Below are 72,089 nucleotides of genomic sequence, written 5' to 3' on the forward strand. Positions count from 1 at the left end.
CGTTACAGGTATATTCGATAAAAACTGGGATTACTGAGCAGGATTACAGTAGAAATCAGATGGAATAAACTAGAAATGCAGCTGTCACATGCGCCATGCACTGGCATTGCGACACTTCCCGACGCTTTCAGGCTGACAATCCATGCTTTGCCATGGATTCTGCAGACAGTTGCTTTCATCACTATGTTTTAAAGTCGGAGAAATCTCTTAACCTCTCTGTACAATGCAAACTATGTCTCCCAGCCGTGAAAGTGCTGTGAACGTCCAGGAACTGGACATCTCACCTGAAGAAACATAGAAACATAAAACCCGCTCACTTTCACTGATACACACATGGACTCTGTTTACTAGTTTTATTAGCTCGTAACATGCTTCCTACCTGTTCTCAATACGTTTAGAGGCTCTTGTGTTTTAGGGATTAATTGGGGCGACACGTGCCATCACTTTTTTCTTTTTACTCAATGAGTGATTCATGCTGCCAGATACAGCCTCTCATCAAACATTCACGTTTATTCCGGAAAAAAAACAACATTAAAACTAATGAGGAAACGGGGCGGGCGAGAGAGAGAGAGAGAGAGAGAGAGAGAGAGAGAGAGAGAGAGAGAGAGAGAGAGAGAGAGAGAGAGAGAGAGAGAGAGAGAGAGTTTTAGAAAAGATGGGCACATTTTCTTGAATAGAAATTGAAAGCTTTATTTGTATTGTGGTTTTGATTCTCTAAAAAAAAAAAAATCAATGTTAGACACCTGATTGGTTACTGAGTTTTGATAGTTCAAAACTTGTTAAGTGCAATTTGTGTCTGCTGTGTATAAGATGTGTCAATACACTGAGCAGATGACACTTTCTATTCTTTCTTGTCATTTTTTTATGTTTTATTATGGCCAGGCAAGAGTAGAGGCACGGCTTTTCAGAGGTTGATGGACTCTGTGCTGCGCGACCTCGCTTTCGTTTCTGTTTACCTGGACGACATCTTGGTGGCTAGTTCTTCAGTTGAGGAGCATTTTTCACACCAAAAGCAAGTTTTTCAGCGCTTTGAGAAGGGGTGGGCAATTATTTTTCCGAAAGGGCCAAATGAGAAGCAGAAAATATTGTGGAGGGCCGGGCCAAAAGTTTAAACTCTATTCTGCATATGAATTTTATTTCTACATTGAAAGCAGTAAATGGCATTGTTTACACATGCTGGTAAGTGTCTGTGTTATTATTAGGTAAAGAGAAAGTGAGGGTTATTTTAACAAAAAATGTTTTTATTCAGTGCAGTTATTCAAAACAATTGTAAACATGAAACATTTGTAACTCTTTTTTTATTTACATTAACCAAAAAGACTTTTTTCTATTAAGACATCACAATGTCTTTGTATGCCAAATATCATTAACAAGATATGTCACATTATGATTGTCAAACTGCCAAGCTGTGCAGACAAAAAGTAATAGTGAACACACATTTGTGTATTTTCTTGTTCAGTGAGAGAAATCTAGCCTTTGCTGCCCTTTAACGAGTGCATCAAAGTCAGGTTGAATGTCTGAGGTGGAGATGCGAAGCACAGCTGACAGATGATCATCAGTAAGAGAGGATCTGAACCTGGATTTGGTAAACTTCATTACTGAGAATGTTTGTTCACATATGTAGGTAGATCCAAACAGAATCAACATCTTCTGAGCATGTCTCCTCATGTTTGGAAAGTTCTCCTCCTTAAGAGATGAGTAGAACTCCAGCAGTGATCCTGACTTAAAGTGCTCTGCCAGTACTGTGTCAGACTGCAGGTCAATGAGCTCCAGCTGAACATCACTGGGTGCATCATCTACTCTGCAGGCAAAGGGAGAGGAAACCAGGTGCATTTCATCCTCAATGTTTTTACAATCATCAAATCGCCTTAAAAACTCACCATGCAAATCTCCTAACATGGATGAGTACCTGCAGAGATGATTAGCTGATGGTCTGACTTCTTTAAGGGTTTGCATGTGAGTGAGAGTGTTGTTCTGTAGTTGACTTGAAAGAAACAGCAACTTTCTCATAAAAGCCTTCACAAGGTTATGCATGTCATGAACGAAAAGGCCCTTGCCTTGCAGTTTAGTGCTCAGTTCATTCATCAGTGCCGTCACATCAACAGCAAATGTAAAATCTGCCATCCAGTTCATATCTGAAAGCTCGGGGATGTTTTTGCCTTTCATCTCACAAAACTCTTGAATCTCTGTTTTCAGGTCCCAAAATCTTTTGAGCACTTTGCCCAGACTGAGCCGTCTGACAGCTGTGTGGTCCATGATGTCACCATGTTCATTCTCATGCTCCTCTAAAAGTGCAACAAACTGCCTGTGATTTAATGCTCGTGCCCTGATAAAGTTAACCGTTTTTGTTACAACATCAATAACATGGTTAAGTTTTAGCACAGACCTGCACAGTACATGCTGATGTATAATACAATGTATCAACACTAAATGATGCTCTGTGCCGAGTTCAGTCACTTTATCTTGGATCTGTTTCAAAAGTCCGACATGTTTTCCTGTCATATTCGGACAACCATCAGTAGTGACGCCTACCAGTTTGTCCCATTTCAGTCCAAGCTTGACCATGCATGCATCGACCTCCTTGAACAGATCGTTTCCCGTTGTCGTTCCTTTTATTGACCTCAATGCTGCCAGCTCCTCCGTAATCTTGAAGTCCTGCCTTGTTCCCCGGAGAAACACCAGTAACTGGGCAGTGTCACGGACATCACAGCTCTCATCCAAAGCCAAAGAGAAAAAGTCAAAACTTTCAACTCCACTTTTGAGCTGACATTCGAGATTCTCCGCGATTCCTTCCACCCTTCTGGTGACGGTTCGCCTGGACAGCGGGACTTTTTCAAATGCTTCTTTATTCTCAGGGCATATTAGCGCGGCAGAGTCCACCAAGCACTCTTTCACAAACTCGCCATCCGAGAACGGCTTGCTGTTTTTAGCGATTTTGTGGGATATGACGAAGCTGGTCTTGGTCGCTGCATCCCGGGCTGTGTGTAGTTTGCTAAAACAGCCTTGTTGTTTTGGTAGCTTTGCTAGCAAGTCTTATGATATTCGCGCTCTCTCAGCCTCCGCCAAGTGTCTGTATTTCTCCGCGTGTTTTGTCTCATAATGCCGACTCACATTATACTCCTTAAACACGGCGACGTGCTCTCCACAAACTAAACAGACGGGTTTACCACCGACTTCAGTAAACAAATATTTAGTGCTCCAAATCTTCTTGAAATTTCGGCCTTCAGCATCCAACTTTCTTTTCTTGACGTGCCCGTACATCATTGAGGGACGACAATGACCGCTAATCACATGCACTGATTGACTTGTTTTACGGGTCACGTATACGACGTACGTAGGTTACGTACACTGTACATAAATAAACAGGCTTCAAAGTAAAAGCATTTCCGTTTTAGTTTATACAGCCGATGGTTTTAGTCCACGCATTAAAATTCGAAAGAAGCTTTTGTTTTCTTAATTCTAAGCAACCTTTCGCGGGCCGGTCAGAATCAGGTCACGGGCCGTATTTGGCCCGCGGGCCTTAAAATGCCCAGGTCTGGCCTTGAGGAACATGGCCTAATTGTCAACCCTGCTAAGTGCCAGTTTGGTCTGCCTGTGATTGACTTTTTGGGTCATCGTATTTCAACTCAGGGTGCCATTCCATTGCCTTCTAAGGTGCAAGCGGTGACAGATTTCCCTCGTCCAGCCTCGGTTAAGGCCCTGCAGGAGTTTTTGGGCATGATTAATTTCTACAACCTTTCATATTGAGATTACAACTATATACCAAATAAATGTTTTATCAGCTCTATCAATTACAATGGTCAAATTGTCTCAATGGCTACATACAGAAAATCGTGGGTTTAAATCCACCTGGAGGTGTTTGTGGAATTAACTTGTGTGTGCATGTGTTTCCTCAGGGTTCTCTGGTTTTCTTCCACAGTCCAATTAAATGCATGCTAATGGTAATACTAAACTGACTCTCTGTGTATGTCCCGTGGTAGACTGATGACGTGTTCTGTTTCTTTTGAAACGTATTTTCAGCGACGTCCAGACAAGACGTCAATATAATGTTCAAGAAAGACGTCTCAAAAAACTTTCATTCAGGCTCTTCTGAGGAAGTCTTCTGGATGTCTAGAGACATCGTCTTTAGTTGTGTTCTGGACCTACATGTTGACACAAAGAACAGTGGCTGTGTAAAACACATTGGTTACTGTGGAACTGTGCTGTGTATTCATCAACAACATCTCACATGTTGGAAGATAAACAAGAGCACGGAGCAACATTTTATCAAAAATAATTTATTTATGAAAAAGTATTAATTAGAATAAATTGGTTATTTATCAAATAATAATGACATTGGGCCACCACCAGCTAAACTGGAAATAGTTAATGCCAAAAAAAAGTGTTATTTAAATTGATTAATGTTTCTCTTTAGATATAACAATCTTGGATAACAGGGAAGGTGTGAGATTCGAGCGCAGGCTGTTTCAAACCAGTGAATTCAGGCCCAGGACCGCTTGACCCCGTCAGCTAGAAAGGGTATGTACTGGGTTTCAGAAGATGGCAGTGCCTCGAGGTCAGTGGGGACTGGGTGGATGTCTGTGACTCCCCCCCCCCCCTTTTGTGCGAGTCCCTTGCGAAGATCGTGTGATAATCGCGGGAGACCTCCTCATACAAATGCATCTCCTTGTTTCTGTTGTGGTAAAGCGCGAGCCTCAGCAGAGCGTTGCTCGGTCTTTGACTCGAAGCCTGAATAAGGTTCTTCTGGTACAGACATGGTCTGTTTACCTGAAATGTCTGTATTCTCTGGTTGAGTCATTGGAGCGTGCACAACCATGTCACCTTCGGTGCTCGGTTTTGTACCCTGAAGAACCTGTTCAAGGTTAACATGGTGAGTGCTGGTGATGGTTTTGGTTGTGGAAATGAGGAGAGTTGTGTCATGCGTGTCGTCGCTGGTGAGGGACGAAGGCAGATTGTCAATGAGATGACAATTAGTTCAAGATTGTGGAATGAACTGTCAGTTAACATCTCTAAAGGTGGAAAGGCGGTCACTTTAATCTGACCAGGTGTCAGAATTTGGACCCGTGGGTTGGCTGAACGATTGCTGTTAGAAGCTGGGTGGCCTAGTTCTTAGCCAATGGGAGTCGGGCTGACGACTTGGGACCAAAGGCGCCGTTTGGTGGCAGCGAGTCGGTTTAGGATGTCCTGACCAATAAGCAGTTCTTCTGTGTCCAGATCAGTGATGTGGATGGGATGCGTCGCTGACATGTCCTAGAAAGCTGTTGATCCAGACACATTGAGTGATGTGGTGAAGTGCTGAGTGAAGCCTCGGATGTTTATGCTACACTCTTCCACCTGAAGTGGCTTTCCTTAAGTGGCATGCGCAAGCGTGGTTCTAGCAACCCGTGCGAAGGTGTCTGAACACATGAGGGGATTTCTGACCCAGTACCAAGCAGTGAGAGAGTGTCAACAACCCCTACCACCACTGAAGTGTATCTGTGGTTGGCATAGCCAAGATTACCCAAGAATGTCAAATGGGCCTCTTTCACCTCCTGGATCTCCTCCTACTGCCAAAATGAACTTTGTGTGCGGAGGGGAGGGGCCAAGTCATGTGGTCAGGGGGAGCCAGGTCCCTTCTTACCAGGCGGGTTCAGGTGCTGCTTCACCTCTCTGGTGCAGGTTTTAATCCACTGTGGGACATCTGCATCCCAGTTGTTTTGAGTCTGACCTCAGCCTCGGTTTTTAGACTTACCTCTCCTCACCTGAGACCTCAGGACACCTGCATCACCATCATAGTTTTCACCTGAATGGTGGTGCAGCTCCCACACCATCTGCGCATGTTTGCGGAGGTCTTTCATGGTGGGGTTTTTGGTCCTGCAGAAAAGGGCGACATCGATCCGCACACTGTTGTGGAGGTTGTTAACGAAGAGGGACTTAAAAGTCTGGTCTTTGTCCAATCCTGGTGCATTGTGGCCTTGGAAGTAGGCAGCCCTTAGGCACCTATAAATACTATCTGGGAGTCTCCGCCCCCTTTTGAGTGATTGTAAATGCACCAAAGTTTGCAGAGGCAGGATTTGGTGCATTTGATCCTGCAGATGATCCTGCTTCCCTAAGTGCATGACAGAGGGCTGAGTAATGGTCTCTGATGGCAGATGGGAGGGACTCTATGTATACATGGACACTCCTGGATGTCATCTTCCAGAGAAGCGTAAGCTTCTCTCGGGACGAAGGATGAGGCAGGTTGAAGAGGCAGCGTTCAACCTCCACCAGGTTGTCCGCTACACGAATCTCCGGGTTGTTTGGTTCGAACTGCTCTATGTCCTCTGCAAGGGACTCAAGCTGGCTGGTCCAAAGACCAGGTACCCTTGGGATATCGGAATGGTCAGAGTCATCTGAGCTAGAACATCCTGGTTCTCTCCGGTGGAGAGAGTGAGGGAGCTGATAGTGTGAGGTGCTGGAAAATGACAATGTTCCTTCTCCTGAAAAGGAGTGAAAGAGCTGCGAGACCACGTGGTGGTGCGGCTGAGAGCACTCAGAGAGTGTGTCATAGCAACTCGCTGTTGAGGTTTCTTCTCTCCTGTGTAGACAGGCATAGAAGACCGGCGGCAACAGTCTTCAACTGGGTCATGTAGCTCCCGAGGTATCTTTGCTCTGAGCACGCAGTGTCTCTGACGACTCATGAGAGGAGTCACGCAAAAGCTGTGTTTCGAAAAGTGCGAAAATGTTGTTAATGCACAGGTGATGGTTACACCTGTGGCTTTCACTTCTGTAGTCTATACAAATTGTTACCTCGCAACTGCAACACAGTGTTTTTAGCACCTTGGGTGAGCAATAGTTGTGTTAGTGTACATTTTTCTGGGTAGATACTTGAATAGTGAAAGTACGAGTTTGTCCTAATGAAATTAAAACTTTATTCTAAAAACATACTCAGTAGAAGATTACAGATAGACTGAAGCATCTTTTCGGCCACAACTGATGAAAAGACCATAACAGTCAAATCCAGCATAATAAAAGAGGTTGAAACTGCTTTAACCTAATAAACACTTCATGTTTAAACTTGAATTGAAAAGTACCAGTTTGCTCTAAGGAAATAAAAACTTTATTCCAAAATTACACTATATCCCGTGTGGAGCATCATTTCGGCCCCTCCTGATGAAATGAAAATAGCAGTTACTCCACTAAATAAAACTGGTTGAAACTGCTTGAACCTGATAAACACATCATTTAAACTTGAATTGAGAAAGTACTAGTTTGTTCTAATGAAATAAAAACTTTATTCCAAAATCACTCTATATCTCGTGTGGAGCATCATTTCGGCCACTCCTAATGAAATGAAAATAGCAGTTACTCCACTAAATAAAACTGGTTGAAACTGCTTGAACCTGATAAACACATCATTTAAACTTGAATTGAGAAAGTACTAGTTTGTTCTAATGAAATAAAAACTTTCTTCCAAAATTACTCTATATCCCGTGTGGAGCATCATTTCGGCCACTCCTAATGAAATGAAAATAGCAGTTACTCCACTAAATATAATTGGTTGAAAGTACTTGCAACTGCTAAGTCCATCATGTTTAAACTTGAATTGAGAAAGTACTAGTTTGTTCTAATGAAATAAAAACTTTCTTCCAAAATCACTCTATATCCCGTGTGGAGCATCATTTCGGCCACTCCTGATGAAATGAAAATAGCAGTTACTCCACTAAATAAAACTTGTTGAAACTGCTTGAACCTGATAAACACTTCATGTTTAAACTTGAATTGAAAAGTACCAGTTTGTCCTAATGTAATAAAAACTTTATTCCAAAATTACTCTATACCCCGTGTGAAGCATCATTTCGGCCACTCCTAATGAAATGAAAATAGCAATTACTCCACTAAATATAATTGGTTGAAAGTACTTGCAACTGCTAAGTCCATCATGTTTAAACTTGAATTGAGAAGGTACTAGTTTGTTCTAATGAAATAAAAACTTTATTCCAAAATCACTCTATATCCCGTGAGGAGCATCATTTCGGCCACTACTGATGAAATGAAAATAGCAGTTACTCCACTAAATAAAACTGGTTGAAACTGCTTGAACCTGATAAACACATCATTTCACCTTGAATTGAGAAAGTACTAGTTTGTTCTAATGAAATAAAAACTTTCTTCCAATATCACTCTATATCTCGTGTGGAGCATCATTTCGGCCACTCCTGATGAAATGAAAATAGCAGTTACTCCACTAAATAAAACTGGTTGAAACTGCTTGAACCTGATAAACACATCATTTTAACTTGAATTGAGAAAGTACTAGTTTGTTCAAAGGAAATAAAAACTTTATTCCAAAATCACTCTATATCCCGTGAGGAGCATCATTTCGGCCACTACTGATGAAATGAAAATAGCAGTTACTCCACTAAATAAAACTGGTTGAAACTGCTTGAACCTGATAAACATATCATTTAACCTCGAATTGAGAAGGTACTAGTTTGTTCTAATGAAATAAAAACTTTATTCCAAAATCACTCTATATCCCGTGAGGAGCATCATTTCGGCCACTACTGATGAAATGAAAATAGCAGTTACTCCACTAAATAAAACTGGTTGAAACTGCTTGAACCTGATAAACACATCATTTAACCTTGAATTGAGAAAGTACTAGTTTGTTCTAATGAAATAAAAACTTTCTTCCAAAATCACTCTATATCTCGTGTGGAGCATCATTTCGGCCACTCCTGATGAAATGAAAATAGCAGTTACTCCACTAAATAAAACTGGTTGAAACTGCTTGAACCTGATAAACACATCATTTTAACTTGAATTGAGAAAGTACTAGTTTGTTCAAAGGAAATAAAAACTTTATTCCAAAATCACTCTATATCCCGTGAGGAGCATCATTTCGGCCACTACTGATGAAATGAAAATAGCAGTTACTCCACTAAATAAAACTGGTTGAAACTGCTTGAACCTGATAAACATATCATTTAACCTCGAATTGAGAAAGTACTGGTTTGTTCTAATGAAATAAAAACTTTATTCCAAAATTACTCTATATCTCGTGTGGAGCATCATTTCGGCCACTCCTAATGAAATGAAAATAGCAGTTACTCCACTAAATAAAACTGGTTGAAACTGCTTGAACATGATAAACACATCATTTAAACTTGAATTGAGAAAGTACTAGTTTGTTCTAATGAAATAAAAACTTTCTTCCAAAATTACTCTATATCCCGTGTGGAGCATCATTTTGGCCACTCCTAATGAAATGAAAATAGCAGTTACTCCACTAAATATAATTGGTTGAAAGTACTTGCAACTGCTAAGTCCATCATGTTTAAACTTGAATTGAGAAGGTACTAGTTTGTTCTAATGAAATAAAAACTTTATTCCAAAATCACTCTATATCCCGTGAGGAGCATCATTTCGGCCACTACTGATGAAATGAAAATAGCAGTTACTCCACTAAATAAAACTGGTTGAAACTGCTTGAACCTGATAAACACATCATTTAACCTTGAATTGAGAAAGTACTAGTTTGTTCTAATGAAATAAAAACTTTCTTCCAAAATCACTCTATATCTCGTGTGGAGCATCATTTCGGCCACTCCTGATGAAATGAAAATAGCAGTTACTCCACTAAATAAAACTGGTTGAAACTGCTTGAACCTGATAAACACATCATTTTAACTTGAATTGAGAAAGTACTAGTTTGTTCAAAGGAAATAAAAACTTTATTCCAAAATCACTCTATATCCCGTGAGGAGCATCATTTCGGCCACTACTGATGAAATGAAAATAGCAGTTACTCGACTAAATAAAACTGGTTGAAACTGCTTGAACCTGATAAACATATCATTTAACCTCGAATTGAGAAAGTACTGGTTTGTTCTAATGAAATAAAAACTTTATTCCAAAATTACTCTATATCTCGTGTGGAGCATCATTTCGGCCACTCCTATAGAAATGAAAATAGCAGTTACTCCACTAAATAAAACTGGTTGAAACTGCTTGAACATGATAAACACATCATTTAAACTTGAATTGAGAAAGTACTAGTTTGTTCTAATGAAATAAAAACTTTCTTCCAAAATTACTCTATATCCCGTGTGGAGCATCATTTCGGCCACTCCTAATGAAATGAAAATAGCAGTTACTCCAATAAAACAGGTTGAAACTGCTTAAAGCTGATAAACACTTCATGTTTAAACTTGAATAGTGAAAGTACGACTATGTTCTAGTAAAATACAAACTTTATTCTAAAAACCAACTCTCAAGCTCCTCATCCTATCTGTAAGGGTGCGCTCAGCCACCCTACGCAGGAAGCTCACTTCAACCGCTTGTATCCGGGATCTCGTTCTTTCGGTCATGACCCATGGTTCATGGCTGTGGTGGAGGCAATAACTCGGGTCTGGGAGGAGTTTGGAGAGGCCATGGAAGAGGACTTTCGGTCTGCCCCGAGGAAATTCTGGCAAACCGTCTCCATGCTCCGGGAGCATGGAGTCCGGTGCACTTCATCCCTGCAACATCGCGTGACGCGGGTCGGTACCTCTGGACAGGCAGAATGGGGTGGTGGTCCCTCTCTTCAAGGACGGGGATCGGAGGGTGTGTTCCAACTACAGAGGGATCACACTCCTCAGCCTCCCCAGGAAAGTCTATTCCAGTGTACTGGAGTGGAGGGTCCGGCCGTTAGTCAAACCTTGGATCCAAGAGGAATAATGCGGTTTTCGTTCTGGTCGTGGAACACTGGACCAGCTCTATACCCTCCACCAGCTGCTCGAGGCTTCATGGGAGTTTGCCCAACTAGTCCACATGTGTTTTCTGGATCTGGAGAAGGCGTTCGACCGCGTCCCCCGAGACATCCTGTGGGGGGTGCTCCGGGAGCATGTAGTCCGGGGCCCTTTGTTAAGGGCTGTTCGGTCTTTGTATTCCCGGAAAGGAGTTTGGTTTGCATTGGCGGCAATAAGTCGGACCTGTTCGCAGTGGTTTCATCTGATCCGCCAGTGGCAGACAGAAAAAAGCATTAGCCAAATCTAGACAAGAGAAAAATCTATGTTCAGGTGAGAGATGTGACAACGCAGTTTTGAGATGTTTTGAGATGTCTGAGATGTCTGGCACAGGTTGCCGGGACCGGCAGCCAGGGGGGACTCGGCTGAGAAGGTGAGAAGCTCTCCCAGAGGTGGGAGTTGAAAACTGCGCGGATGGAGGGCTCGGCCAGATGTTCCCAGCAGACCCTCATAACACGTTTGGGCCTGTCGAGTCTATCCGGCTTCCTCCCGGTCCAGCGCATCCAACTCACCACCAGGTGGTGATCAGTTGACAGCTCTGCCCTTCTCTTTACCCTAGTGTCAAAGACACATGGCCAGAGATCAGATGAAACGACCACAAAGTCTATCATTGACCTAGGGTGTCCTGGTGCCACGTGCACTTATGGACACCCCTGTGCTCGAACATGGTGTTCGTTATGGACAAGCTGTGACTGGCACAGAAGTCCAATAACAGAACACCTCTCGGGTTCAGATCGGGGAGGCCGTTCCTCCCAATCACCCCCTTCCAGGTCTCACTGTCATTGGCCACGTGCGCGTTGAAGTCCCCCAGGAGAACAATGGAGTCCCCAGTTGGGGCACTATCCAGCACCCCTCCCAGGGACTCCAAGAAGGTTAGGTACTCTGAGCTGCTGTTCGGTGCATTGGCCGAGACAACAGTCAGAGACCTGTCCCCTACTCGAAGGCGTAGGCACGCAACCCTCTCGTTCACTGGGGTGAACTCCAACACATGACGGCTGAGCTGCGGGGCAATCAGCAAGCCCACTCCAGCCCGCCGCCTTACACTGCGGGCAACTCCAGAGCAGTGGAGTATCCAGCCCCTGTCGAGGAGCTGGGTTCCAGAGTCCAAGCTGTGAGTGGAGGCGAGCCCGACTATATCTAGACGGTATCTCTCAGCCTCCCTCACAAGCTCGGGCTCCTTCCCCCTCAGCGAGGTCACAATCCATGTCCCAATAGCCAGATTCTGTGGCCGGGGATCGGGTCGTCGAGGCCCCTGCCGTCGACTACCCCCCAATCCACAATGCACCCGACCCCTACGGCAGCCTCTGTAGGTGGTGGACCCACAGGAGGGGCAAGTCCCCTGACAACATAGCATAGTTGGTTGCGAAGGGTCATTCGGGTGCTCAAACTCCCCCACCACGACAAGGTTGCAGTTCAAGGGGGAGTCACCACCGTTTAAAAGTTTTGTATGTTGCTATTTGAGGATATGATTGTTGATTTTGCTAACATATGACCTCTATTATACGAAGAGTGCCTCATACTGTATTGACACTAATTATTGACCTCTGGGGTCAGAGGTCAAAAGGAGAATTGAAGGAATATAGTGGTTAAACATTTGTTTTCTGTGTGACAACTGGACATATTGTATTCAGTTGTGTTTCTACACTACTGGGGTTTCTCCCACTGCCCAAGTTGGGAAAACACAGCTATAAATCCATGTTCAGGGACATTCCAAGTTGGTTGGCGATGTCTCCTCAGTGCTCTACTTGCAAAAACATGGTCAAGGTAAGATTGGATCAACAGATAAGAGGTCAGAGGTCACTTTGTCCCCTCTCAAGCTCTGAGAAGAACCAGTTTGAAGCAGTTTTGGGAACAAAGGAATAGCAAATTCACCATAGCAACGCATATATCACGAGAAACCGACCAATGTGAGGTTGAAGTGGTGTATGCAAATGTATAAATATGAACCACGTGTTGCAGTTGTGCCCTTCTTCATTGTAAATCTGGCCTGCACACTTGGGTCTGCAAGGAAGAACGGTCTGAGCTCGTATTATGTAATCTGATATATGTATTTTTATAATCTCTTGTTTGTGTGATTATTAAATTCACTATTGAAGAAATTAACTCTGTTCCTGCCTCTCCCGGATCAAACGAACAAGCAGGAATTCAGGGGAACACAGGAACGAATTCCAACACTAAGCATCTCTACATAAAGTCAGTAACACGATTTCTCTAGATTAAACCAGTCTGAGATGCTATATCTAAAGACAGTAACTTGATTTTCTAAATCAAACCAGCCTGATCAGCTCTATCTACAGGCAGCAACACGATTTTTCGAGATTAAACCAGCCTGAGCAGCACGTGATTTTCTAGATTAAACCAGCAAGATCAGCTCTATATAAAGACAGTAACACGATTTGTCTAGATTAAACCAGCCTGAGCAGCTCTATCTTAAGAAAATAACATGATTTTTTTCCCAATTAAACCAGCCTGAGCAGCTCTATCTTAAAGGTGTACAGTAGGATTTTCCCGAATTTTAGGAAAGAACCGCCCTCTCCACCTTTTGAAAAATGCACATGCGCAAAGCTCTACCTGCTCCCGAGATGGAACGCCTACTAAAACGTGTGCGAGAGACATGAACGAGCCCAGTTCTCCTCGTGCACGCCCTGTTTACAAGTCACAAGTCGGCATCGCTTACACAAGCTCACTTTACACGAAGATTTGAACTTTTCCCACTAATCAACCCTGGAAAGTTACAATATAGACATAGATAACTTTTACTGGAAGTGATTTGAAATGGATTTCTCCAAATAGAATGCCAAACTTTACCTGTCGAGTAGAAACTTCGCGACTGAAGCATCAGTGGGAAGCCCAACCTGGGCTTTCAGCGCACGCCATCGTGTGAAAGAATCTCCCAAAAACACTCTGGTCTTGTTTCTCTCTTCCGAAGCCTTTCTCTTCTTCTCATACACTTCGAAGACACTTTTTCTCTTTTGCGACCCTCTGCCATTTTCAAAGTACCCGGTGAGAACTGCGAGCTCGCTGAAGGCGTAGCTCACCATATACACCTGAAAGCGCGCATGCGCAGAAAGTGAAAACTAATAGATCCACGCTACCTGGGGACGAGCACGTACGACGGCCTTACGTAATATATCACCAGAATGATTGACAGTTGGGAGTACCAATAGTCTTGATGATCCACCCGGAAAAAGAAAATCCACCTGTACACCTTTAAGACAGTAACATGATTTTACTTGATTAAACCAGCCTGAGAAGCTCTATCTTAAAAAAGTACACTCAAAAATGAAATGACAGAATTGTTTTTTCAGTGTGACATGATTTTCCTCGATTAAACCATGGTCCAAGTGGAGGAACGTGGGAGCAGCGCTTCAAAGGGTTGAGTGGAAATCTCCACCAACGGCTGATCCCACGTTTCATCGGGCTCATCCATCCCTCCGGACAGGGCCTCACAGCCAGAGACAGGTGAGCCGTTTAGGGACTATTCAGTAACAAGAACTTAGAGCTGTGATTTCACTTGTATATAAGTTAAAGATGTAAAGCAAAGTTGGACTCTTCAGGTGATGAAACATACATTAAATGTCCACCAATGACTGTTGAGATGGTTGATCATTTAGTTTTAAACGTAGTAAACATAGAAAATACTTTGGCTGGTTATTGTGATTAAATTAAATTACATCTCACAACAAAACATGCTTTTAAAATAACAAAGACATTTGATCCAAATTACATTGAATTTAATACAAGAGACCCATTCTACAAAACAAACCTTTCCTACTGCAATTAGCCTTTCAATACCACCTCACTCCGTGTGTGTTGTCCTCACAATCAATCAAAGTGATCTGGTGTCTCCTGGTGTTGATCTTAAGAGTCTCTCAACTTGTGGAACCTGTGCATTTAACAATTTTCTTTTGTCTACAGTGTGTTGTGGGAATCTCCCAGAACCTGTATCTCGCCCACCTTGCTGCTCCTCCGGTCACCTGCAGTACAAGGTGATTTCGTCTGTCCACTTCTGGCTCTAAAGACTCTTCTGGCTGTTTGTACCTAGATGAACATCATTACATGCAGCTTGTTTACCAGAGCTTTACTTCAAGTCATTGCACAGCTAGAAAACTTTAGTTTATTAAGTCTCAGTAAGGTCTGAGTGTGTATCACATGTTTAGGTGCAACCAGGGTTGGGTAGTAATGGAATACATGTAACAGTGTTACATAATTAGGATACAAAAAACATATAACTGTAATCTGCTACAGTACATAAAAAAATGTGTAATCTCGTTACAGGTATATTCGATAAAAACTGGGATTACTGAGCAGGATTACAGTAGAAATCAGATGTAATAAACTAGAAATGCAGCTGTCACATGCGCCATGCACTGGCATTGCGACACTTCCCGACGCTTTCAGGCTGACAATCCATGCTTTGCCATGGATTCTGCAGACAGTTGCTTTCATCACTATGTTTTAAAGTCGGAGAAATCTCTGAACCTCTCTTTACAACGCAAACTATGTCTCCCAGCCGTGAAAGTGTTGTGAACGTCCAGGAACTGGACATCTCACCTGAAGAAACATAGAAACATAAAACCCGCTCACTTTCACTGATACACACATGGACTCTGTTTACTAGTTTTATTAGCTCGTAACATGCTTCCTACCTGTTCTCAATACGTTTAGAGGCTCTTGTGTTTTAGGGATTAATTGGGGCGACACGTGCCATCACTTTTTTCTTTTTACTCAATGAGTGATTCATGCTGCCAGATACAGCCTCTCATCAAACATTCACATTTATTCCGGAAAAAAAACAACATTAAAACTAATGAGGAAACGGGGCGGGCGAGAGAGAGAGAGAGAGAGAGAGAGAGAGAGAGAGAGAGAGAGAGAGAGAGAGAGAGAGAGAGAGAGAGAGAGAGAGAGAGTTTTAGAAAAGATGGGCACATTTTCTTGAATAGAAATTGAAAGCTTTATTTGTATTGTGGTTTTGATTCTCTAAAAAAAAAAAAATCAATGTTAGACACCTGATTGGTTACTGAGTTTTGATAGTTCAAAACTTGTTAAGTGCAATTTGTGTCTGCTGTGTATAAGATGTGTCAATACACTGAGCAGATGACACTTTCTATTCTTTCTTGTCATTTTTTTATGTTTTATTATGGCCAGGCAAGAGTAGAGGCACGGCTTTTCAGAGGTTGATGGACTCTGTGCTGCGCGACCTCGCTTTCGTTTCTGTTTACCTGGACGACATCTTGGTGGCTAGTTCTTCAGTTGAGGAGCATTTTTCACACCAAAAGCAAGTTTTTCAGCGCTTTGAGAAGGGGTGGGCAATTATTTTTCCGAAAGGGCCAAATGAGAAGCAGAAAATATTGTGGAGGGCCGGGCCAAAAGTTTAAACTCTATTCTGCATATGAATTTTATTTCTACATTGAAAGCAGTAAATGGCATTGTTTACACATGCTGGTAAGTGTCTGTGTTATTATTAGGTAAAGAGAAAGTGAGGGTTATTTTAACAAAAAATGTTTTTATTCAGTGCAGTTATTCAAAACAATTGTAAACATGAAACATTTGTAACTCTTTTTTAATTACATTAACCAAAAAGACTTTTTTCTATTAAGACATCACAATGTCTTTGTATGCCAAATATCATTAACAAGATATGTCACATTATGATTGTCAAACTGCCAAGCTGTGCAGACAAAAAGTAATAGTGAACACACATTTGTGTATTTTCTTGTTCAGTGAGAGAAATCTAGCCTTTGCTGCCCTTTAACGAGTGCATCAAAGTCAGGTTGAATGTCTGAGGTGGAGATGCGAAGCACAGATGACAGATGATCATCAGTAAGAAAGGATCTGAACCTGGATTTGGTAAACTTCATTACTGAGAATGTTTGTTCACATATGTAGGTAGATCCAAACAGAACCAACATCTTCTGAGCATGTCTCCTCATGTTTGGAAAGTTCTCCTCCTTAAGAGATGAGTAGAACTCCAGCAGTGATCCTGACTTAAAGTGCTCTGCCAGTACTGTGTCAGACTGCAGGTCAATGAGCTCCAGCTGAACATCACCAGGTGCATTTCATCCTCAATGTTTTTACAATCATCAAATCGCCTTAAAAACTCACCATGCAAATCTCCTAACATGGATGAGTACCTGCAGAGATGATTAGCTGATGGTCTGACTTCTTTAAGGGTTTGCATGTGAGTGAGAGTGTTGTTCTGTAGTTGACTTGAAAGAAACAGCAACTTTCTCATAAAAGCCTTCACAAGGTTATGCATGTCATGAACGAAAAGGCCCTTGCCTTGCAGTTTAGTGCTCAGTTCATTCATCAGTGCCGTCACATCAACAGCAAATGTAAAATCTGCCATCCAGTTCATATCTGAAAGCTCGGGGATGTTTTTGCCTTTCATCTCACAAAACTCTTGAATCTCTGTTTTCAGGTCCCAAAATCTTTTGAGCACTTTGCCCAGACTGAGCCGTCTGACAGCTGTGTGGTCCATGATGTCACCATGTTCATTCTCATGCTCCTCTAAAAGTGCAACAAACTGCCTGTGATTTAATGCTCGTGCCCTGATAAAGTTAACCGTTTTTGTTACAACATCAATAACATGGTTAAGTTTTAGCACAGACCTGCACAGTACATGCTGATGTATAATACAATGTATCAACACTAAATGATGCTCTGTGCCGAGTTCAGTCACTTTATCTTGGATCTGTTTCAAAAGTCCGACATGTTTTCCTGTCATATTCGGACAACCATCAGTAGTGACGCCTACCAGTTTGTCCCATTTCAGTCCAAGCTTGACCATGCATGCATCGACCTCCTTGAACAGATCGTTTCCCGTTGTCGTTCCTTTTATTGACCTCAATGCTGCCAGCTCCTCCGTAATCTTGAAGTCCTGCCTTGTTCCCCGGAGAAACACCAGTAACTGGGCAGTGTCACGGACATCACAGCTCTCATCCAAAGCCAAAGAGAAAAAGTCAAAACTTTCAACTCCACTTTTGAGCTGACATTCGAGATTCTCCGCGATTCCTTCCACCCTTCTGGTGACGGTTCGCCTGGACAGCGGGACTTTTTCAAATGCTTCTTTATTCTCAGGGCATATTAGCGCGGCAGAGTCCACCAAGCACTCTTTCACAAACTCGCCATCCGAGAACGGCTTGCTGTTTTTAGCGATTTTGTGGGATATGACGAAGCTGGTCTTGGTCGCTGCATCCCGGGCTGTGTGTAGTTTGCTAAAACAGCCTTGTTGTTTTGGTAGCTTTGCTAGCAAGTCTTATGATATTCGCGCTCTCTCAGCCTCCGCCAAGTGTCTGTATTTCTCCGCGTGTTTTGTCTCATAATGCCGACTCACATTATACTCCTTAAACACGGCGACGTGCTCTCCACAAACTAAACAGACGGGTTTACCACCGACTTCAGTAAACAAATATTTAGTGCTCCAAATCTTCTTGAAATTTCGGCCTTCAGCATCCAACTTTCTTTTCTTGACGTGCCCGTACATCATTGAGGGGCGACAATGACCGCTAATCACATGCACTGATTGACTTGTTTTACGGGTCACGTATACGACGTACGTAGGTTACGTACACTGTACATAAATTAACAGGCTTCAAAGCAAAAGCATTTCCGTTTTAGTTTATACAGCCGATGGTTTTAGTCCACGCATTAAAATTCGAAAGAAGCTTTTGTTTTCTTAATTCTAAGCAACCTTTCGCGGGCCGGTCAGAATCAGGTCACGGGCCGTATTTGGCCCGCGGGCCTTAAAATGCCCAGGTCTGGCCTTGAGGAACATGGCCTAATTGTCAACCCTGCTAAGTGCCAGTTTGGTCTGCCTGTGATTGACTTTTTGGGTCATCGTATTTCAACTCAGGGTGCCATTCCATTGCCTTCTAAGGTGCAAGCGGTGACAGATTTCCCTCGTCCAGCCTCGGTTAAGGCCCTGCAGGAGTTTTTGGGCATGATTAATTTCTACAACCTTTCATATTGAGATTACAACTATATACCAAATAAATGTTTTATCAGCTCTATCAATTACAATGGTCAAATTGTCTCAATGGCTACATACAGAAAATCGTGGGTTTAAATCCACCTGGAGGTGTTTGTGGAATTAACTTGTGTGTGCATGTGTTTCCTCAGGGTTCTCTGGTTTTCTTCCACAGTCCAATTAAATGCATGCTAATGGTAATACTAAACTGACTCTCTGTGTATGTCCCGTGGTAGACTGATGACGTGTTCTGTTTCTTTTGAAACGTATTTTCAGCGACGTCCAGACAAGACGTCAATATAATGTTCAAGAAAGACGTCTCAAAAAACTTTCATTCAGGCTCTTCTGAGGAAGTCTTCTGGATGTCTAGAGACATCGTCTTTAGTTGTGTTCTGGACCTACATGTTGACACAAAGAACAGTGGCTGTGTAAAACACTTGGTTACTGTGGAACTGTGCTGTGTATTCATCAACAACATCTCACATGTTGGAAGATAAACAAGAGCACGGAGCAACATTTTATCAAAAATAATTTATTTATGAAAAAGTATTAATTAGAATAAATTGGTTATTTATCAAATAATAATGACATTGGGCCACCACCAGCTAAACTGGAAATAGTTAATGCCAAAAAAAAGTGTTATTTAAATTGATTAATGTTTCTCTTTAGATATAACAATCTTGGATAACAGGGAAGGTGTGAGATTCGAGCGCAGGCTGTTTCAAACCAGTGAATTCAGGCCCAGGACCGCTTGACCCCGTCAGCTAGAAAGGGTATGTACTGGGTTTCAGAAGATGGCAGTGCCTCGAGGTCAGTGGGGACTGGGTGGATGTCTGTGACTCCCCCCCCCCCTTTTGTGCGAGTCCCTTGCGAAGATCGTGTGATAATCGCGGGAGACCTCCTCATACAAATGCATCTCCTTGTTTCTGTTGTGGTAAAGCGCGAGCCTCAGCAGAGCGTTGCTCGGTCTTTGACTCGAAGCCTGAATAAGGTTCTTCTGGTACAGACATGGTCTGTTTACCTGAAATGTCTGTATTCTCTGGTTGAGTCATTGGAGCGTGCACAACCATGTCACCTTCGGTGCTCGGTTTTGTACCCTGAAGAACCTGTTCAAGGTTAACATGGTGAGCGCTGGTCATGGTTTTGGTTGTGGAAATGAGGAGAGTTGTGTCATGCGTGTCGTCGCTGGTGAGGGACGAAGGCAGATTGTCAATGAGATGACAATTAGTTCAAGATTGTGGAATGAACTGTCAGTTAACATCTCTAAAGGTGGAAAGGCGGTCACTTTAATCTGACCAGGTGTCAGAATTTGGACCCGTGGGTTGGCTGAACGATTGCTGTTAGAAGCTGGGTGGCCTAGTTCTTAGCCAATGGGAGTCGGGCTGACGACTTGGGACCAAAGGCGCCGTTTGGTGGCAGCGAGTCGGTTTAGGATGTCCTGACCAATAAGCAGTTCTTCTGTGTCCAGATCAGTGATGTGGATGGGATGCGTCGCTGACATGTCCTAGAAAGCTGTTGACCCAGACACATTGAGTGATGTGGTGAAGTGCTGAGTGAAGCCTCGGATGTTTATGCTACACTCTTCCACCTGAAGTGGCTTTCCTTAAGTGGCATGCGCAAGCGTGGTTCTAGCAACCCGTGCGAAGGTGTCTGAACACATGAGGGGGATTTCTGACCCAGTACCAAGCAGTGAGAGAGTGTCAACAACCCCTACCACCACTGAAGTGTATCTGTGGTTGGCATAGCCAAGATTACCCAAGAATGTCAAATGGGCCTCTTTCACCTCCTGGATCTCCTCCTACTGCCAAAATGAACTTTGTGTGCGGAGGGGAGGGGCTAAGTCATGCGGTCAGGGGGAGCCAGGTCCCTTCTTACCAGGCGGGTTCAGGTGCTGCTTCACCTCTCTGGTGCAGGTTTTAATCCACTGTGGGACATCTGCATCCCCACACCATCTGCGCATGTTTGCGGAGGTCTTTCATGGTGGGGTTTTTGGTCCTGCAGAAAAGGGCGACATCGATCCGCACACTGTTGTGGAGGTTGTTAACGAAGAGGGACTTAAAAGTCTGGTCTTTGTCCAATCCTGGTGCATTGTGGCCTTGGAAGTAGGCAGCCCTTAGGCACTTATAAATACTATCTGGGAGTCTCCGCCCCCTTTTGAGTGATTGTAAATGCACCAAAGTTTGCAGAGGCAGGATTTGGTGCATTTGATCCTGCAGATGATCCTGCTTCCCTAAGTGCATGACAGAGGGCTGAGTAATGGTCTCTGATGGCAGATGGGAGGGACTCTATGTATACATGGACACTCCTGGATGTCATCTTCCAGAGAAGCGTAAGCTTCTCTCGGAACGAAGGATGAGGCAGGTTGAAGAGGCAGCGTTCAATCTCCACCAGGTTGTCCGCTACACGAATCTCCGGGTTGTTTGGTTCGAACTGCTCTATGTCCTCTGCAAGGGACTCAAGCTGGCTGGTCCAAAGACCAGGAACCCTTGGGATATCGGAATGGTCAGAGTCATCTGAGCTAGAACATCCTGGTTCTCTCCAGTGGAGAGAGTGAGGGAGCTGATAGCACTGTGAGGTGCTGGAAAATGACAATGTTCCTTCTCCTGAAAAGGAGTGAAAGAGCTGCGAGACCACGTGGTGGTGCGGCTGAGAGCACTGATGGATGTGTGTCATAGCAACTCGCTGTTGAGGTTTCTTCTCTCCTCTGTAGACAGGCATAGAAGACCGGCGACAACAGTCTTCAACTGGGTCATGTAGCTCCCGAGGTATCTTTGCTCTGAGCACGCAGTGTCTCTGACGACTCATGAGAGGAGTCACGCAAAAGCTGTGTTTCGAAAAGTGCGAAAATGTTGTTAATGCACAGGTGATGGTTACACCTGTGGCTTTCACTTCTGTAGTCTATACAAATTGTAACCTCGCAACTGCAACACAGTGTTTTTAGCACCTTGGGTGAGCAATAGTTGTGTTAGTGTACATTTTTCTGGGTAGATACTTGAATAGTGAAAGTACGAGTTTGTCCTAATGAAATTAAAACTTTATTCTAAAAACATACTCAGTAGAAGATTACAGATAGACTGAAGCATCTTTTCGGCCACAACTGATGAAAAGACCATAACAGTCAAATCCAGCATAATAAAAGAGGTTGAAACTGCTTGAACCTGATAAACACATCATTTAAACTTGAATTGAGAAAGTACGAGTTTGTCCTAATGTAATAAAAACTTTATTCCAAAATTACTCTATACCCCGTGTGGAGCATCATTTCGGCCACTCCTGATGAAATGAAAATAGCAGTTACTCCACTAAATAAAACTGGTTGAAACTGCTTGAACCTGATAAACACATCATTTTAACTTGAATTGAGAAAGTACTAGTTTGTTCTAAGGAAATAAAAACTTTATTCCAAAATTACTCTATATCCCGTGTGGAGCATCATTTCGGCCACTCCTAATGAAATGAAAATAGCAGTTACTCCACTAAATATAATTGGTTGAAAGTACTTGCAACTGCTAAGTCCATCATGTTTAAACTTGAATTGAGAAAGTACTAGTTTGTTCTAATGAAATAAAAACTTTATTCCAAAATCACTCTTTATCCCGTGAGGAGCATCATTTCGGCCACTACTGATGAAATGAAAATAGCAGTTACTCCACTAAATAAAACTGGTTGAAACTGCTTGAACCTGATAAACACATCATTTAACCTTGAATTGAGAAAGTACTAGTTTGTTCTAATGAAATAAAAACTTTCTTCCAAAATCACTCTATATCTCGTGTGGAGCATCATTTCGGCCACTCCTAATGAAATGAAAATAGCAGTTACTCCACTAAATATAATTGGTTGAAAGTGCTTGCAACTGCTAAGTCCATCATGTTTAACCTTGAATTGAGAAAGTACGAGTTTGTTCTAATGAAATAAAAACTTTCTTCCAAAATCACTCTATATCTCGTGTGGAGCATCATTTCGGCCACTACTGATGAAATGAAAATAGCAGTTACTCCACTAAATAAAACTGGTTGAAACTGCTTGAACCTGATAAACACATCATTTTAACTTGAATTGAGAAAGTACGAGTTTGTCCTAATGAAATAAAAACTTTATTCCAAAATCACTCTATATCCCGTGTGGAGCATCATTTCGGCCACTCCTAATGAAATGAAAATAGCAGTTACTCCACTAAATAAAACTGGTTGAAACTGCTTGAACCTGATAAACACATCATTTAAACTTGAATTGAGAAAGTATTAGTTTGTTCTAATGAAATAAAAACATTCTTCCAAAATCACTCTATATCCCGTGAGGAGCATCATTTCGGGCCACTACTGATGAAATGAAAATAGCAGTTACTCCACTAAATAAAACTGGTTGAAACTGCTTGAACCTGAAAAACACATCATTTAACCTTGAATTGAGAAAGTACTAGTTTGTTCTAATGAAATAAAAACATTCTTCCAAAATCACTCTATATCCCGTGAGGAGCATCATTTCGGCCACTACTGATGAAATGAAAATAGCAGTTACTCCACTAAATATAATTGGTTGAAAGTACTTGCAACTGCTAAGTCCATCATGTTTAAACTTGAATTGAGAAAGTACTAGTTTGTTCTAATGAAATAAAAACTTTATTCCAAAATCACTCTATATCCCGTGAGGAGCATCATTTCGGCCACTACTGATGAAATGAAAATAGCAGTTACTCTACTAAATAAAACTGGTTGAAACTGCTTGAACCTGATAAACACTTCATGTTTAAACTTGAATTGAAAAGTACCAGTTTGCTCTAAGGAAATAAAAACTTTATTCCAAAATTACACTATATCCCGTGTGGAGCATCATTTCGGCCACTCCTGATGAAATGAAAATAGCAGTTACTCCACTAAATAAAACTGGTTGAAACTGCTTGAACCTGATAAACACATAATTTAAACTTGAATTGAGAAAGTACGAGTTTGTCCTAATGTAATAAAAACTTTATTCCAAAATCACTCTATACCCCGTGTGGAGCATCATTTCGGCCAGTCCTGATGAAATGAAAATAGCAGTTACTCCACTAAATAAAACTGGTTGAAACTGCTTGAACCTGATAAACACATCATTTTAACTTGAATTGAGAAAGTACTAGTTTGTTCTAATGAAATAAAAACATTCTTCCAAAATCACTCTATATCCCGTGAGGAGCATCATTTCGGCCACTACTGATGAAATGAAAAGAGCAATTACTCCACTAAATATAATTGGTTGAAAGTACTTGCAACTGCTAAGTCCATCATGTTTAAACTTGAATTGAGAAAGTACTAGTTTGTTCTAATGAAATAAAAACTTTATTCCAAAATCACTCTATATCCCGTGAGGAGCATCATTTCGACCACTACTGATGAAATGAAAATAGCAGTTACTCCACTAAATAAAACTGGTTGAAACTGCTTGAACCTGATAAACACATCATTTTAACTTGAATTGAGAAAGTACGAGTTTGTCCTAATGCAATGAAAACGTTATTCCAAAATTACTCTATACCCCGTGTGGAGCATCATTTCGGCCACTCCTAATGAAATGAAAATAGCAGTTACTCCACTAAATAAAACTGGTTGAAACTGCTTGAACCTGATAAACACATCATTTTAACTTGAATTGAGAAAGTACTAGTTTGTTCTAAGGAAATAAAAACTTTATTCCAAAATCACTCTATATCCCGTGAGGAGCATCATTTCGGCCACTACTGATGAAATGAAAATAGCAATTACTCCACTAAATATAATTGGTTGAAAGTACTTGCAACTGCTAAGTCCATCATGTTTAAACTTGAATTGAGAAAGTACTAGTTTGTTCTAATGAAATAAAAACTTTATTCCAAAATCACTCTATATCCCGTGAGGAGCATCATTTCGGCCACTCCTGATGAAATGAAAATAGCAGTTACTCCACTAAATAAAACTGGTTGAAACTGCTTGAACCTGATAAACACATCATTTAACCTTGAATTGAGAAAGTACTAGTTTGTTCTAATGAAATAAAAACTTTCTTCCAAAATCACTCTATATCTCGTGTGGAGCATCATTTTGGCCACTCCTGATGAAATGAAAATAGCAGTTACTCCACTAAATAAAACTGGTTGAAACTGCTTGAACCTGATAAACACATCATTTAACCTTGAATTGAGAAAGTACTAGTTTGTTCTAATGAAATAAAAACTTTCTTCCAAAATCACTCTATATCTCGTGTGGAGCATCATTTCGGCCACTCCTGATGAAATGAAAATAGCAGTTACTCCACTAAATAAAACTGGTTGAAACTGCTTGAACCTGATAAACACATCATTTTAACTTGAATTGAGAAAGTACTAGTTTGTTCTAAGGAAATAAAAACTTTATTCCAAAATCACTCCATATCCCGTGAGGAGCATCATTTCGGCCTCTACTGATGAAATGAAAATAGCAATTACTCCACTAAATATAATTGGTTGAAAGTACTTGCAACTGCTAAGTCCATCATGTTTAAACTTGAATTGAGAAAGTACTAGTTTGTTCTAATGAAATAAAAACTTTCTTCCAAAATCACTCTATATCTCGTGTGGAGCATAATTTCGGCCACTCCTGATGAAATGACAATAGCAGTCAAATCCAGCATAATAAAACAGGTTGAAACTGCTTAAAGCTGATAAACACTTCATGTTTAAACTTGAATAGTGAAAGTACGACTATGTTCTAGTAAAATACAAACTTTATTCTAAAAACCAACTCTCAAGCTCCTCATCCTATCTGTAAGGGTGCGCTCAGCCACCCTACGCAGGAAGCTCACTTCAACCGCTTGTATCCGGGATCTCGTTCTTTCGGTCATGACCCATGGTTCATGGCTGTGGTGGAGGCAATAACTCGGGTCTGGGAGGAGTTTGGAGAGGCCATGGAAGAGGACTTTCGGTCTGCCCCGAGGAAATTCTGGCAAACCGTCTCCATGCTCCGGGAGCATGGAGTCCGGTGCACTTCATCCCTGCAACATCGCGTGACGCGGGGACGGTACCTCTGGACAGGCAGAATGGGGTGGTGGTCCCTCTCTTCAAGGACGGGGATCGGAGGGTGTGTTCCAACTACAGAGGGATCACACTCCTCAGCCTCCCCAGGAAAGTCTATTCCAGTGTACTGGAGTGGAGGGTCCGGCCGTTAGTCAAACCTTGGATCCAAGAGGAATAATGCGGTTTTCGTTCTGGTCGTGGAACACTGGACCAGCTCTATACCCTCCACCAGCTGCTCGAGGGTTCATGGGAGTTTGCCCAACTAGTCCACATGTGTTTTCTGGATCTGGAGAAGGCGTTCGACCGCGTCCCCCGAGACATCCTGTGGGGGGTGCTCCGGGAGCATGTAGTCCGGGGCCCTTTGTTAAGGGCTGTTCGGTCTTTGTATTCCCGGAAAGGAGTTTTGTTTGCATTGGCGGCAATAAGTCGGACCTGTTCGCAGTGGTTTCATCTGATCCGCCAGTGGCAGACAGAAAAAAGCAATAGCCAAATCTATACAAGAGAAAAATCTATGTTCAGGTGAGAGATGTGACAACGCAGTTTTGAGATGTTTTGAGATGTCTGAGATGTCTGGCACAGGTTGCCGGGACCGGCAGCCAGGGGGGACTCGGCTGAGAAGGTGAGAAGCTCTCCCAGAGGTGGGAGTTGAAAACTGCGCGGATGGAGGGCTCGGCCAGATGTTCCCAGCAGACCCTCATAACACGTTTGGGCCTGTCGAGTCTATCCGGCTTCCTCCCGGTCCAGCGCATCCAACTCACCACCAGGTGGTGATCAGTTGACAGCTCTGCCCTTCTCTTTACCCTAGTGTCAAAGACACATGGCCAGAGATCAGATGAAATGACCACAAAGTCTATCATTGACCTAGGGTGTCCTGGTGCCACGTGCACTTATGGACACCCCTGTGCTCGAACATGGTGTTCGTTATGGACAAGCTGTGACTGGCACAGAAGTCCAATAACAGAACACCTCTCGGGTTCAGATCGGGGAGGCCGTTCCTCCCAATCACCCCCTTCCAGGTCTCACTGTCATTGGCCACGTGCGCGTTGAAGTCCCCCAGGAGAACAATGGAGTCCCCAGTTGGGGCACTATCCAGCACCCCTCCCACGGACTCCAAGAAGGTTAGGTACTCTGAGCTGCTGTTCGGTGCATTGGCCGAGACAACAGTCAGAGACCTGTCCCCTACTCGAAGGCGTAGGCACGCAACCCTCTCGTTCACTGGGGTGAACTCCAACACATGACGGCTGAGCTGCGGGGCAATCAGCAAGCCCACTCCAGCCCGCCGCCTTACACTGCGGGCAACTCCAGAGCAGTGGAGTATCCAGCCCCTGTGGAGGAGCTGGGTTCCAGAGTCCAAGCTGTGAGTGGAGGCGAGCCCGACTATATCTAGACGGTATCTCTCAGCCTCCCTCACAAGCTCGGGCTCCTTCCCCCTCAGCGAGGTCACAATCCATGTCCCAATAGCCAGATTCTGTGGCCGGGGATCGGGTCGTCGAGGCCTCTGCCGTCGACTACCCCCCAATCCACAATGCACCCGACCCCTACGGCAGCCTCTGTAGGTGGTGGACCCACAGGAGGGGCAAGTCCCCTGACAACATAGCATAGTTGGTTGCAAAGGGTCATTCGGGTGCTCAAACTCCCCCACCACGACAAGGTTGCAGTTCAAGGGGGAGTCACCACCGTTTAAAAGTTTTGTATGTTGCTATTTGAGGATATGATTGTTGATTTTGCTAACATATGACCTCTATTATACGAAGAGTGCCTCATACTGTATTGACACTAATTATTGACCTCTGGGGTCAGAGGTCAAAAGGAGAATTGAAGGAATATAGTGGTTAAACATTTGTTTTCTGTGTGACAACTGGACATATTGTATTCAGTTGTGTTTCTACACTACTGGGGTTTCTCCCACTGCCCAAGTTGGGAAAACACAGCTATAAATCCATGTTCAGGGACATTCCAAGTTGGTTGGCGATGTCTCCTCAGTGCTCTACTTGCAAAAACATGGTCAAGGTAAGATTGGATCAACAGATAAGAGGTCAGAGGTCACTTTGTCCCCTCTCAAGCTCTGAGAAGAACCAGTTTGAAGCAGTTTTGGGAACAAAGGAATAGCAAATTCACCATAGCAACGCATATATCACGAGAAACCGACCAATGTGAGGTTGAAGTGGTGTATGCAAATGTATAAATATGAACCACGTGTTGCAGTTGTGCCCTTCTTCATTGTAAACCTGGCCTGCACACTTGGGTCTGCAAGGAAGAACGGTCTGAGCTCGTATTATGTAATCTGATATATGTATTTTTATAATCTCTTGTTTGTGTGATTATTAAATTCACTATTAAAGAAATTAACTCTGTTCCTGCCTCTCCCGGATCAAACGAACAAGCAGGAATTCAGGGGAACACAGGAACGAATTCCAACACTAAGCATCTCTACATAAAGTCAGTAACACGATTTCTCTAGATTAAACCAGTCTGAGATGCTATATCTAAAGACAGTAACGTGATTTTCTAAATCAAACCAGCCTGATCAGCTCTATCTACAGGCAGCAACACGATTTTTCGAGATTAAACCAGCCTGAGCAGCACGTGATTTTCTAGATTAAACCAGCAAGATCAGCTCTATATAAAGACAGTAACACGATTTGTCTAGATTAAACCAGCCTGAGCAGCTCTATCTTAAGAAAATAACATGATTTTTTTCCCAATTAAACCAGCCTGAGCAGCTCTATCTTAAAGGTGTACAGTAGGATTTTCCCGAATTTTAGGAAAGAACCGCCCTCTCCACCTTTTGAAAAATGCACATGCGCAAAGCTCTACCTGCTCCCGAGATGGAACGCCTACTAAAACGTGTGCGAGAGACATGAACGAGCCCAGTTCTCCTCGTGCACGCCCTGTTTACAAGTCACAAGTCGGCATCGCTTACACAAGCTCACTTTACAAGAAGATTTGAACTTTTCCCACTAATCAACCCTGGAAAGTTACAATATAGACGTAGATAACTTTTACTGGAAGTGATTTGAAATGGATTTCTCCAAATAGAATGCCAAACTTTACCTGTCGAGTAGAAACTTCGCGACTGAAGCATCAGTGGGAAGCCCAACCTGGGCTTTCAGCGCACGCCATCGTGTGAAAGAATCTCCCAAAAACACTCTGGTCTTGTTTCTCTCTTCCGAAGCCTTTCTCTTCTTCTCATACACTTCGAAGACACTTTTTCTCTTTTGCGACCCTCTGCCATTTTCAAAGTACCCGGTGAGAACTGCGAGCTCGCTGAAGGCGTAGCTCACCATATACACCTGAAAGCGCGCATGCGCAGAAAGTGAAAACTAATAAATCCACGCTACCTGGGGACGAGCACGTACGACGGCCTTACGTAATATATCACCAGAATGATTGACAGTTGGGAGTACCAATAGTCTTGATGATCCACCCGGAAAAAGAAAATCCTCCTGTACACCTTTAAGACAGTAACATGATTTTACTTGATTAAACCAGCCTGAGAAGCTCTATCTTAAAAAAGTACACTCAAAAATGAAATGACAGAATTGTTTTTTCAGTGTGACATGATTTTCCTCGATTAAACCATGGTCCAAGTGGAGGAACGTGGGAGCAGCGCTTCAAAGGGTTGAGTGGAAATCTCCACCAACGGCTGATCCCACGTTTCATCGGGCTCATCCATCCCTCCGGACAGGGCCTCACAGCCAGAGACAGGTGAGCCGTTTAGGGACTATTCAGTAACAAGAACTTAGAGCTGTGATTTCACTTGTATATAAGTTAAAGATGTAAAGCAAAGTTGGACTCTTCAGGTGATGAAACATACATTAAATGTCCACCAATGACTGTTGAGATGGTTGATCATTTAGTTTTAAACGTAGTAAACATAGAAAATACTTTGGCTGGTTATTGTGATTAAATTAAATTACATCTCACAACAAAACATGCTTTTAAAATAACAAAGACATTTGATCCAAATTACATTGAATTTAATACAAGAGACCCATTCTACAAAACAAACCTTTCCTCCTGCAATTAGCCTTTCAATACCACCTCACTCCGTGTGTGTTGTCCTCACAATCAATCAAAGTGATCTGGTGTCTCCTGGTGTTGATCTTAAGAGTCTCTCAACTTGTGGAACCTGTGCATTTAACACTTTTCTTTTGTCTACAGTGTGTTGTGGGAATCTCCCAGAACCTGTATCTCGCCCACCTTGCTGCTCCTCCTGTCACCTGCAGTACAAGGTGATTTCGTCTGTCCACTTCTGGCTCTAAAGACTCTTCTGGCTGTTTGTACCTAGATGAACATCATTACATGCAGCTTGTTTACCAGAGCTTTACTTCAAGTCATTGCACAGCTAGAAAACTTTAGTTTATTAAGTCTCAGTAAGGTCTGAGTGTGTATCACATGTTTACGTGCAACCAGGATTGGGTAGTAATGGAATACATGTAACAGTGTTACATAATTAGGATACAAAAAACATATAACTGTAATCTGCTACAGTACATAAAAAAATGTGTAATCTCGTTACAGGTATATTCGATAAAAACTGGGATTACTGAGCAGGATTACAGTAGAAATCAGATGGAATAAACTAGAAATGCAGCTGTCACATGCGCCATGCACTGGCATTGCGACACTTCCCGACGCTTTCAGGCTGACAATCCATGCTTTGCCATGGATTCTGCAGACAGTTGCTTTCATCACTATGTTTTAAAGTCGGAGAAATCTCTGAACCTCTCTTTACAATGCAAACTATGTCTCCCAGCCGTGAAAGTGCTGTGAACGTCCAGGAACTGGACATCTCACCTAAAGAAACATAGAAACATAAAACCCGCTCACTTTCACTGATACACACATGGACTCTGTTTACTAGTTTTATTAGCTCGTAACATGCTTCCTACCTGTTCTCAATACGTTTAGAGGCTCTTGTGTTTTAGGGATTAATTGGGGCGACACGTGCCATCACTTTTTTCTTTTTACTCAATGAGTGATTCATGCTGCTAGATACAGCCTCTCATCAAACATTCACATTTATTCCGGAAAAAAAACAACATTAAAACTAATGAGGAAACGGGGCGGGCGAGAGAGAGAGAGAGAGAGAGAGTTTTAGAAAAGATGGGCACATTTTCTTGAATAGAAATTGAAAGCTTTATTTGTATTGTGGTTTTGATTCTCTAAAAAAAAAAAATCAATGTTAGACACCTGATTGGTTACTGAGTTTTGATAGTTCAAAACTTGTTAAGTGCAATTTGTGTCTGCTGTGTATAAGATGTGTCAATACACTGAGCAGATGACACTTTCTATTCTTTCTTGTCATTTTTTTATGTTTTATTATGGCCAGGCAAGAGTAGAGGCACGGCTTTTCAGAGGTTGATGGACTCTGTGCTGCGCGACCTCGCTTTCGTTTCTGTTTACCTGGACGACATCTTGGTGGCTAGTTCTTCAGTTGAGGAGCATTTTTCACACCAAAAGCAAGTTTTTCAGCGCTTTGAGAAGGGGTGGGCAATTATTTTTCCGAAAGGGCCAAATGAGAAGCAGAAAATATTGTGGAGGGCCGGGCCAAAAGTTTAAACTCTATTCTGCATATGAATTTTATTTCTACATTGAAAGCAGTAAATGGCATTGTTTACACATGCTGGTAAGTGTCTGTGTTATTATTAGGTAAAGAGAAAGTGAGGGTTATTTTAACAAAAAATGTTTTTATTCAGTGCAGTTATTCAAAACAATTGTAAACATGAAACATTTGTAACTCTTTTTTTAATTACATTAACCAAAAAGACTTTTTTCTATTAAGACATCACAATGTCTTTGTATGCCAAATATCATTAACAAGATATGTCACATTATGATTGTCAAACTGCCAAGCTGTGCAGACAAAAAGTAATAGTGAACACACATTTGTGTATTTTCTTGTTCAGTGAGAGAAATCTAGCCTTTGCTGCCCTTTAACGAGTGCATCAAAGTCAGGTTGAATGTCTGAGGTGGAGATGCGAAGCACAGATGACAGATGATCATCAGTAAGAGAGGATCTGAACCTGGATTTGGTAAACTTCATTACTGAGAATGTTTGTTCACATATGTAGGTAGATCCAAACAGAACCAACATCTTCTGAGCATGTCTCCTCATGTTTGGAAAGTTCTCCTCCTTAAGAGATGAGTAGAACTCCAGCAGTGATGCTGACTTAAAGTGCTCTGCCAGTACTGTGTCAGACTGCAGGTCAATGAGCTCCAGCTGAACATCACTGGGTGCATCATCTACTCTGCAGGCAAAGGGAGAGGAAACCAGGTGCATTTCATCCTCAATGTTTTTACAATCATCAAATCGCCTTAAAAACTCACCATGCAAATCTCCTAACATGGATGAGTACCTGCAGAGATGATTAGCTGATGGTCTGACTTCTTTAAGGGTTTGCATGTGAGTGAGAGTGTTGTTCTGTAGTTGACTTGAAAGAAACAGCAACTTTCTCATAAAAGCCTTCACCAGGTTAATGCATGTCATGAACGAAAAGGCCCTTGCCTTGCAGTTTAGTGCTCAGTTCATTCATCAGTGCCGTCACATCAACAGCAAATGCAAAATCTGCCATCCAGTTCATATCTGAAAGCTCGAGGATGTTTTTGCCTTTCATCTCACAAAACTCTTGAATCTCTGTTTTCAGGTCCCAAAATCTTTTGAGCACTTTGCCCAGACTGAGCCATCTGACAGCTGTGTGGTACATGATGTCACCATGTTCATTCTCATGCTCCTCTAAAAGTGCAACAAACTGCCTGTGATTTAATGCTCGTGCCCTGATAAAGTTAACCGTTTTTGTTACAACATCAATAACATGGTTAAGTTTTAGCACAGACCTGCACAGTACATGCTGATGTATAATACAATGTATCAACACTAAATGATGCTCTGTGCCGAGTTCAGTCACTTTATCTTGGATCTGTTTCAAAAGTCCGACATGTTTTCCTGTCATATTCGGACAACCATCAGTAGTGACGCCTACCAGTTTGTCCCATTTCAGTCCAAGCTTGACCATGCATGCATCGACCTCCTTGAACAGATCGCTTCCCGTTGTCGTTCCTTTTATTGACCTCAATGCTGCCAGCTCCTCCGTAATCTTGAAGTCCTGCCTTGTTCCCCGGAGAAACACCAGTAACTGGGCAGTGTCACGGACATCACAGCTCTCATCCAAAGCCAAAGAGAAAAAGTCAAAACTTTCAACTCCACTTTTGAGCTGACATTCGAGATTCTCCGCGATTCCTTCCACCCTTCTGGTGACGGTTCGCCTGGACAGCGGGACTTTTTCAAATGCTTCTTTATTCTCAGGGCATATTAGCGCGGCAGAGTCCACCAAGCACTCTTTCACAAACTCGCCATCCGAGAACGGCTTGCTGTTTTTAGCGATTTTGTGGGATATGACGAAGCTGGTCTTGGTCGCTGCATCCCGGGCTGTGTGTAGTTTGCTAAAACAGCCTTGTTGTTTTGGTAGCTTTGCTAGCAAGTCTTATGATATTCGCGCTCTCTCAGCCTCCGCCAAGTGTCTGTATTTCTCCGCGTGTTTTGTCTCATAATGCCGACTCACATTATACTCCTTAAACACGGCGACGTGCTCTCCACAAACTAAACAGACGGGTTTACCACCGACTTCAGTAAACAAATATTTAGTGCTCCAAATCTTCTTGAAATTTCGGCCTTCAGCATCCAACTTTCTTTTCTTGACGTGCCCGTACATCATTGAGGGGCGACAATGACCGCTAATCACATGCACTGATTGACTTGTTTTACGGGTCACGTATACGACGTACGTAGGTTACGTACACTGTACATAAATTAACAGGCTTCAAAGCAAAAGCATTTCCGTTTTAGTTTATACAGCCGATGGTTTTAGTCCACGCATTAAAATTCGAAAGAAGCTTTTGTTTTCTTAATTCTAAGCAACCTTTCGCGGGCCGGTCAGAATCAGGTCACGGGCCGTATTTGGCCCGCGGGCCTTAAAATGCCCAGGTCTGGCCTTGAGGAACATGGCCTAATTGTCAACCCTGCTAAGTGCCAGTTTGGTCTGCCTGTGATTGACTTTTTGGGTCATCGTATTTCAACTCAGGGTGCCATTCCATTGCCTTCTAAGGTGCAAGCGGTGACAGATTTCCCTCGTCCAGCCTCGGTTAAGGCCCTGCAGGAGTTTTTGGGCATGATTAATTTCTACAACCTTTCATATTGAGATTACAACTATATACCAAATAAATGTTTTATCAGCTCTATCAATTACAATGGTCAAATTGTCTCAATGGCTACATACAGAAAATCGTGGGTTTAAATCCACCTGGAGGTGTTTGTGGAATTAACTTGTGTGTGCATGTGTTTCCTCAGGGTTCTCTGGTTTTCTTCCACAGTCCAATTAAATGCATGCTAATGGTAATACTAAACTGACTCTCTGTGTATGTCCCGTGGTAGACTGATGACGTGTTCTGTTTCTTTTGAAACGTATTTTCAGCGACGTCCAGACAAGACGTCAATATAATGTTCAAGAAAGACGTCTCAAAAAACTTTCATTCAGGCTCTTCTGAGGAAGTCTTCTGGATGTCTAGAGACATCGTCTTTAGTTGTGTTCTGGACCTACATGTTGACACAAAGAACAGTGGCTGTGTAAAACACTTGGTTACTGTGGAACTGTGCTGTGTATTCATCAACAACATCTCACATGTTGGAAGATAAACAAGAGCACGGAGCAACATTTTATCAAAAATAATTTATTTATGAAAAAGTATTAATTAGAATAAATTGGTTATTTATCAAATAATAATGACATTGGGCCACCACCAGCTAAACTGGAAATAGTTAATGCCAAAAAAAAGTGTTATTTAAATTGATTAATGTTTCTCTTTAGATATAACAATCTTGGATAACAGGGAAGGTGTGAGATTCGAGCGCAGGCTGTTTCAAACCAGTGAATTCAGGCCCAGGACCGCTTGACCCCGTCAGCTAGAAAGGGTATGTACTGGGTTTCAGAAGATGGCAGTGCCTCGAGGTCAGTGGGGACTGGGTGGATGTCTGTGACTCCCCCCCCCCTTTTGTGCGAGTCCCTTGCGAAGATCGTGTGATAATCGCGGGAGACCTCCTCATACAAATGCATCTCCTTGTTTCTGTTGTGGTAAAGCGCGAGCCTCAGCAGAGCGCTGCTCGGTCTTTGACTCGAAGCCTGAATAAGGTTCTTCTGGTACAGACATGGTCTGTTTACCTGAAATGTCTGTATTCTCTGGTTGAGTCATTGGAGCGTGCACAACCATGTCACCTTCGGTGCTCGGTTTTGTACCCTGAAGAACCTGTTCAAGGTTAACATGGTGAGCGCTGGTGATGGTTTTGGTTGTGGAAATGAGGAGAGTTGTGTCATGCGTGTCGTCGCTGGTGAGGGACGAAGGCAGATTGTCAATGAGATGACAATTAGTTCAAGATTGTGGAATGAACTGTCAGTTAACATCTCTAAAGGTGGAAAGGCGGTCACTTTAATCTGACCAGGTGTCAGAATTTGGACCCGTGGGTTGGCTGAACGATTGCTGTTAGAAGCTGGGTGGCCTAGTTCTTAGCCAATGGGAGTCAGGCTGACGACTTGGGACCAAAGGCGCCGTTTGGTGGCAGCGAGTCGGTTTAGGATGTCCTGACCAATAAGCAGTTCTTCTGTGTCCAGATCAGTGATGTGGATGGGATGCGTCGCTGACATGTCCTAGAAAGCTGTTGACCCAGACACATTGAGTGATGTGGTGAAGTGCTGAGTGAAGCCTCGGATGTTTATGCTACACTCTTCCACCTGAAGTGGCTTTCCTTAAGTGGCATGCGCAAGCTTGGTTCTAGCAACCCGTGCGAAGGTGTCTGAACACATGAGGGGGATTTCTGACCCAGTACCAAGCAGTGAGAGAGTGTCAACAACCCCTACCACCACTGAAGTGTATCTGTGGTTGGCATAGCCAAGATTACCCAAGAATGTCAAATGGGCCTCTTTCACCTCCTGGATCTCCTCCTACTGCCAAAATGAACTTTGTGTGCGGAGGGGAGGGGCCAAGTCATGCGGTCAGGGGGAGCCAGGTCCCTTCTTACCAGGCGGGTTCAGGTGCTGCTTCACCTCTCTGGTGCAGGTTTTAATCCACTGTGGGACATCTGCATCCCCACACCATCTGCGCATGTTTGCGGAGGTCTTTCATGGTGGGGTTTTTGGTCCTGCAGAAAAGGGCGACATCGATCCGCACACTGTTGTGGAGGTTGTTAACGAAGAGGGACTTAAAAGTCTGGTCTTTGTCCAATCCTGGTGCATTGTGGCCTTGGAAGTAGGCAGCCCTTAGGCACTTATAAATACTATCTGGGAGTCTACGCCCCCTTTTGAGTGATTGTAAATGCACCAAAGTTTGCAGAGGCAGGATTTGGTGCATTTGATCCTGCAGATGATCCTGCTTCCCTAAGTGCATGACAGAGGGCTGAGTAATGGTCTCTGATGGCAGATGGGAGGGACTCTATGTATACATGGACACTCCTGGATGTCATCTTCCAGAGAAGCGTAAGCTTCTCTCGGAACGAAGGATGAGGCAGGTTGAAGAGGCAGCGTTCAATCTCCACCAGGTTGTCCACTACACGAATCTCCGGGTTGTTTGGTTCGAACTGCTCTATGTCCTCTGCAAGGGACTCAAGCTGGCTGGTCCAAAGACCAGGAACCCTTGGGATATCGGAATGGTCAGAGTCATCTGAGCTAGAACATCCTGGTTCTCTCCAGTGGAGAGAGTGAGGGAGCTGATAGCACTGTGAGGTGCTGGAAAATGACAATGTTCCTTCTCCTGAAAAGGAGTGAAAGAGCTGCGAGACCACGTGGTGGTGCGGCTGAGAGCACTGATGGATGTGTGTCATAGCAACTCGCTGTTGAGGTTTCTTCTCTCCTCTGTAGACAGGCATAGAAGACCGGCGACAACAGTCTTCAACTGGGTCATGTAGCTCCCGAGGTATCTTTGCTCTGAGCACGCAGTGTCTCTGACGACTCATGAGAGGAGTCACGCAAAAGCTGTGTTTCGAAAAGTGCGAAAATGTTGTTAATGCACAGGTGATGGTTACACCTGTGGCTTTCACTTCTGTAGTCTATACAAATTGTAACCTCGCAACTGCAACACAGTGTTTTTAGCACCTTGGGTGAGCAATAGTTGTGTTAGTGTACATTTTTCTGGGTAGATACTTGAATAGTGAAAGTACGAGTTTGTCCTAATGAAATTAAAACTTTATTCTAAAAACATACTCAGTAGAAGATTACAGATAGACTGAAGCATCTTTTCGGCCACAACTGATGAAAAGACCATAACAGTCAAATCCAGCATAATAAAAGAGGTTGAAACTGCTTGAACCTGATAAACACATCATTTAAACTTGAATTGAGAAAGTACGAGTTTGTCCTAATGTAATAAAAACTTTATTCCAAAATTACTCTATACCCCGTGTGGAGCATCATTTCGGCCACTCCTAATGAAATGAAAATAGCAGTTACTCCACTAAATAAAACTGGTTGAAACTGCTTGAACCTGATAAACACATCATTTAAACTTGAATTGAGAAAGTACGAGTTTGTCCTAATGTAATAAAAACTTTATTCCAAAATTACTCTATACCCCGTGTGGAGCATCATTTCGGCCACTCCTGATGAAATGAAAATAGCAGTTACTCCACTAAATAAAACTGGTTGAAAGTGCTTGCAACTGCTAAGTCCATCATGTTTAACCTTGAATTGAGAAAGTACGAGTTTGTTCTAATGAAATAAAAACTTTATTCCAAAATTACTCTATATCCCGTGTGGAGCATCATTTCGGCCACTCCTAATGAAATGAAAATAGCAGTTACTCCACTAAATATAATTGGTTGAAAGTGCTTGCAACTGCTAAGTCCATCATGTTTAACCTTGAATTGAGAAAGTACGAGTTTGTTCTAATGAAATAAAAACTTTATTCCAAAATCACTCTTTATCCCGTGAGGAGCATCATTTCGGCCACTCCTAATGAAATGAAAATAGCAGTTACTCCACTAAATAAAACTGGTTGAAACTGCTTGAACCTGATAAACACATCATTTTAACTTGAATTGAGAAAGTACGAGTTTGTCCTAATGAAATAAAAACTTTATTCCAAAATCACTCTATATCCCGTGTGGAGCATCATTTCGGCCACTCCTAATGAAATGAAAATAGCAGTTACTCCACTAAATAAAACTGGTTGAAACTGCTTGAACCTGATAAACACATCATTTAAACTTGAATTGAGAAAGTATTAGTTTGTTCTAATGAAATAAAAACATTCTTCCAAAATCACTCTATATCCCGTGAGGAGCATCATTTCGGCCACTACTGATGAAATGAAAATAGCAGTTACTCCACTAAATAAAACTGGTTGAAACTGCTTGAACCTGAAAAACACATCATTTAACCTTGAATTGAGAAAGTACTAGTTTGTTCTAATGAAATAAAAACATTCTTCCAAAATCACTCTATATCCCGTGAGGAGCATCATTTCGGCCACTACTGATGAAATGAAAATAGCAGTTACTCCACTAAATATAATTGGTTGAAAGTACTTGCAACTGCTAAGTCCATCATGTTTAAACTTGAATTGAGAAAGTACTAGTTTGTTCTAATGAAATAAAAACTTTATTCCAAAATCACTCTATATCCCGTGAGGAGCATCATTTCGGCCACTACTGATGAAATGAAAATAGCAGTTACTCTACTAAATAAAACTGGTTGAAACTGCTTGAACCTGATAAACACTTCATGTTTAAACTTGAATTGAAAAGTACCAGTTTGCTCTAAGGAAATAAAAACTTTATTCCAAAATTACACTATATCCCGTGTGGAGCATCATTTCGGCCACTCCTGATGAAATGAAAATAGCAGTTACTCCACTAAATAAAACTGGTTGAAACTGCTTGAACCTGATAAACACATCATTTTAACTTGAATTGATAAAGTACTAGTTTGTTCAAAGGAAATAAAAACTTTATTCCAAAATCACTCTATATCCCGTGAGGAGCATCATTTCGGCCACTACTGATGAAATGAAAATAGCAGTTACTCCACTAAATAAAACTGGTTGAAACTGCTTGAACCTGATAAACACATCATTTTAACTTGAATTGAGAAAGTACTAGTTTGTTCTAATGAAATAAAAACATTCTTCCAAAATCACTCTATATCCCGTGAGGAGCATCATTTCGGCCACTACTGATGAAATGAAAAGAGCAATTACTCCACTAAATATAATTGGTTGAAAGTACTTGCAACTGCTAAGTCCATCATGTTTAAACTTGAATTGAGAAAGTACTAGTTTGTTCTAATGAAATAAAAACTTTCTTCCAAAATCACTCTATATCTCGTGTGGAGCATCATTTCGGCCACTACTGATGAAATGAAAATAGCAGTTACTCCACTAAATAAAACTGGTTGAAACTGCTTGAACCTGATAAACACATCATTTTAACTTGAATTGATAAAGTACTAGTTTGTTCAAAGGAAATAAAAACTTTATTCCAAAATCACTCTATATCCCGTGAGGAGCATCATTTCGGCCACTACTGATGAAATGAAAATAGCAGTTACTCCACTAAATAAAACTGGTTGAAACTGCTTGAACCTGATAAACACATCATTTAAACTTGAATTGAGAAAGTACTAAGTTTGTTCTACTGGAATAAAAACTTTCTTCCAAAATTACTCTATATCCCGTGTGGAGTATCATTTCAGCCACTCCTAATGAAATGAAAATAGCAGTTACTCCACTAAATATAATTGGTTGAAAGTGCTTGCAACTGCTAAGTCCATCATGTTTAACCTTGAATTGAGAAAGTACGAGATTGTCCTAATGAAATAAAAACTTTATTCCAAAATTACTCTATACCCCGTGTGGAGCATCATTTCGGCCACTCCTACTGAAATGAAAATAGCAGTTACTCCACTAAATAAAACTGGTTGAAACTGCTTGAACCTGATAAACACATAATTTAAACTTGAATTGAGAAAGTACTAGTTTGTTCTAAGGAAAAAAAAACTTTCTTCCAAAATTACTCTATATCCCGTGTGGAGCATCATTTCGGCCACTCCTAATGAAATGAAAATAGCAGTTACTCCACTAAATAAAACTGGTTGAAACTGCTTGAACCTGATAAACACATCATTTAACCTTGAATTGAGAAAGTACTAGTTTGTTCTAATTAAATAAAAACTTTATTCCAAAATTACTCTATACCCCGTGTGGAGCATCATTTCGGCCACTCCTAATGAAATGAAAATAGCAGTTACTCCACTAAATAAAACTGGTTGAAACTGCTTGAACCTGATAAACACATCATTTTAACTTGAATTGAGAAAGTACTAGTTTGTTCAAAGGAAATAAAAACTTTATTCCAAAATCACTCTATATCCCGTGAGGAGCATCATTTCGGCCACTACTGATGAAATGAAAATAGCAATTACTCCACTAAATATAATTGGTTGAAAGTAATTGCAACGCTAAGTCCATCATGTTTAAACTTGAATTGAGAAAGTACTAGTTTGTTCTAATGAAATAAAAACTTTATTCCAAAATCACTCTATATCTCGTGTGGAGCATAATTTCGGCCACTCCTGATGAAATGACAATAGCAGTCAAATCCAGCATAATAAAACAGGTTGAAACTGCTTAAAGCTGATAAACACTTCATGTTTAAACTTGAATAGTGAAAGTACGACTATGTTCTAGTAAAATACAAACTTTATTCTAAAAACCAACTCTCAAGCTCCTCATCCTATCTGTAAGGGTGCGCTCAGCCACCCTACGCAGGAAGCTCACTTCAACCGCTTGTATCCGGGATCTCGTTCTTTCGGTCATGACCCATAGTTCATGGCTGTGGTGGAGGCAATAACTCGGGTCTGGGAGGAGTTTGGAGAGGCCATGGAAGAGGACTTTCGGTCTGCCCCGAGGAAATTCTGGCAAACCGTCTCCATGCTCCGGGAGCATGGAGTCCGGTGCACTTCATCCCTGCAACATCGCGTGACGCGGGGACGGTACCTCTGGACAGGCAGAATGGGGTGGTGGTCCCTCTCTTCAAGGACGGGGATCGGAGGGTGTGTTCCAACTACAGAGGGATCACACTCCTCAGCCTCCCCAGGAAAGTCTATTCCAGTGTACTGGAGTGGAGGGTCCGGCCGTTAGTCAAACCTTGGATCCAAGAGGAATAATGCGGTTTTCGTTCTGGTCGTGGAACACTGGACCAGCTCTATACCCTCCACCAGCTGCTCGAGGGTTCATGGGAGTTTGCCCAACTAGTCCACATGTGTTTTCTGGATCTGGAGAAGGCGTTCGACCGCGTCCCCCGAGACATCCTGTGGGCGGTGCTCCGGGAGCATGTAGTCCGGGGCCCTTTGTTAAGGGCTGTTCGGTCTTTGTATTCCCGGAAAGGAGTTTGGTTTGCATTGGCGGCAATAAGTCGGACCTGTTCGCAGTGGTTTTATCTGATCCGCCAGTGGCAGACAGAAAAAAGCATTAGCCAAATCTATACAAGAGAAAAATCTATGTTCAGGTGAGAGATGTGACAACGCAGTTTTGAGATGTCTGGAATCTCGTTTCTCTGCACAGGTTGCCGGGACCGGCAGCCAGGGGGGACTCGGCTGAGAAGGTGAGAAGCTTTCCCAGAGGTGGGAGTTGAAAACTGCGCGGATGGAGGGCTCGGCCAGATGTTCCCAGCAGACCCTCATAACACGTTTGGGCCTGTCGAGTCTATCCGGCTTCCTCCCGGTCCAGCGCATCCAACTCACCACCAGGTGGTGATCAGTTGACAGCTCTGCCCTTCTCTTTACCCTAGTGTCAAAGACACATGGCCAGAGATCAGATGAAACGACCACAAAGTCTATCATTGACCTAGGGTGTCCTGGTGCCACGTGCACTTATGGACACCCCTGTGCTCGAACATTGTGTTCGTTATGGACAAGCTGTGACTGGCACAGAAGTCCAATAACAGAACACCTCTCGGGTTCAGATCGGGGAGGCCGTTCCTCCCAATCACCCCCTTCCAGGTCTCACTGTCATTGGCCACGTGCGCGTTGAAGTCCCCCAGGAGAACAATGGAGTCCCCAGTTGGGGCACTATCCAGCACCCCTCCCACGGACTCCAAGAAGGTTAGGTACTCTGAGCTGCTGTTCGGTGCATTGGCCGAGACAACAGTCAGAGACCTGTCCCCTACTCGAAGGCGTAGGCACGCAACCCTCTCGTTCACTGGGGTGAACTCCAACACATGACGGCTGAGCTGCGGGGCAATCAGCAAGCCCACTCCAGCCCGCCGCCTTACACTGCGGGCAACTCCAGAGCAGTGGAGTATCCAGCCCCTGTGGAGGAGCTGGGTTCCAGAGTCCAAGCTGTGAGTGGAGGCGAGCCCGACTATATCTAGACGGTATCTCTCAGCCTCCCTCACAAGCTCGGGCTCCTTCCCCCTCAGCGAGGTCACAATCCATGTCCCAATAGCCAGATTCTGTGGCCGGGGATCGGGTCGTCGAGGCCCCTGCCGTCGACTACCCCCCAATCCACAATGCACCCGACCCCTACGGCAGCCTCTGTAGGTGGTGGACCCACAGGAGGGGCAAGTCCCCTGACAACATAGCATAGTTGGTTGCAAAGGGTCATTCGGGTGCTCAAACTCCCCCACCACGACAAGGTTGCAGTTCAAGGGGGAGTCACCACCGTTTAAAAGTTTTGTATGTTTGCTATTTGAGTATATGATTGTTGATTTTGCTTACATATGACCTCTATTATACGAAGAGTGCCTCATACTGTATTGACACTAATTATTGACCTCTGGGGTCAGAGGTCAAAAGGAGAATTGAAGGAATATAGTGGTTAAACATTTGTTTTCTGTGTGACAACTGGACATATTGTATTCAGTTGTGTTTCTACACTACTGGGGTTTCTCCCACTGCCCAAGTTGGGAAAACACAGCTATAAATCCATGTTCAGGGACATTCCAAGTTGGTTGGCGATGTCTCCTCAGTGCTCTACTTGCAAAAACATGGTCAAGGTAAGATTGGATCAACAGTTAAGAGGTCAGAGGTCACTTTGTCCCACAGAACGTCAAGCTCTGAGAAGAACCAGTTTGAAGCAGTTTCGGGAACAAAGGAATAGCAAATTCACCATAGCAACGCATATATCACGAGAAACCGACCAATGTGAGGTTGAGGTGGTGTATGCAAATGTATAAATATGAACCACGTGTTGCAGTTGTGCCCTTCTTCATTGTAAACCTGGCCTGCACACTTGGGTCTGCAAGGAAGAACGGTCTGAGCTCGTATTATGTAATCTGATATATGTATTTTTATAATCTCTTGTTTGTGTGATTATTAAATTCACTATTGAAGAAATTAACTCTGTTCCTGCCTCTCCCGGATCAAACGAACAAGCAGGAATTCAGGGGAACACAGGAACGAATTCCAACACTAAGCATCTCTACATAAAGTCAGTAACACGATTTCTCTAGATTAAACCAGTCTGAGATGCTATATCTAAAGACAGTAACGTGATTTTCTAAATCAAACCAGCCTGATCAGCTCTATCTACAGGCAGTAACACGATTTTTCGAGATTAAACCAGCCTGAGCAGCACGTGATTTTCTAGATTAAACCAGCAAGATCAGCTCTATATAAAGACAGTAACACGATTTGTCTAGATTAAACCAGCCTGAGCAGCTCTATCTTAAGAAAATAACATGATTTTTTTCCCAATTAAACCAGCCTGAGCAGCTCTATCTTAAAGGTGTACAGTAGGATTTTCCCGAATTTTAGGAAAGAACCGCCCTCTCCACCTTTTGAAAAATGCACATGCGCAAAGCTCTACCTGCTCCCGAGATGGAACGCCTACTAAAACGTGTGCGAGAGACATGAACGAGCCCAGTTCTCCTCGTGCACGCCCTGTTTACAAGTCACAAGTCGGCATCGCTTACACAAGCTCACATTACAAGAAGATTTGAACTTTTCCCACTAATCAACCCTGGAAAGTTACAATATAGACATAGATAACTTTTACTGGAAGTGATTTGAAATGGATTTCTCCAAATAGAATGCCAAACTTTACCTGTCGAGTAGAAACTTCGCAACTGAAGCATCAGTGGGAAGCCCAACCTGGGCTTTCAGCGCACGCCATCGTGTGAAAGAATCTCCCAAAAACACTCTGGTCTTGTTTCTCTCTTCCGAAGCCTTTCTCTTCTTCTCATACACTTCGAAGACACTTTTTCTCTTTTGCGACCCTCTGCCATTTTCAAAGTACCCGGTGAGAACTGCGAGCTCGCTGAAGGTGTAGCTCACCATATACACCTGAAAGCGCGCATGCGCAGAAAGTGAAAACTAATAGATCCACGCTACCTGGGGACGAGCACGTACGATGGCCTTACGTAATATATCACCAGAATGATTGACAGTTGGGAGTACCAATAGTCTTGATGATCCACCCGGAAAAAGAAAATCCTCCTGTACACCTTTAAGACAGTAACATGATTTTACTTGATTAAACCAGCCTGAGAAGCTCTATCTTAAAAAAGTACACTCAAAAATGAAATGACAGAATTGTTTTTTCAGTGTGACATGATTTTCCTCGATTAAACCATGGTCCAAGTGGAGGAACGTGGGAGCAGCGCTTCAAAGGGTTGAGTGGAAATCTCCACCAACGGCTGATCCCACGTTTCATCGGGTTCATCCATCCCTCCGGACAGGGCCTCACAGCCAGAGACAGGTGAGCCGTTTAGGGACTATTCAGTAACAAGAACTTAGAGCTGTGATTTCACTTGTATATAAGTTAAAGATGTAAAGCAAAGTTGGACTCTTCAGGTGATGAAACATACATTAAATGTCCACCAATGACTGTTGAGATGGTTGATCATTTAGTTTTAAACGTAGTAAACATAGAAAATACTTTGGCTGGTTATTGTGATTAAATTAAATTACATCTCACAACAAAACATGCTTATAAAATAACAAAGACATTTGATCCAAATTACATTGAATTTAATACAAGAGACCCATTCTACAAAACAAACCTTTCCTCCTGCAATTAGCCTTTCAATACCACCTCACTCCGTGTGTGTTGTCCTCACAATCAATCAAAGTGATCTGGTGTCTCCTGGTGTTGATCTTAAGAGTCTCTCAACTTGTGGAACCTGTGCATTTAACACTTTTCTTTTGTCTACAGTGTGTTGTGGGAATCTCCCAGAACCTGTATCTCGCCCACCTTGCTGCTCCTCCTGTCACCTGCAGTACAAGGTGATTTCGTCTGTCCACTTCTGGCTCTAAAGACTCTTCTGGCTGTTTGTACCTACATGAACATCATTACATGCAGCTTGTTTACCAGAGCTTTACTTCAAGTCATTGCACAGCTAGAAAACTTTAGTTTATTAAGTCTCAGTAAGGTCTGAGTGTGTATTACATGTTTAGGTGCAACCAGGGTTGGGTAGTAATGGAATACATGTAACAGTGTTACATAATTAGGATACAAAAAACATATAACTGTAATCTGCTACAGTACATAAAAAAATGTGTAATCTCGTTTCAGGTACATTCGATAAAAACTGGGATTACTGAGCAGGATTACAGTAGAAATCAGATGGAATAAACTAGAAATGCAGCTGTCACATGTGCCATGCACTGGCATTGCGACACTTCCCGACGCTTTCAGGCTGACAATCCATGCTTTGCCATGGATTCTGCAGACAGTTGCTTTCATCACTATGTTTTAAAGTCGGAGAAATCTCTGAACCTCTCTTTACAATGCAAACTATGTCTCCCAGCCGTGAAAGTGCTGTGAACGTCCAGGAACTGGACATCTCACCTGAAGAAACATAGAAACATAAAACCCGCTCACTTTCACTGATACACACATGGACTCTGTTTACTAGTTTTATTAGCTCGTAACATGCTTCCTACCTGTTCTCAATACGTTTAGAGGCTCTTGTGTTTTAGGGATTAATTGGGGCGACACGTGCCATCACTTTTTTCTTTTTACTCAATGAGTGATTCATGCTGCTAGATACAGCCTCTCATCAAACATTCACATTTATTCCGGAAAAAAAACAACATTAAAACTAGTGAGGAAACGGGGCGGGCGAGAGAGAGAGAGAGAGAGAGAGAGAGAGAGAGAGAGAGAGAGAGACAGAGAGAGAGAGAGAGAGAGAGAGAGAGAGAGAGAGAGTTTTAGAAAAGATGGGCACATTTTCTTGAATAGAAATTGAAAGCTTTATTTGTATTGTGGTTTTGATTCTCTAAAAAAAAAAAAATCAATGTTAGACACCTGATTGGTTACTGAGTTTTGATAGTTCAAAACTTGTTAAGTGCAATTTGTGTCTGCTGTGTATAAGATGTGTCAATACACTGAGCAGATGACACTTTCTATTCTTTCTTGTCATTTTTTTATGTTTTATTATGGCCAGGCAAGAGTAGAGGCACGGCTTTTCAGAGGTTGATGGATTCTGTGCTACGCGACCTCGCTTTCGTTTCTGTTTACCTGGACGACATCTTGGTGGCTAGTTCTTCAGTTGAGGAGCATTTTTCACACCAAAAGCAAGTTTTTCAGCGCTTTGAGAAGGGGTGGGCAATTATTTTTCCGAAAGGGCCAAATGAGAAGCAGAAAATATTGTGGAGGGCCGGGCCAAAAGTTTAAACTCTATTCTGCATATGAATTTTATTTCTACATTGAAAGCAGTAAATGGCATTGTTTACACATGCTGGTAAGTGTCTGTGTTATTATTAGGTAAAGAGAAAGTGAGGGTTATTTTAACAAAAAATGTTTTTATTCAGTGCAGTTATTCAAAACAATTGTAAACATGAAACATTTGTAACTCTTTTTTTAATTACATTAACCAAAAACACTTTTTTCTATTAAGACATCACAATGTCTTTGTATGCCAAATATCATTAACAAGATATGTCACATTATGATTGTCAAACTGCCAAGCTGTGCAGACAAAAAGTAATAGTGAACACACATTTGTGTATTTTCTTGTTCAGTGAGAGAAATCTAGCCTTTGCTGCCCTTTAACGAGTGCATCAAAGTCAGGTTGAATGTCTGAGGTGGAGATGCGAAGCACAGCTGACAGATGATCATCAGTAAGAGAGGATCTGAACCTGGATTTGGTAAACTTCATTACTGAGAATGTTTGTTCACATATGTAGGTAGATCCAAACAGAACCAACATCTTCTGAGCATGTCTCCTCATGTTTGGAAAGTTCTCCTCCTTAAGAGATGAGTAGAACTCCAGCAGTGATCCTGACTTAAAGTGCTCTGCCAGTACTGTGTCAGACTGCAGGTCAATGAGCTCCAGCTGAACATCACTGGGTGCATCATCTACTCTGCAGGCAAAGGGAGAGGAAACCAGGTGCATTTCATCCTCAATGTTTTTACAATCATCAAATCGCCTTAAAAACTCACCATGCAAATCTCCTAACATGGATGAGTACCTGCAGAGATGATTAGCTGATGGTCTGACTTCTTTAAGGGTTTGCATGTGAGTGAGAGTGTTGTTCTGTAGTTGACTTGAAAGAAACAGCAACTTTCTCATAAAAGCCTTCACCAGGTTAATGCATGTCATGAACGAAAAGGCCCTTGCCTTGCAGTTTAGTGCTCAGTTCATTCATCAGTGCCGTCACATCAACAGCAAATGCAAAATCTGCCATCCAGTTCATATCTGAAAGCTCGGGGATGTTTTTGCCTTTCATCTCACAAAACTCTTGAATCTCTGTTTTCAGGTCCCAAAATCTTTTGAGCACTTTGCCCAGACTGAGCCATCTGACAGCTGTGTGGTACATGATGTCACCATGTTCATTCTCATGCTCCTCTAAAAGTGCAACAAACTGCCTGTGATTTAATGCTCGTGCCCTGATAAAGTTAACCGTTTTTGTTACAACATCAATAACATAGTTAAGTTTTAGCACAGACCTGCACAGTACATGCATTGTATAATACAATGTATCAACACTAAATGATGCTCTGTGCCGAGTTCAGTCACTTTATCTTGGATCTGTTTCAAAAGTCCGACATGTTTTCCTGTCATATTCGGACAACCATCAGTAGTGATGCCTACCAGTTTGTCCCATTTCAGTCCAAGCTTGACCATGCATGCATCGACCTCCTTGAACAGATCGCTTCCCGTTGTCGTTCCTTTTATTGACCTCAATGCTGCCAGCTCCTCCGTAATCTTGAAGTCCTGCCTTGTTCCCCGGAGAAACACCAGTAACTGGGCAGTGTCACGGACATCACAGCTCTCATCCAAAGCCAAAGAGAAAAAGTCAAAACTTTCAACTCCACTTTTGAGCTGACATTCGAGATTCTCCGCGATTCCTTCCACCCTTCTGGTGACGGTTCGCCTGGACAGCGGGACTTTTTCAAATGCTTCTTTATTCTCAGGGCATATTAGCGTGGCAGAGTCCACCAAGCACTCTTTCACAAACTTGCCATCCGAGAACGGCTTGCTGTTTTTAGCGATTTTGTGGGATATGACGAAGCTGGTCTTGGTCGCTGCATCCCGGGCTGTGTGTAGTTTGCTAAAACAGCCTTGTTGTTTTGGTAGCTTTGCTAGCAAGTCTTATGATATTCGCGCTCTCTCAGCCTCCGCCAAGTGTCTGTATTTCTCCGCGTGTTTTGTCTCATAATGCCGACTCACATTATACTCCTTAAACACGGCGACGTGCTCACCACAAACTAAACAGACGGGTTTACCACCGACTTCAGTAAACAAATATTTAGTGCTCCAAATCTTCTTGAAATTTCGGCCTTCAGCATCCAACTTTCTTTTCTTGACGTGCCCGTACATCATTGAGGGGCGACAATGACCGCAAATCACATGCACTGCTTGACTTGTTTTACGGGTCACGTATACGACGTACGTAGGTTACGTACACTGTACATAAATAAACAGGCTTCAAAGTAAAAGCATTTCCGTTTTAGTTTATACAGCCGATGGTTTTAGTCCACGCATTAAAATTTGAAAGAAGCTTTTGTTTTCTTAATTCTAAGCAACCTTTCGCGGGCCGGTCAGAATCAGGTCACGGGCCGTATTTGGCCCGCGGGCCTTAAAATTCCCAGGTCTGGCCTTGAGGAACATGGCCTAATTGTCAACCCTGCTAAGTGCCAGTTTGGTCTGCCTGTGATTGACTTTTTGGGTCATCGTATTTCAACTCAGGGTGCCATTCCATTTCCTTCTAAGGTGCAAGCGGTGACAGATTTCCCTCGTCCAGCCTCGGTTAAGGCCCTGCAGGAGTTTTTGGGCATGATTAATTTCTACAACCTTTCATATTGAGATTACAACTATATACCAAATAAATGTTTTATCAGCTCTATCAATTACAATGGTCAAATTGTCTCAATGGCTACATACAGAAAATCGTGGGTTTAAATCCACCTGGAGGTGTTTGTGGAATTAACTTGTGTGTGCATGTGTTTCCTCAGGGTTCTCTGGTTTTCTTCCACAGTCCAATTAAATGCATGCTAATGGTAATACTAAACTGACTCTCTGTGTATGTCCCGTGGTAGACTGATGACGTGTTCTGTTTCTTTTGAAACGTATTTTCAGCGACGTCCAGACAAGACGTCAATATAATGTTCAAGAAAGACGTCTCAAAAAACTTTCATTCAGGCTCTTCTGAGGAAGTCTTCTGGATGTCTAGAGACATCGTCTTTAGTTGTGTTCTGGACCTACATGTTGACACAAAGAACAGTGGCTGTGTAAAACACATTGGTTACTGTGGAACTGTGCTGTGTATTCATCAACAACATCTCACATGTTGGAAGATAAACAAGAGCATGGAGCAACATTTTATCAAAAATAATTTATTTATGAAAAATTATTAATTAGAATAAATTGGTTATTTATCAAATAATAATGACATTGGGCCACCACCAGCCAAACTGGAAATAGTTAATGCCAAAAAAAAGTGTTATTTAAATTGATTAATGTTTCTCTTTAGATATAACAATCTTGGATAACAGGGAAGGTGTGAGATTCGAGCGCAGGCTGTTTCAAACCAGTGAATTCAGGCCCAGGACCGCTTGACCCCGTCAGCTAGAAAGGGTATGTACTGGGTTTCAGAAGATGGCAGTGCCTCGAGGTCAGTGGGGACTGGGTGGATGTCTGTGACTCCCCCCCCCCCTTTTGTGCGAGTCTCTTGCGAAGATCGTGTGATAATCGCGGGAGACCTCCTCATACAAATGCATCTCCTTGTTTCTGTTGTGGTAAAGCGCGAGCCTCAGCAGAGCGCTGCTCGGTCTTTGACTCGAAGCCTGAATAAGGTTCTTCTGGTACAGACATGGTCTGTTTACCTGAAATGTCTGTATTCTCTGGTTGAGTCATTGGAGCGTGCACAACCATGTCACCTTCGGTGCTCGGTTTTGTACCCTGAAGAACCTGTTCAAGGTTAACATGGTGAGCGCTGGAGATGGTTTTGGTTGTGGAAATGAGGAGAGTTGTGTCATGCGTGTCGTCGCTGGTGAGGGACGAAGGCAGATTGTCAATGAGATGACAATTAGTTCAAGATTGTGGAATGAACTGTCAGTTACCATCTCTAAAGGTGGAAAGGCAGTCACTTTAATCTGACCAGGTGTCAGAATTTGGACCTGTGGGTTGGCTGAACGATTGCTGTTAGAAGCTGGGTGGCCTAGTTCTTAGCCAATGGGAGTCGGGGTGACGACTTGGGACCAAAGGCGCCGTTTGGTGGCAGCGAGTCGGTTTAGGATGTCCTGACCAATAAGCAGTTCTTCTGTGTCCAGATCAGTGATGTGGATGGGATGCGTCGCTGACATGTCCTAGAAAGCTGTTGATCCAGACACATTGAGTGATGTGGTGAAGTGCTGAGTGAAGCCTCGGATGTTTATGCTACACTCTTCCACCTGAAGTGGCTTTCCTTAAGTGGCATGCGCAAGCGTGGTTGTAGCAACCCGTGCGAAGGTGTCTGAACACATGAGGGGGATTTCTGACCCAGTACCAAGCAGTGAGAGAGTGTCAACAACCCCTACCACCACTGAAGTGTATCTGTGGTTGGCATAGCCAAGATTACCCAAGAATGTCAAATGGGCCTCTTTCACCTCCTGGATCTCCTCCTCCTGCCAAAATGAACTTTGTGTGCGGAGGGGAGGGGCCAAGTCATGCGGTCAGGGGGAGCCAGGTCCCTTCTTACCAGGCGGGTTCAGGTGCTGCTTCACCTCTCTGATGCAGGTTTTAATCCACTGTGGGACATCTGCATCCCAGTTGTTTTGAGTCTGACCTCAGCCTCGGTTTTTAGACTTACCTCTCCTCACCTGAGACCTCAAGACACCTGCACCACCATCATAGTTTTCAACTGAACGATGGTGCAGCTCCCACACCATCTGCGCATGTTTGCGGAGGTCTTTCATGGTGGGGTTTTTGGTCCTGCAGAAAAGGGCGACATCGATCCGCACACTGTTGTGGAGGTTGTTAACGAAGAGGGACTTAAAAGTCTGGTCTTTGTCCAATCCTGGTGCATTGTGGCCTTGGAAGTAGGCAGCCCTTAGACACCTATAAATACTATCTGGGAGTCTCCGCCCCCTTTTGACTGATTGTAAATGCACCAAAGTTTGCCGAGGCAGGATCATTGTGCAGATGATCCTGCTTCCCTAAGTGCATGACAGAGGGCTGAGTAATGGTCTCTGATGGCAGATGGGAGGGACTCTATGTATACATGGACACTCCTGGATGTCATCTTCCAGAGAAGCGTAAGCTTCTCTCGGGACGAAGGATGAGGCAGGTTGAAGAGGCAGCGTTCAACCTCCACCAGGTTGTCCGCTACACGAATCTCCGGGTTGTTTGGTTCGAACTGCTCTATGTCCTCTGCAAGGGACTCAAGCTGGCTGGTCCAAAGACCAGGTACCCTTGGGATATCGGAATGGTCAGAGTCATCTGAGCTAGAACATCCTGGTTCTCTCCAGTGGAGAGAGTGAGGGAGCTGATAGCACTGTGAGGTGCTGGAAAATGACAATGTTCCTTCTCCTGAAAAGGAGTGAAAGAGCTGCGAGACCACGTGGTGGTGCGGCTGAGAGCACTGATGGATGTGTGTCATAGCAACTCGCTGTTGAGGTTTCTTCTCTCCTGTGTAGACAGGCATAGAAGACCGGCGACAACAGTCTTCAACTGGGTCATGTAGCTCCCGAGGTATCTTTGCTCTGAGCACGCAGTGTCTCTGACGACTCATGGTAGGAGTCACGAAAAAACTGTGTTTCGAAAAGTGCGAAAATGTTGTTAATGCACAGGTGATGGTTACACCTGTGGCTTTCACTTCTGTAGTCTATACAAATTGTAACCTCGCAACTGCAACACAGTGTTTTTATCACCTTGGGTGAGCAATAGTTGTGTTAGTGTACATTTTTCTGGGTAGATACTTGAATAGTGAAAGTACGAGTTTGTCCTAATGAAATTAAAACTTTATTCTAAAAACATACTCAGTATCTCGTCTGAAGCATCTTTTCGGCCACAACTGATGAAAAGACCATAACAGTCAAATCCAGCATAATAAAAGAGGTTGAAACTGCTTTAACCTGATAAACACATCATTTAAACTTGAATTGAGAAAGTACTAGTTTGTTCTAATGAAATAAAAACTTTATTCCAAAATCACTCTATATCCCGTGAGGAGCATCATTTCGGCCACTACTGATGAAATGAAAATAGCAGTTACTCCACTAAATAAAACTGGTTGAAACTGCTTGAACCTGATAAACACATCATTTAACCTTGAATTGAGAAAGTACTAGTTTGTTCTAATGAAATAAAAACTTTCTTCCAAAATCACTCTATATCTCGTGTGGAGCATCATTTCGGCCACTCCTGATGAAATGAAAATAGCAGTTACTCCACTAAATAAAACTGGTTGAAACTGCTTGAACCTGATAAACACATCATTTTAACTTGAATTGAGAAAGTACTAGTTTGTTCTAATGAAATAAAAACTTTCTTCCAAAATCACTCTATATCTCGTGTGGAGCATCATTTCGGCCACTCCTGATGAAATGAAAATAGCAGTTACACCACTAAATAAAACTGGTTGAAACTGCTTGAACCTGATAAACACATCATTTAACCTTGAATTGAGAAAGTACTAGTTTGTTCTAATGAAATAAAAACTTTATTCCAAAATCACTCTATATCTCGTGTGGAGCATCATTTCGGCCACTACTCATGAAATGAAAATAGCAGTTACTTCACTAAATATAATTGGTTGAAAGTACTTGCAACTGCTAAGTCCATCATGTTTAAACTTGAATTGAGAAAGTACTAGTTTGTTCTAATGAAATAAAAACTTTATTCCAAAATCACTCTATATCCCATGAAGAGCATCATTTCGGCCACTACTGATGAAATGAAAATAGCAGTTACTCCACTAAATAAAACTGGTTGAAACTGCTTGAACCTGATAAACACATCATTTAACCTTGAATTGAGAAAGTACTAGTTTGTTCTAATGAAATAAAAACTTTATTCCAAAATCACTCTATATCTCGTGTGGAGCATCATTTCGGGCCACTACTCATGAAATGAAAATAGCAGTTACTCCACTAAATAAAACTGGTTGAAACTGCTTGAACCTGATAAACACATCATTTAAACTTGAATTGAGAAAGTACTAGTTTGTTCTAATGAAATAAAAACTTTATTCCAAAATCACTCTATATCCCGTGAGGAGCATCATTTCGGCCACTACTGATGAAATGAAAATAGCAGTTACTCCACTAAATAAAACTGGTTGAAACTGCTTGAACCTGATAAACACATCATTTTAACTTGAATTGAGAAAGTACTAGTTTGTTCTAATGAAATAAAAACTTTCTTCCAAAATCACTCTATATCTCGTGTGGAGCATCATTTCGGCCACTCCTGATGAAATGAAAATAGCAGTTACACCACTAAATAAAACTGGTTGAAACTGCTTGAACCTGATAAACACATCATTTAACCTTGAATTGAGAAAGTACTAGTTTGTTCTAATGAAATAAAAACTTTATTCCAAAATCACTCTATATCTCGTGTGGAGCATCATTTCGGCCACTACTCATGAAATGAAAATAGCAGTTACTCCACTAAATAAAACTGGTTGAAACTGCTTGAACCTGATAAACACATCATTTAAACTTGAATTGAGAAAGTACTAGTTTGTTCTACTGAAATAAAAACTTTCTTCCAAAATTACTCTATATCCCGTGTGGAGCATCATTTCGGCCACTCCTAATGAAATGAAAATAGCAGTTACTCCACTAAATATAATTGGTTGAAAGTGCTTGCAACTGCTAAGTCCATCATGTTTAAATTTGAATTGAGAAAGTACTAGTTTGTTCTAATGAAATAAAAACTTTCTTCCAAAATTACTCTATATCCCGTGTGGAGCATCATTTCGGCCACTCCTAATGAAATGAAAATAGCAGTTACTCCACTAAATATAATTGGTTGAAAGTGCTTGCAACTGCTAAGTCCATCATGTTTAAATTTGAATTGAGAAAGTACTAGTTTGTTCTAATGAAATAAAAACTTTATTCCAAAATCACTCTATATCCCGTGAGGAGCATCATTTCGGCCACTACTGATGAAATGAAAATAGCAGTTACTCCACTAAATAAAACTGGTTGAAACTGCTTGAACCTGATAAACACATCATTTTAACTTGAATTGAGAAAGTACTAGTTTGTTCAAAGGAAATAAAAACTTTATTCCAAAATCACTCTATATCCCGTGAGGAGCATCATTTCGGCCACTACTGATGAAATGAAAATAGCAGTTACTCCACTAAATAAAACTGGTTGAAACTGCTTGAACCTGATAAACACATCATTTAACCTTGAATTGAGAAAGTACTAGTTTGTTCTAATGAAATAAAAACTTTATTCCAAAATCACTCTATATCTCGTGTGGAGCATCATTTCGGCCACTACTCATGAAATGAAAATAGCAGTTACTCCACTAAATAAAACTGGTTGAAACTGCTTGAACCTGATAAACACATCATTTTAACTTGAATTGAGAAAGTACTAGTTTGTTCTAATGAAATAAAAACTTTCTTCCAAAATCACTCTATATCTCGTGTGGAGCATCATTTCGGCCACTCCTGATGAAATGAAAATAGCAGTTACTCCACTAAATAAAACTGGTTGAAACTGCTTGAACCTGATAAACACATCATTTTAACTTGAATTGAGAAAGTACTAGTTTGTTCTAAGGAAATAAAAACTTTATTCCAAAATCACTCTATATCCCGTGAGGAGCATCATTTCGGCCTCTACTGATGAAGTGAAAATAGCAGTTACTCCACTAAATAAAACTGGTTGAAACTGCTTGAACCTGATAAACACATCATTTAAACTTGAATTGAGAAAGTACTAGTTTGTTCTACTGAAATAAAAACTTTCTTCCAAAATTACTCTATATCCCGTGTGGAGCATCATTTCGGCCACTCCTAATGAAATGAAAATAGCAGTTACTCCACTAAATATAAATGGTTGAAAGTACTTGCAACTGCTAAGTCCATCATGTTTAAACTTGAATTGAGAAAGTACTAGTTTGTTCTAATGAAATAAAAACTTTATTCCAAAATCACTCTATATCCCGTGAGGAGCATCATTTCGGCCACTACTGATGAAATGAAAATAGCAGTTACTCCACTAAATAAAACTGGTTGAAACTGCTTGAACCTGATAAACACATCATTTAACATTGAATTGAGAAAGTACTAGTTTGTTCTAATGAAATAAAAACTTTATTCCAAAATCACTCTATATCCCGTGAGGAGCATCATTTCGGCCACTACTGATGAAATGAAAATAGCAGTTACTCTACTAAATAAAACTGGTTGAAACTGCTTGAACCTGATAAACACTTCATGTTTAAACTTGAATTGAAAAGTACCAGTTTGCTCTAAGGAAATAAAAACTTTATTCCAAAATTACACTATATCCCGTGTGGAGCATCATTTCGGCCACTCCTGATGAAATGAAAATAGCAGTTACTCCACTAAATAAAACTGGTTGAAACTGCTTGAACCTGATAAACACATAATTTAAACTTGAATTGAGAAAGTACGAGTTTGTCCTAATGTAATAAAAACTTTATTCCAAAATCACTCTATACCCCGTGTGGAGCATCATTTCGGCCAGTCCTGATGAAATGAAAATAGCAGTTACTCCACTAAATAAAACTGGTTGAAACTGCTTGAACCTGATAAACACATCATTTTAACTTGAATTGAGAAAGTACTAGTTTGTTCTAATGAAATAAAAACATTCTTCCAAAATCACTCTATATCCCGTGAGGAGCATCATTTCGGCCACTACTGATGAAATGAAAAGAGCAATTACTCCACTAAATATAATTGGTTGAAAGTACTTGCAACTGCTAAGTCCATCATGTTTAAACTTGAATTGAGAAAGTACTAGTTTGTCCTAATGAAATAAAAACTTTATTCCAAAATCACTCTATATCCCGTGAGGAGCATCATTTCGGCCACTACTGATGAAATGAAAATAGCAGTTACTCCACTAAATAAAACTGGTTGAAACTGCTTGAACCTGATAAACACATCATTTTAACTTGAATTGAGAAAGTACGAGTTTGTCCTAATGCAATAAAAACTTTATTCCAAAATTACTCTATACCCCGTGTGGAGCATCATTTCGGCCACTCCTAATGAAATGAAAATAGCAGTTACTCCACTAAATAAAACTGGTTGAAACTGCTTGAACCTGATAAACACATCATTTTAACTTGAATTGAGAAAGTACTAGTTTGTTCTAAGGAAATAAAAACTTTATTCCAAAATCACTCTATATCTCGTGTGGAGCATCATTTTGGCCACTCCTGATGAAATGAAAATAGCAGTTACTCCACTAAATAAAACTGGTTGAAACTGCTTGAACCTGATAAACACATCATTTTAACTTAAATTGATAAAGTACTAGTTTGTTCAAAGGAAATAAAAACTTTATTCCAAAATCACTCTATATCCCGTGAGGAGCATCATTTCGGCCACTACTGATGAAATGAAAATAGCAGTTACTCCACTAAATAAAACTGGTTGAAACTGCTTGAACCTGATAAACACATCATTTAACCTTGAATTGAGAAAGTACTAGTTTGTTCTAATGAAATAAAAACTTTCTTCCAAAATCACTCTATATCTCGTGTGGAGCATCATTTCGGCCACTCCTGATGAAATGAAAATAGCAGTTACTCCACTAAATAAAACTGGTTGAAACTGCTTGAACCTGATAAACACATCATTTTAACTTGAATTGAGAAAGTACTAGTTTGTTCTAAGGAAATAAAAACTTTATTCCAAAATCACTCCATATCCCGTGAGGAGCATCATTTCGGCCTCTACTGATGAAATGAAAATAGCAATTACTCCACTAAATATAATTGGTTGAAAGTACTTGCAACTGCTAAGTCCATCATGTTTAAACTTGAATTGAGAAAGTACTAGTTTGTTCTAATGAAATAAAAACTTTCTTCCAAAATCACTCTATATCTCGTGTGGAGCATAATTTCGGCCACTCCTGATGAAATGACAATAGCAGTCAAATCCAGCATAATAAAACAGGTTGAAACTGCTTAAAGCTGATAAACACTTCATGTTTAAACTTGAATAGTGAAAGTACGACTATGTTCTAGTAAAATACAAACTTTATTCTAAAAACCAACTCTCAAGCTCCTCATCCTATCTGTAAGGGTGCGCTCAGCCACCCTACGCAGGAAGCTCACTTCAACCGCTTGTATCCGGGATCTCGTTCTTTCGGTCATGACCCATGGTTCATGGCTGTGGTGGAGGCAATAACTCGGGTCTGGGAGGAGTTTGGAGAGGCCATGGAAGAGGACTTTCGGTCTGCCCCGAGGAAATTCTGGCAAACCGTCTCCATGCTCCGGGAGCATGGAGTCCGGTGCACTTCATCCCTGCAACATCGCGTGACGCGGGGACGGTACCTCTGGACAGGCAGAATGGGGTGGTGGTCCCTCTCTTCAAGGACGGGGATCGGAGGGTGTGTTCCAACTACAGAGGGATCACACTCCTCAGCCTCCCCAGGAAAGTCTATTCCAGTGTACTGGAGTGGAGGGTCCGGCCGTTAGTCAAACCTTGGATCCAAGAGGAATAATGCGGTTTTCGTTCTGGTCGTGGAACACTGGACCAGCTCTATACCCTCCACCAGCTGCTCGAGGGTTCATGGGAGTTTGCCCAACTAGTCCACATGTGTTTTCTGGATCTGGAGAAGGCGTTCGACCGCGTCCCCCGAGACATCCTGTGGGGGGTGCTCCGGGAGCATGTAGTCCGGGGCCCTTTGTTAAGGGCTGTTCGGTCTTTGTATTCCCGGAAAGGAGTTTTGTTTGCATTGGCGGCAATAAGTCGGACCTGTTCGCAGTGGTTTCATCTGATCCGCCAGTGGCAGACAGAAAAAAGCAATAGCCAAATCTATACAAGAGAAAAATCTATGTTCAGGTGAGAGATGTGACAACGCAGTTTTGAGATGTTTTGAGATGTCTGAGATGTCTGGCACAGGTTGCCGGGACCGGCAGCCAGGGGGGACTCGGCTGAGAAGGTGAGAAGCTCTCCCAGAGGTGGGAGTTGAAAACTGCGCGGATGGAGGGCTCGGCCAGATGTTCCCAGCAGACCCTCATAACACGTTTGGGCCTGTCGAGTCTATCCGGCTTCCTCCCGGTCCAGCGCATCCAACTCACCACCAGGTGGTGATCAGTTGACAGCTCTGCCCTTCTCTTTACCCTAGTGTCAAAGACACATGGCCAGAGATCAGATGAAATGACCACAAAGTCTATCATTGACCTAGGGTGTCCTGGTGCCACGTGCACTTATGGACACCCCTGTGCTCGAACATGGTGTTCGTTATGGACAAGCTGTGACTGGCACAGAAGTCCAATAACAGAACACCTCTCGGGTTCAGATCGGGGAGGCCGTTCCTCCCAATCACCCCCTTCCAGGTCTCACTGTCATTGGCCACGTGCGCGTTGAAGTCCCCCAGGAGAACAATGGAGTCCCCAGTTGGGGCACTATCCAGCACCCCTCCCAGGGACTCCAAGAAGGTTAGGTACTCTGAGCTGCTGTTCGGTGCATTGGCCGAGACAACAGTCAGAGACCTGTCCCCTACTCGAAGGCGTAGGCACGCAACCCTCTCGTTCACTGGGGTGAACTCCAACACATGACGGCTGAGCTGCGGGGCAATCAGCAAGCCCACTCCAGCCCGCCGCCTTACACTGCGGGCAACTCCAGAGCAGTGGAGTATCCAGCCCCTGTCGAGGAGCTGGGTTCCAGAGTCCAAGCTGTGAGTGGAGGCGAGCCCGACTATATCTAGACGGTATCTCTCAGCCTCCCTCACAAGCTCGGGCTCCTTCCCCCTCAGCGAGGTCACAATCCATGTCCCAATAGCCAGATTCTGTGGCCGGGGATCGGGTCGTCGAGGCCCCTGCCGTCGACTACCCCCCAATCCACAATGCACCCGACCCCTACGGCAGCCTCTGTAGGTGGTGGACCCACAGGAGGGGCAAGTCCCCTGACAACATAGCATAGTTGGTTGCGAAGGGTCATTCGGGTGCTCAAACTCCCCCACCACGACAAGGTTGCAGTTCAAGGGGGAGTCACCACCGTTTAAAAGTTTTGTATGTTGCTATTTGAGGATATGATTGTTGATTTTGCTAACATATGACCTCTATTATACGAAGAGTGCCTCATACTGTATTGACACTAATTATTGACCTCTGGGGTCAGAGGTCAAAAGGAGAATTGAAGGAATATAGTGGTTAAACATTTGTTTTCTGTGTGACAACTGGACATATTGTATTCAGTTGTGTTTCTACACTACTGGGGTTTCTCCCACTGCCCAAGTTGGGAAAACACAGCTATAAATCCATGTTCAGGGACATTCCAAGTTGGTTGGCGATGTCTCCTCAGTGCTCTACTTGCAAAAACATGGTCAAGGTAAGATTGGATCAACAGTTAAGAGGTCAGAGGTCACTTTGTCCCACAGAACGTCAAGCTCTGAGAAGAACCAGTTTGAAGCAGTTTCGGGAACAAAGGAATAGCAAATTCACCATAGCAACGCATATATCACGAGAAACCGACCAATGTGAGGTTGAGGTGGTGTATGCAAATGTATAAATATGAACCACGTGTTGCAGTTGTGCCCTTCTTCATTGTAAACCTGGCCTGCACACTTGGGTCTGCAAGGAAGAACGGTCTGAGCTCGTATTATGTAATCTGATATATGTATTTTTATAATCTCTTGTTTGTGTGATTATTAAATTCACTATTGAAGAAATTAACTCTGTTCCTGCCTCTCCCGGATCAAACGAACAAGCAGGAATTCAGGGGAACACAGGAACGAATTCCAACACTAAGCATCTCTACATAAAGTCAGTAACACGATTTCTCTAGATTAAACCAGTCTGAGATGCTATATCTAAAGACAGTAACGTGATTTTCTAAATCAAACCAGCCTGATCAGCTCTATCTACAGGCAGTAACACGATTTTTCGAGATTAAACCAGCCTGAGCAGCACGTGATTTTCTAGATTAAACCAGCAAGATCAGCTCTATATAAAGACAGTAACACGATTTGTCTAGATTAAACCAGCCTGAGCAGCTCTATCTTAAGAAAATAACATGATTTTTTTCCCAATTAAACCAGCCTGAGCAGCTCTATCTTAAAGGTGTACAGTAGGATTTTCCCGAATTTTAGGAAAGAACCGCCCTCTCCACCTTTTGAAAAATGCACATGCGCAAAGCTCTACCTGCTCCCGAGATGGAACGCCTACTAAAACGTGTGCGAGAGACATGAACGAGCCCAGTTCTCCTCGTGCACGCCCTGTTTACAAGTCACAAGTCGGCATCGCTTACACAAGCTCACATTACAAGAAGATTTGAACTTTTCCCACTAATCAACCCTGGAAAGTTACAATATAGACATAGATAACTTTTACTGGAAGTGATTTGAAATGGATTTCTCCAAATAGAATGCCAAACTTTACCTGTCGAGTAGAAACTTCGCAACTGAAGCATCAGTGGGAAGCCCAACCTGGGCTTTCAGCGCACGCCATCGTGTGAAAGAATCTCCCAAAAACACTCTGGTCTTGTTTCTCTCTTCCGAAGCCTTTCTCTTCTTCTCATACACTTCGAAGACACTTTTTCTCTTTTGCGACCCTCTGCCATTTTCAAAGTACCCGGTGAGAACTGCGAGCTCGCTGAAGGTGTAGCTCACCATATACACCTGAAAGCGCGCATGCGCAGAAAGTGAAAACTAATAGATCCACGCTACCTGGGGACGAGCACGTACGATGGCCTTACGTAATATATCACCAGAATGATTGACAGTTGGGAGTACCAATAGTCTTGATGATCCACCCGGAAAAAGAAAATCCTCCTGTACACCTTTAAGACAGTAACATGATTTTACTTGATTAAACCAGCCTGAGAAGCTCTATCTTAAAAAAGTACACTCAAAAATGAAATGACAGAATTGTTTTTTCAGTGTGACATGATTTTCCTCGATTAAACCATGGTCCAAGTGGAGGAACGTGGGAGCAGCGCTTCAAAGGGTTGAGTGGAAATCTCCACCAACGGCTGATCCCACGTTTCATCGGGTTCATCCATCCCTCCGGACAGGGCCTCACAGCCAGAGACAGGTGAGCCGTTTAGGGACTATTCAGTAACAAGAACTTAGAGCTGTGATTTCACTTGTATATAAGTTAAAGATGTAAAGCAAAGTTGGACTCTTCAGGTGATGAAACATACATTAAATGTCCACCAATGACTGTTGAGATGGTTGATCATTTAGTTTTAAACGTAGTAAACATAGAAAATACTTTGGCTGGTTATTGTGATTAAATTAAATTACATCTCACAACAAAACATGCTTATAAAATAACAAAGACATTTGATCCAAATTACATTGAATTTAATACAAGAGACCCATTCTACAAAACAAACCTTTCCTCCTGCAATTAGCCTTTCAATACCACCTCACTCCGTGTGTGTTGTCCTCACAATCAATCAAAGTGATCTGGTGTCTCCTGGTGTTGATCTTAAGAGTCTCTCAACTTGTGGAACCTGTGCATTTAACACTTTTCTTTTGTCTACAGTGTGTTGTGGGAATCTCCCAGAACCTGTATCTCGCCCACCTTGCTGCTCCTCCTGTCACCTGCAGTACAAGGTGATTTCGTCTGTCCACTTCTGGCTCTAAAGACTCTTCTGGCTGTTTGTACCTACATGAACATCATTACATGCAGCTTGTTTACCAGAGCTTTACTTCAAGTCATTGCACAGCTAGAAAACTTTAGTTTATTAAGTCTCAGTAAGGTCTGAGTGTGTATTACATGTTTAGGTGCAACCAGGGTTGGGTAGTAATGGAATACATGTAACAGTGTTACATAATTAGGATACAAAAAACATATAACTGTAATCTGCTACAGTACATAAAAAAATGTGTAATCTCGTTTCAGGTACATTCGATAAAAACTGGGATTACTGAGCAGGATTACAGTAGAAATCAGATGGAATAAACTAGAAATGCAGCTGTCACATGTGCCATGCACTGGCATTGCGACACTTCCCGACGCTTTCAGGCTGACAATCCATGCTTTGCCATGGATTCTGCAGACAGTTGCTTTCATCACTATGTTTTAAAGTCGGAGAAATCTCTGAACCTCTCTTTACAATGCAAACTATGTCTCCCAGCCGTGAAAGTGCTGTGAACGTCCAGGAACTGGACATCTCACCTGAAGAAACATAGAAACATAAAACCCGCTCACTTTCACTGATACACACATGGACTCTGTTTACTAGTTTTATTAGCTCGTAACATGCTTCCTACCTGTTCTCAATACGTTTAGAGGCTCTTGTGTTTTAGGGATTAATTGGGGCGACACGTGCCATCACTTTTTTCTTTTTACTCAATGAGTGATTCATGCTGCTAGATACAGCCTCTCATCAAACATTCACATTTATTCCGGAAAAAAAACAACATTAAAACTAGTGAGGAAACGGGGCGGGCGAGAGAGAGAGAGAGAGAGAGAGAGAGAGAGAGAGAGAGACAGAGAGAGAGAGAGAGAGAGAGAGAGAGAGAGAGAGAGTTTTAGAAAAGATGGGCACATTTTCTTGAATAGAAATTGAAAGCTTTATTTGTATTGTGGTTTTGATTCTCTAAAAAAAAAAAAATCAATGTTAGACACCTGATTGGTTACTGAGTTTTGATAGTTCAAAACTTGTTAAGTGCAATTTGTGTCTGCTGTGTATAAGATGTGTCAATACACTGAGCAGATGACACTTTCTATTCTTTCTTGTCATTTTTTTATGTTTTATTATGGCCAGGCAAGAGTAGAGGCACGGCTTTTCAGAGGTTGATGGACTCTGTGCTACGCGACCTCGCTTTCGTTTCTGTTTACCTGGACGACATCTTGGTGGCTAGTTCTTCAGTTGAGGAGCATTTTTCACACCAAAAGCAAGTTTTTCAGCGCTTTGAGAAGGGGTGGGCAATTATTTTTCCGAAAGGGCCAAATGAGAAGCAGAAAATATTGTGGAGGGCCGGGCCAAAAGTTTAAACTCTATTCTGCATATGAATTTTATTTCTACATTGAAAGCAGTAAATGGCATTGTTTACACATGCTGGTAAGTGTCTGTGTTATTATTAGGTAAAGAGAAAGTGAGGGTTATTTTAACAAAAAATGTTTTTATTCAGTGCAGTTATTCAAAACAATTGTAAACATGAAACATTTGTAACTCTTTTTTTAATTACATTAACCAAAAACACTTTTTTCTATTAAGACATCACAATGTCTTTGTATGCCAAATATCATTAACAAGATATGTCACATTATGATTGTCAAACTGCCAAGCTGTGCAGACAAAAAGTAATAGTGAACACACATTTGTGTATTTTCTTGTTCAGTGAGAGAAATCTAGCCTTTGCTGCCCTTTAACGAGTGCATCAAAGTCAGGTTGAATGTCTGAGGTGGAGATGCGAAGCACAGCTGACAGATGATCATCAGTAAGAGAGGATCTGAACCTGGATTTGGTAAACTTCATTACTGAGAATGTTTGTTCACATATGTAGGTAGATCCAAACAGAACCAACATCTTCTGAGCATGTCTCCTCATGTTTGGAAAGTTCTCCTCCTTAAGAGATGAGTAGAACTCCAGCAGTGATCCTGACTTAAAGTGCTCTGCCAGTACTGTGTCAGACTGCAGGTCAATGAGCTCCAGCTGAACATCACTGGGTGCATCATCTACTCTGCAGGCAAAGGGAGAGGAAACCAGGTGCATTTCATCCTCAATGTTTTTACAATCATCAAATCGCCTTAAAAACTCACCATGCAAATCTCCTAACATGGATGAGTACCTGCAGAGATGATTAGCTGATGGTCTGACTTCTTTAAGGGTTTGCATGTGAGTGAGAGTGTTGTTCTGTAGTTGACTTGAAAGAAACAGCAACTTTCTCATAAAAGCCTTCACCAGGTTAATGCATGTCATGAACGAAAAGGCCCTTGCCTTGCAGTTTAGTGCTCAGTTCATTCATCAGTGCCGTCACATCAACAGCAAATGCAAAATCTGCCATCCAGTTCATATCTGAAAGCTCGGGGATGTTTTTGCCTTTCATCTCACAAAACTCTTGAATCTCTGTTTTCAGGTCCCAAAATCTTTTGAGCACTTTGCCCAGACTGAGCCATCTGACAGCTGTGTGGTACATGATGTCACCATGTTCATTCTCATGCTCCTCTAAAAGTGCAACAAACTGCCTGTGATTTAATGCTCGTGCCCTGATAAAGTTAACCGTTTTTGTTACAACATCAATAACATAGTTAAGTTTTAGCACAGACCTGCACAGTACATGCATTGTATAATACAATGTATCAACACTAAATGATGCTCTGTGCCGAGTTCAGTCACTTTATCTTGGATCTGTTTCAAAAGTCCGACATGTTTTCCTGTCATATTCGGACAACCATCAGTAGTGATGCCTACCAGTTTGTCCCATTTCAGTCCAAGCTTGACCATGCATGCATCGACCTCCTTGAACAGATCGCTTCCCGTTGTCGTTCCTTTTATTGACCTCAATGCTGCCAGCTCCTCCGTAATCTTGAAGTCCTGCCTTGTTCCCCGGAGAAACACCAGTAACTGGGCAGTGTCACGGACATCACAGCTCTCATCCAAAGCCAAAGAGAAAAAGTCAAAACTTTCAACTCCACTTTTGAGCTGACATTCGAGATTCTCCGCGATTCCTTCCACCCTTCTGGTGACGGTTCGCCTGGACAGCGGGACTTTTTCAAATGCTTCTTTATTCTCAGGGCATATTAGCGTGGCAGAGTCCACCAAGCACTCTTTCACAAACTTGCCATCCGAGAACGGCTTGCTGTTTTTAGCGATTTTGTGGGATATGACGAAGCTGGTCTTGGTCGCTGCATCCCGGGCTGTGTGTAGTTTGCTAAAACAGCCTTGTTGTTTTGGTAGCTTTGCTAGCAAGTCTTATGATATTCGCGCTCTCTCAGCCTCCGCCAAGTGTCTGTATTTCTCCGCGTGTTTTGTCTCATAATGCCGACTCACATTATACTCCTTAAACACGGCGACGTGCTCACCACAAACTAAACAGACGGGTTTACCACCGACTTCAGTAAACAAATATTTAGTGCTCCAAATCTTCTTGAAATTTCGGCCTTCAGCATCCAACTTTCTTTTCTTGACGTGCCCGTACATCATTGAGGGGCGACAATGACCGCAAATCACATGCACTGCTTGACTTGTTTTACGGGTCACGTATACGACGTACGTAGGTTACGTACACTGTACATAAATAAACAGGCTTCAAAGTAAAAGCATTTCCGTTTTAGTTTATACAGCCGATGGTTTTAGTCCACGCATTAAAATTTGAAAGAAGCTTTTGTTTTCTTAATTCTAAGCAACCTTTCGCGGGCCGGTCAGAATCAGGTCACGGGCCGTATTTGGCCCGCGGGCCTTAAAATTCCCAGGTCTGGCCTTGAGGAACATGGCCTAATTGTCAACCCTGCTAAGTGCCAGTTTGGTCTGCCTGTGATTGACTTTTTGGGTCATCGTATTTCAACTCAGGGTGCCATTCCATTTCCTTCTAAGGTGCAAGCGGTGACAGATTTCCCTCGTCCAGCCTCGGTTAAGGCCCTGCAGGAGTTTTTGGGCATGATTAATTTCTACAACCTTTCATATTGAGATTACAACTATATACCAAATAAATGTTTTATCAGCTCTATCAATTACAATGGTCAAATTGTCTCAATGGCTACATACAGAAAATCGTGGGTTTAAATCCACCTGGAGGTGTTTGTGGAATTAACTTGTGTGTGCATGTGTTTCCTCAGGGTTCTCTGGTTTTCTTCCACAGTCCAATTAAATGCATGCTAATGGTAATACTAAACTGACTCTCTGTGTATGTCCCGTGGTAGACTGATGACGTGTTCTGTTTCTTTTGAAACGTATTTTCAGCGACGTCCAGACAAGACGTCAATATAATGTTCAAGAAAGACGTCTCAAAAAACTTTCATTCAGGCTCTTCTGAGGAAGTCTTCTGGATGTCTAGAGACATCGTCTTTAGTTGTGTTCTGGACCTACATGTTGACACAAAGAACAGTGGCTGTGTAAAACACATTGGTTACTGTGGAACTGTGCTGTGTATTCATCAACAACATCTCACATGTTGGAAGATAAACAAGAGCATGGAGCAACATTTTATCAAAAATAATTTATTTATGAAAAATTATTAATTAGAATAAATTGGTTATTTATCAAATAATAATGACATTGGGCCACCACCAGCCAAACTGGAAATAGTTAATGCCAAAAAAAAGTGTTATTTAAATTGATTAATGTTTCTCTTTAGATATAACAATCTTGGATAACAGGGAAGGTGTGAGATTCGAGCGCAGGCTGTTTCAAACCAGTGAATTCAGGCCCAGGACCGCTTGACCCCGTCAGCTAGAAAGGGTATGTACTGGGTTTCAGAAGATGGCAGTGCCTCGAGGTCAGTGGGGACTGGGTGGATGTCTGTGACTCCCCCCCCCCCTTTTGTGCGAGTCTCTTGCGAAGATCGTGTGATAATCGCGGGAGACCTCCTCATACAAATGCATCTCCTTGTTTCTGTTGTGGTAAAGCGCGAGCCTCAGCAGAGCGCTGCTCGGTCTTTGACTCGAAGCCTGAATAAGGTTCTTCTGGTACAGACATGGTCTGTTTACCTGAAATGTCTGTATTCTCTGGTTGAGTCATTGGAGCGTGCACAACCATGTCACCTTCGGTGCTCGGTTTTGTACCCTGAAGAACCTGTTCAAGGTTAACATGGTGAGCGCTGGAGATGGTTTTGGTTGTGGAAATGAGGAGAGTTGTGTCATGCGTGTCGTCGCTGGTGAGGGACGAAGGCAGATTGTCAATGAGATGACAATTAGTTCAAGATTGTGGAATGAACTGTCAGTTACCATCTCTAAAGGTGGAAAGGCAGTCACTTTAATCTGACCAGGTGTCAGAATTTGGACCTGTGGGTTGGCTGAACGATTGCTGTTAGAAGCTGGGTGGCCTAGTTCTTAGCCAATGGGAGTCGGGGTGACGACTTGGGACCAAAGGCGCCGTTTGGTGGCAGCGAGTCGGTTTAGGATGTCCTGACCAATAAGCAGTTCTTCTGTGTCCAGATCAGTGATGTGGATGGGATGCGTCGCTGACATGTCCTAGAAAGCTGTTGATCCAGACACATTGAGTGATGTGGTGAAGTGCTGAGTGAAGCCTCGGATGTTTATGCTACACTCTTCCACCTGAAGTGGCTTTCCTTAAGTGGCATGCGCAAGCGTGGTTGTAGCAACCCGTGCGAAGGTGTCTGAACACATGAGGGGGATTTCTGACCCAGTACCAAGCAGTGAGAGAGTGTCAACAACCCCTACCACCACTGAAGTGTATCTGTGGTTGGCATAGCCAAGATTACCCAAGAATGTCAAATGGGCCTCTTTCACCTCCTGGATCTCCTCCTCCTGCCAAAATGAACTTTGTGTGCGGAGGGGAGGGGCCAAGTCATGCGGTCAGGGGGAGCCAGGTCCCTTCTTACCAGGCGGGTTCAGGTGCTGCTTCACCTCTCTGATGCAGGTTTTAATCCACTGTGGGACATCTGCATCCCAGTTGTTTTGAGTCTGACCTCAGCCTCGGTTTTTAGACTTACCTCTCCTCACCTGAGACCTCAAGACACCTGCACCACCATCATAGTTTTCAACTGAACGATGGTGCAGCTCCCACACCATCTGCGCATGTTTGCGGAGGTCTTTCATGGTGGGGTTTTTGGTCCTGCAGAAAAGGGCGACATCGATCCGCACACTGTTGTGGAGGTTGTTAACGAAGAGGGACTTAAAAGTCTGGTCTTTGTCCAATCCTGGTGCATTGTGGCCTTGGAAGTAGGCAGCCCTTAGACACCTATAAATACTATCTGGGAGTCTCCGCCCCCTTTTGACTGATTGTAAATGCACCAAAGTTTGCCGAGGCAGGATCATTGTGCAGATGATCCTGCTTCCCTAAGTGCATGACAGAGGGCTGAGTAATGGTCTCTGATGGCAGATGGGAGGGACTCTATGTATACATGGACACTCCTGGATGTCATCTTCCAGAGAAGCGTAAGCTTCTCTCGGGACGAAGGATGAGGCAGGTTGAAGAGGCAGCGTTCAACCTCCACCAGGTTGTCCGCTACACGAATCTCCGGGTTGTTTGGTTCGAACTGCTCTATGTCCTCTGCAAGGGACTCAAGCTGGCTGGTCCAAAGACCAGGTACCCTTGGGATATCGGAATGGTCAGAGTCATCTGAGCTAGAACATCCTGGTTCTCTCCAGTGGAGAGAGTGAGGGAGCTGATAGCACTGTGAGGTGCTGGAAAATGACAATGTTCCTTCTCCTGAAAAGGAGTGAAAGAGCTGCGAGACCACGTGGTGGTGCGGCTGAGAGCACTGATGGATGTGTGTCATAGCAACTCGCTGTTGAGGTTTCTTCTCTCCTGTGTAGACAGGCATAGAAGACCGGCGACAACAGTCTTCAACTGGGTCATGTAGCTCCCGAGGTATCTTTGCTCTGAGCACGCAGTGTCTCTGACGACTCATGGTAGGAGTCACGAAAAAACTGTGTTTCGAAAAGTGCGAAAATGTTGTTAATGCACAGGTGATGGTTACACCTGTGGCTTTCACTTCTGTAGTCTATACAAATTGTAACCTCGCAACTGCAACACAGTGTTTTTATCACCTTGGGTGAGCAATAGTTGTGTTAGTGTACATTTTTCTGGGTAGATACTTGAATAGTGAAAGTACGAGTTTGTCCTAATGAAATTAAAACTTTATTCTAAAAACATACTCAGTATCTCGTCTGAAGCATCTTTTCGGCCACAACTGATGAAAAGACCATAACAGTCAAATCCAGCATAATAAAAGAGGTTGAAACTGCTTTAACCTGATAAACACATCATTTAAACTTGAATTGAGAAAGTACTAGTTTGTTCTAATGAAATAAAAACTTTATTCCAAAATCACTCTATATCCCGTGAGGAGCATCATTTCGGCCACTACTGATGAAATGAAAATAGCAGTTACTCCACTAAATAAAACTGGTTGAAACTGCTTGAACCTGATAAACACATCATTTAACCTTGAATTGAGAAAGTACTAGTTTGTTCTAATGAAATAAAAACTTTCTTCCAAAATCACTCTATATCTCGTGTGGAGCATCATTTCGGCCACTCCTGATGAAATGAAAATAGCAGTTACTCCACTAAATAAAACTGGTTGAAACTGCTTGAACCTGATAAACACATCATTTTAACTTGAATTGAGAAAGTACTAGTTTGTTCTAATGAAATAAAAACTTTCTTCCAAAATCACTCTATATCTCGTGTGGAGCATCATTTCGGCCACTCCTGATGAAATGAAAATAGCAGTTACACCACTAAATAAAACTGGTTGAAACTGCTTGAACCTGATAAACACATCATTTAACCTTGAATTGAGAAAGTACTAGTTTGTTCTAATGAAATAAAAACTTTATTCCAAAATCACTCTATATCTCGTGTGGAGCATCATTTCGGCCACTACTCATGAAATGAAAATAGCAGTTACTTCACTAAATATAATTGGTTGAAAGTACTTGCAACTGCTAAGTCCATCATGTTTAAACTTGAATTGAGAAAGTACTAGTTTGTTCTAATGAAATAAAAACTTTATTCCAAAATCACTCTATATCCCATGAAGAGCATCATTTCGGCCACTACTGATGAAATGAAAATAGCAGTTACTCCACTAAATAAAACTGGTTGAAACTGCTTGAACCTGATAAACACATCATTTAACCTTGAATTGAGAAAGTACTAGTTTGTTCTAATGAAATAAAAACTTTATTCCAAAATCACTCTATATCTCGTGTGGAGCATCATTTCGGGCCACTACTCATGAAATGAAAATAGCAGTTACTCCACTAAATAAAACTGGTTGAAACTGCTTGAACCTGATAAACACATCATTTAAACTTGAATTGAGAAAGTACTAGTTTGTTCTAATGAAATAAAAACTTTATTCCAAAATCACTCTATATCCCGTGAGGAGCATCATTTCGGCCACTACTGATGAAATGAAAATAGCAGTTACTCCACTAAATAAAACTGGTTGAAACTGCTTGAACCTGATAAACACATCATTTTAACTTGAATTGAGAAAGTACTAGTTTGTTCTAATGAAATAAAAACTTTCTTCCAAAATCACTCTATATCTCGTGTGGAGCATCATTTCGGCCACTCCTGATGAAATGAAAATAGCAGTTACACCACTAAATAAAACTGGTTGAAACTGCTTGAACCTGATAAACACATCATTTAACCTTGAATTGAGAAAGTACTAGTTTGTTCTAATGAAATAAAAACTTTATTCCAAAATCACTCTATATCTCGTGTGGAGCATCATTTCGGCCACTACTCATGAAATGAAAATAGCAGTTACTCCACTAAATAAAACTGGTTGAAACTGCTTGAACCTGATAAACACATCATTTAAACTTGAATTGAGAAAGTACTAGTTTGTTCTACTGAAATAAAAACTTTCTTCCAAAATTACTCTATATCCCGTGTGGAGCATCATTTCGGCCACTCCTAATGAAATGAAAATAGCAGTTACTCCACTAAATATAATTGGTTGAAAGTGCTTGCAACTGCTAAGTCCATCATGTTTAAATTTGAATTGAGAAAGTACTAGTTTGTTCTAATGAAATAAAAACTTTCTTCCAAAATTACTCTATATCCCGTGTGGAGCATCATTTCGGCCACTCCTAATGAAATGAAAATAGCAGTTACTCCACTAAATATAATTGGTTGAAAGTGCTTGCAACTGCTAAGTCCATCATGTTTAAATTTGAATTGAGAAAGTACTAGTTTGTTCTAATGAAATAAAAACTTTATTCCAAAATCACTCTATATCCCGTGAGGAGCATCATTTCGGCCACTACTGATGAAATGAAAATAGCAGTTACTCCACTAAATAAAACTGGTTGAAACTGCTTGAACCTGATAAACACATCATTTTAACTTGAATTGAGAAAGTACTAGTTTGTTCAAAGGAAATAAAAACTTTATTCCAAAATCACTCTATATCCCGTGAGGAGCATCATTTCGGCCACTACTGATGAAATGAAAATAGCAGTTACTCCACTAAATAAAACTGGTTGAAACTGCTTGAACCTGATAAACACATCATTTAACCTTGAATTGAGAAAGTACTAGTTTGTTCTAATGAAATAAAAACTTTATTCCAAAATCACTCTATATCTCGTGTGGAGCATCATTTCGGCCACTACTCATGAAATGAAAATAGCAGTTACTCCACTAAATAAAACTGGTTGAAACTGCTTGAACCTGATAAACACATCATTTTAACTTGAATTGAGAAAGTACTAGTTTGTTCTAATGAAATAAAAACTTTCTTCCAAAATCACTCTATATCTCGTGTGGAGCATCATTTCGGCCACTCCTGATGAAATGAAAATAGCAGTTACTCCACTAAATAAAACTGGTTGAAACTGCTTGAACCTGATAAACACATCATTTTAACTTGAATTGAGAAAGTACTAGTTTGTTCTAAGGAAATAAAAACTTTATTCCAAAATCACTCTATATCCCGTGAGGAGCATCATTTCGGCCTCTACTGATGAAGTGAAAATAGCAGTTACTCCACTAAATAAAACTGGTTGAAACTGCTTGAACCTGATAAACACATCATTTAAACTTGAATTGAGAAAGTACTAGTTTGTTCTACTGAAATAAAAACTTTCTTCCAAAATTACTCTATATCCCGTGTGGAGCAT

This window comes from Blennius ocellaris, assembly GCF_963422515.1.
Source record: "Blennius ocellaris genome assembly, chromosome: 5".
Lineage (NCBI taxonomy): Eukaryota > Metazoa > Chordata > Actinopteri > Blenniiformes > Blenniidae > Blennius > Blennius ocellaris.